At 42.3% G+C, this 72,089-nt stretch overlaps 1 protein-coding gene across 1 annotated transcript; it reads left to right on the top strand.

Annotated features, from left to right (window-relative positions):
* Window positions 1-29,677: 29,677 nt before the first annotated feature.
* KLB (klotho beta) lies at window positions 29,678-69,367 on the top strand. The gene is made up of 5 exons (XM_073563008.1): window positions 29,678-30,547; window positions 56,563-57,076; window positions 58,204-58,472; window positions 60,375-61,518; window positions 64,459-69,367. The coding sequence occupies exons 1-5, from the start codon at window positions 29,813-29,815 to the stop codon at window positions 64,863-64,865; spliced, it is 3,069 nt and encodes a 1,022-aa protein (XP_073419109.1). The 5' UTR covers window positions 29,678-29,812; the 3' UTR covers window positions 64,866-69,367.
* Window positions 69,368-72,089: the final 2,722 nt, after the last annotated feature.

Genomic DNA, 72,089 nt, shown 5'->3' with positions numbered 1-72,089 from the left:
AACTGTGATATTTCCTGCAGAGACAAGTCCTGGCTGGAAGACGTGATGGCGATCTGTGCTGGATGAAAGATGAAAAACAAAGATGAAGGACTTCACCTAGAGACATCACTGGTGAGTTAGTGTGTTACCTGTACACTGACACTATGTACAGAGGTCCTGTGTATAATGTCACCGGTGATCACTGTGTTACCTGTACATTATATACAGAGCTCCTGTGTATAATGTCATTGATCACTATATTACCTGTACACAGACACTGCATACTAAGTACAGATCTTGTGTGTATAATGTCTCTTATGGTCATAGTATTATGTTTTTTTAATTAATGTCAGTATTGTAGTATTCAGTCTCCATGTGGTGGTAATATGTGGTCTGGGCGTGGTGCAGTGGTATTTGTCCCTTGTATATTCTATTATTTGGTCACTTTGTGGTGGTAATTTGCGGTCTGTTCATGGTGCGGTGGTATTTGTTCGTTGTATGTGATATTATTCGGTCACTATGGTAGTAATATGTGGTCTGGTCATGGTATGGCGGTATTTGTTCCTTGTATGTCTTATTATAGGTCACTATGTGGTGGTAATATGTGGTCTGGACATGGTGTAGCGGTATTTGTTCCTTGTATGTGATATTATTGGTCATTTTAAAAAATTGAAAAATAAATAAAAATATACCTAAATTGTATTGCATATTTTAACAAATATTTAATAGGTTACAGTAGAGTAGGGCCTGGCCAAAAGTGTCTACCCTGTTATGGTGGCGACTTAAAACAATCTTTTGGCCAAAGCAAAAGCTGCTGGCTATATGTGTGACCTGGTGATGGGAACTGTTAATGTGTGATAGGTGAGAAGTGGAGTTTATCCAAGAGAGCGGTGGGACTGTGGACAGTTCGAGTGGTGGAGGCGGGGCTGGATGGAGCCTGGGCGGAGTCTAAAGGGGGCCCCGAAAATTTTGCCAGTATGGGGCCCCGAAATTCCTAGTGGCAGCCCTGTGGAGAAGGCAATTATGGGGGTGATGGAGAGGGCAATGATGGGGTGGTTGGGGGTAAAAATAAATGATGATGGGGTGGTGGGGGAGAATGCAATGACGGTGGTGGTGGAAAAGGCAATAAATGGGGGTGGTGGAGGAGGAGGAAATGATGGAGGTGGTGGAATGAGCAATGATGGGAGTGATGGGGAGAAGACAATGATGGGGTGATGGAGCAGGCAATGATGGGAGTCATGGGGAGAAGGCAGTGATGGGGTGATGAAGAAGGCAATGATGGGGAGAAGACAATGATGGGGTGATGGAGCAGGCAATGATGGGAGTGATGGGGAGAAGGCAGTGATGGGGTGAAGGAGAAGGCAATGATGGGAGTGATGGAGCAGGCTATGATGGGGTGATGGAGCAGACAATGATGGGAGTGATGGGGTGATGGAGCAGGCAATGATGGGAGTCATGGGGAGAAGGCAGTGATGGGGTGATGGAGAAGGCAATGATGGGAGTGATGGGGAGAAGACAATGATGGGGTGATGGAGCAGGCAATGATGGGAGTGATGGGGAGAAGGCAGTGATGGGGTGAAGGAGAAGGCAATGATGGGAGTGATGAGCAGGCAATGATGGGGGTGATGGAGCAGACAATGATGGGAGTGATGAGGTGATGGAGCAGGCAATGATGGGAGTGATGGGGTGATGGAGAAGGCAATGATGGGAGTGATGGGGAGAAGACAATGATGGGGTGATGGAGCAGGCAGTGATGGGAGTGATGGGGAGAAGACAATGATGGGGTGATGGAGCAGGCAATGATGGGAGTGATGGGGAGAAGGCAGTGATAGGGTGAAGGAGAAGGCAATGATGGGGAGAAGGCAAGGGTGGGGGTGATGTGGAGAAGGCAATTATGGGGGTGATGGAGAGAGCAATGATGGGGTGGTTGGGGGTAAAAATAAATGATGATGGGGTGGTGGGGGAGAATGCAATGATGGTGGTGGTGGAAAAGGCAATAAATGGGGGTGGTGGAGGAGGAGGAAATGATGGAGGTGGTGGAATGGGCAATGATGGGAGTGGTGGGGGAGAAAGCAAAGATAGTGGTGGGGGAGAAGAAAATAATGGAGGTGGTGAAGAGGGCAATGATGGGGTGGGGGAGAGGACAATAATGGGATGCGAGGGGAGGAGGACAATGAGGACAATGTAATCCCTTATTACGTACCATCCTCTCTAGTTATATATGATGCCGTCCCTTATTATATAGCTTCCTCTGCTGTTATGTATAGTGCTGTCTTACATAGTGTATTCTTGTTAATTTTGTTATTTACAGTGCCCTCTTTTATTACATAGTCCCCTCTCTTTTTAGATATAAAATGACTGCTGATCGAGGAGCCGGTGACCAAACTACCAGTCCATCAGCTCCTCTATTAGATAGAAGCTTTCCCATGCTCCATCAACCATCATTGCATTATACAGCTAACAAGACAGGACGGTATGTAATAAAAAACAGGGCTCTATATAATCCAATATGTAAGGTCTGTCACATTATTAAAAATTATTATTAAAAATGCCATTAGGTCTTCATCCAGCATCATCAAGCTAATACATACATACATACATATATCCCGTCTCCAAGACTTTACACGTGCCGCGCCAATTCTTTGGAATGCACTTCCCAGGTCAATACGATTAGTCCCCAATCCCCACAATTTTAAGCGTGTCCTGAAAACGCATTTATTCAGACTGGCCTATCGCCTCAACACATTAACCTAACCTATCCCTGTGTGGCAGAGCCAAAAGTTTTACCATAACCAGGTTCCCAGCATTATGTTCCCACATGCTTTATGCATCCATTAGCCCTCTGTGTCTGTACTGTTACACACTTAACATTATGGCTGGTCCATACAATCAGGGCAACTGGTACCACCCACCTTTCGTATCTACCTCTTTCCTCATAGACTGTAAGCTTGCGAGCAGGGCCCTCACTCCTCTTGGTATTTGTTATAATCTACTGTATGTGATTATTGTTATGCTGTAATGTCTATTGTCTGTACAAATCCCCTCTGAAATGTAAAGTGCTGCGGAATATGTCGGCGCTATAAAAATAAAATTTATTATTATTATTATTATATATATAGAGAACTGCAAGAAGATGAAAGTCTAGAAATAATAACAGCAGAGATAGTAGCAGACTAAAAATTAGATCTTTGAGTGTAGTGTGGGCTCTTCGGATGCTTCCAGATTATCAACGACCAAAGGGGCGGCAAATTTTTCGACCGCCCTGGGCGCCACAAACAGTTGCTACGCCACTGGTGCAATGAACAAACTTTCATCACAGTGCTGGATTGTTGATACACCCCTTTTCAGCCAGTAATCTTGCATCTTTTCCAAAATAATGGATGGCCAAGTCCAATGTCATCGCCCCCTGGTGGGCCCTCAACTTCCCCTTCTTCATAAGATGTGCCACTATCAGTCTTCTTTTCTTTGTGTTCTTCAGTTGTACACGTTACTACTTCAGCCTTTTCTTTGCCAGGATCAACAACCATTTACATTGTCAGGTTGATCAGATTCTACAAGGCCATAACTTCTGTCCGACACTTGCCTTGAATGAACAGTGAGGAACTCTTCCAATTTTCTTGTCTTCGCTATCTCTTCTGTTGATTTCATTGTTGCTTCTTTTGCCTTAGGGTACCGTTACACTTAGCGATGCACCAGCGATCCCGACGATATGGATCGCTGGTGCATCGCTAAGTGGTCTCTAGTGAGCTGCCAAACAGGCAAATCTCACCAGCAACATAGCAGAGGTTGGGGGTCGCTACTTACCTGTCAGACGCGGCGATCCTGACGTCCTCCCGTCTGCGTCCACGCGTCGCTCGTCGGCGCCACAGGAAGCGCCCGACGAGAAATGGTCCAGGACGTTCTCGCGCGATCAGCGATAATCAGCGGGGGAGCTGGTCGGAGGTAAGTATCACATGTAGCGATATCGCTAGCAATATCGCTGCTGCGTCACAAAATCAGTGATGTTACAGCGATATTGCTAGCGATATCGCTATGTGTAACGGGCCCTTTATATCTTTTAGAAGCCCCAGACTCCCAAATTCTTGTGCGATGTCTGTGCCTATCTCCTTCATGATTGTCCATGATAGTAATATAAAAGTAACAAAATGACCTTGTCAACCCTTTAAGTCCTGAAAGGGAATTAAAGATGAAAATATGTACATATGTATGTATATTGTAGAAATTTGGGCTGTCTATATCAAAGACTGCTGCTGGGCTCTATATGTCAGAGGCTGCTGCTGAGCTGTATATGTATGAGAGGCTTCTGCTGGGCTGTATATGTATGAGAGGCTTCTGCTGAGCTGTATATGTATGAGAGGCTTTTGCTGGGCTGTATATGTATGAGAGGCTTCTGCTGGGCTGTATATATATGAGGGGCTGTTGCTGGGCTGTATATATATATAAGGGGCTGCTGCTGGGCTGTATATATTAGAAGCTGCTGTATATATATGAGGGGCTGCTGCCGGGCAGTGTATATCAGAGGCTGTTTACCTGGCTGTATATATCAGAGGCTGTTGCTGTGCTGGCTGTATATAGAATAGAGGCTGAGGGGCTGTATAAAGTGTATACATAGCACTATACTGTAAACAGGTCCACACTATATACATACAGTATACACAGACACACTGTAATGCAGGATATAGTGTGGACCTGTATATACAGTATGGTACTGTGTAGGACAGGAGCTGCAAGAAAGATACACAGACAGACACACACAGACACACACACACACAGACAGAGATCATACTCACCCACCGTGGCACTGTGAAGACTGAACCACTTCACTCTGGATCTTCAGTGACTGAAGATCCAGAGAGAAGTCCTGGCGCGCTCCGCGGTGAAGAATCCTCTTCTCGCGCCGACATCGTGGCTCCGCCTCCTACCTCGAAGATAGCTGAACTGAACAAACGCTCATCTGATCTAATCCAAGGGAGCGATATAGCTGAATAGTAGCCCGGCGCGCCTAGAAGCTCCTGTTGGGATCGTAGAAGGCTGCCGTATGCCATAAGCCTAGGTACAGGTACTAAGGAAGTTTGGCTAGTCAGGTCAGTGGATGCTGATGTAGGTGCCATGACTCTGCCGCTCTGTGCCAGCCACTGAGATGTAGGACCGTAGCCAGGTCCATACACTTTCAATAGTTTCTCTTTTGTTAAATGTTCCTTATCATTAGAAACGGTTCACTGCAAAGGGAGATGTGTATTTTACATGTTTTGAGATATCTTTCCCTATATTGGTGGGAGTCCCCCGCTTGGTGGGTGGCCCAGGGCCCAGGAGCCTTGGGCCCCCCTAAATCTGGGCCTGCAGCTAGGTCAATCAATGTGTGGATGTAGGACCACCACATCAAATCCATGTCATGGCCAGTCCAATCTCCAGACCTGAACACCAGTGAAAACCTCTGGAATGTAATCAAGAGGAAGATGGATAGTCACAAGCCATCAAACAAAGAAGAACTGCTTAAATTTTTGTACCAGGAGTGGCATAAGGTCACCCAAAAGCAGTGTGAAAGACTGGAGGAAAGCATGCCAAGATACATGAAAGCTGTGACTAAAAATCATGGTTATTCCACAAAATATTGATTTCTGAACTCTTTCTGAGTTAAAACATTAGTATTGTTGTCTCTAAATGATTATGAACTTGTTTTCTTAGCATTATTCGAGGTCTGCAAGCATTGCATAATTTTTGTTATTTTGACCATTTCTTACTTTCTGAAAATAAATACAAAATCTATTGTTTGGAAATTCGTAGACATGTTGTCAGTAGTTTATACAATAAAAGAGCAATTTACATTTTACTCAGAAATATACCTATAAAGAGAAAAATCAGACAAACTGAAAATTTTGCAGTGGTCTCTTAATTTTTGCCAGAGCTGTATATACTGTATATATAGTATATATAAAAGAGATAGAATAAAAGCCGGCAATTCATGTGCCGCATACAGTAAAATCACAGCAGAGTGACAGATTATAATAGAATATGTAGAATAGATATATACAGGTAGATATAGGTAGATATATAGGTAGATATATAGATGTCTGTGACAAATACAATTAGTACAGTGTGTGCAGCTTACTGTACATGTATTTAACCCCTTAACCCCCGGAGGTGTTTTCGCTTTTGCGTTTTAGTTTTTTGCTCCCCTTTTCCCAGAGCCATAACTTTTTTATTTTTCGATCAATATGGCTGTGTGAGGGCTTGATTTTTTGCGGGACGAGTTGTACTTTTGAACAGCACCTTTGGTTTTAACATATCATGTACTGGAAAATGGGAAAAAATCCAAGTGCAGTCAAATTGCAAAAAAAATGCAATCCCACAGTTGTTTTTTTTTTTTTTTTACCATGTTCACTAAATGCTAAAAATGACCTGCCATTATGATTCTCTAGGTCATTACGAGTTCATAGACACCAAACATGTCTAAGTTCTTTTTTTATCTAAGTGGCGAAAAAAACATTCCAAAGTTTGTTTAACCCCTTTCTGACATCTGACGTACTATCCCGTCCACGGTACCCAGGCCCCTATGACCGGGGACGGGATAGTACGTCAGATGTGAGAAAGGGGTTAAACAAACTTTGGAATGTACATCATCGCGATCAGCGGCGCTCCCTCTGGGGGCCTCCTTCCCTGCAGGTCCCCGGATCCAATATGGCAGAGCGCAGGCATGAGGAAGCCTTGTGCAGCGCCTCTCAGATCGCTGGTCTGACACAGCGCTGTGTGACGTGTCAGATCAGCGATCTGACACATGACAGTGATGTCCCCCCCTGGGACAATAAAATAAAAAAACAGTGTAAAAATAATTTATAAAAAATCGCTAAATAAAAAAAGAAAAACAATTTCCCTAATAAATTCATTTTTTGGAAAAAAACAAACAAACAAAACAATAAAAGTACACATATTTAGTATTGTCGCGTCCGTAACGACCTGCCCTATAAAACTGTCCCATTAGTTAACCCCTTTAGCGAACCACTTAAAAATAAAAATAGAAAAAAGCAAAAAACAATGTTTTATTATCATACCGCCGAACAAAAAGTACAATAACGCCTGATCAAATTTAATACATTTTGCACTTTCTTATATTTTATTATCTATGAAATATGGTCTACACTTAATACCCTCTATGTATGTATTTCTTATACACAATTTATATTACTTTGTCCTTAATACAATGTTGCACTTCAAAGATGTAAAATGTTGCATTTCCAATTTATCTAATATGGTCTCACATCTTACACCTTCTTATATTCTATTCCTTTTGTGCATATTCACACTTTTTCACATGCAATTGTGCAATCCTTTTGTCCCGCTCTAAAGGCCCTTTTACATTTAGCGATGCACCAGCGATCCGACCAGCGATCCCACCTGGTCAGGATCGCTGGTGCATCGCTAAATGATCGCTAGTGAGCTTTCATACAGAAAGATCTCACAGCGATGCAGCAGCGACGCAGCGCACGATACTCACCTTTCACACACAGCGATCCTGCGTCCTCCCGCCCGCGTCCAGCGTCGCTCGTCGTCACAGCAGGAAGCCCAGCAGGAAGCAGACGACGAGAAATGGAGCCGGACATTCTCGCGCGATCAGCGATGGACAGCGGGGGAGCCGGTCGTTGGTAAGTATCACACATAGCGATATCGCTAGCAATATCGCTATAACGTCACAAAACCAGTGACGTTTTAGCGATATTGCTAGCGATATCGCTTAGTGTAAAACCCCCTTAACACCCTATGCTTAATTAATTATGCCATCTCATTATCCTTAATGGAGTTTTCTATTCTATTTTAAGCGCTGTCATTGTAGCATCACATTTCCCTGTGGCAGCAGAACGCGCTCCATCGGCGTACAGACCGGGGCGTCACTATGGCGACGCGTCTCCATGCAGCCGCCGCCTCCTTCCTGCTCTGACGCGTCGAGCGGTGAGGAGGCGCGGCAAGGCATGACGCCTACCCATGACGGCTCTGTTCTGGCCCGCCTACCGGAAGCTCTGTCACACGCTGACCACCAATGCTTGGTTATGATATAAAAGGACGATTTAGCAGCCCCTCTTTGCGCCCCTTGAGAAAGCAGCCGCGAAACGCGCGTCGGGGACCCTCCTGCCCACCACTTGAGGTAATATATACTGACCACTTTATCTCATTCCGCCATATTTTGCACAGGCACACATTGGCCATTTGATATCCCACTCCTTTACTACGCTTTTCATGTTATTTCTTGCACATATGCACTTTTGCAGTTATTGTTTATACTAAAAACCTTGGTATGTTCTTGAATGAGTAAATGTTTATCAATTTATACTTGGATCAGTATTTTTCAAGAAAATTTATACATTATCTTGATATCCTATTTTCCTCTTTGTATTTTACCTCTTGTTGTGGTGATTTTTACAGTACCCACATTTTATATTTTCATTGATTTTCATATGTAATTTTAATCATATCTCAATAAAGATTGTGTATTTTTTACATTTTGGATATGGCTTCCTCTCTCTATTTGGATGATTTAGTTTTGAAGCTTTTTTCTGCCTAGGCTTTTTCAATTTTGATTACAAATAGAATAGGTAGATATATAGATGTCTGTGACAAATACAATTAGTACAGTGTGTGCAGCTTACTGTACATGTATTTAACCCCTTAACCCCCGGAGGTGTTTTCGCTTTTGCGTTTTAGTTTTTTGCTCCCCTTTTCCCAGAGCCATAACTTTTTTATTTTTCGATCAATATGGCTGTGTGAGGGCTTGATTTTTTGTGGGACGAGTTGTACTTTTGAACAGCACCTTTGGTTTTAACATATCATGTACTGGAAAATGGGAAAAAATCCAAGTGCAGTCAAATTGCAAAAAAAATGCAATCCCACAGTTGTTTTTTTTTTTTTTTTACCATGTTCACTAAATGCTAAAAATGACCTGCCATTATGATTCTCTAGGTCATTACGAGTTCATAGACACCAAACATGTCTAAGTTCTTTTTTCATCTAAGTGGCGAAAAAAACATTCCAAAGTTTGTTTAACCCCTTTCTGACATCTGACGTACTATCCCGTCCACTTTACCCGGGCCCCTATGACCGGGGACGGGATAGTACGTCAGATGTGAGAAAGGGGTTAAACAAACTTTGGAATGTACATCATCGCGATCAGCGGCACTCCCTCTGGGGGCTTCCTTCCCTGCAGGTCCCCGGATCCAATATGGCAGAGCGCAGGCATGAGGAAGCCTTGTGCAGCGCCTCTCAGATCGCTGGTCTGACACAGCGCTGTGTGACGTGTCAGATCAGCGATCTGACACATGACAGTGATGTCCCCCCCTGGGACAATAAAATAAAAAAAAAGTGTAAAAATAATTTATAAAAAATCGCTAAATAAAAAAAGAAAAACAATTTCCGTAATAAATTCATTTTTTGGAAAAAACAAACAAACAAAACAATAAAAGTACACATATTTAGTATCGTCGCGTCCGTAACGACCTGCCCTATAAAACTGTCCCATTAGTTAACCCCTTTAGCGAACCACTTAAAAATAAAAATAGAAAAAAGCAAAAAACAATGTTTTATTATCATACCGCCGAACAAAAAGTACAATAACGCCTGATCAAAAAGACGGATATAAATATCCATGGTACGTCATCTTGTCCCGCAAAAAACGAGCCGCCACACAGCATCATCAGTGAAAAAATAAAAAAGTTATAGCTCTCAGAATAAAGCGATGCAAAAATAATTATTTTTTATATAAAATTGTTTTCATTGCATAAAAGCTCCAAAACATAAAAAAAACATAAATGAGGTATCACTGTAATCGCACTGACCTGAAGAATATAAAACCACTTTATCAATTTTACCACATGCGGAACGGTGTAAACGCACCCCCCAAAAGAAATTCATGAAACGCTGGTTTTTATTCATTCTTCGTCCCAAAAATCGGAATAAAAAGCGATAAAAAAATGTCGCGTGCCCAAAAATGGTACCAATAAAAACGTCAACTCGTCCCACAAAAAATAAGACCTCACATGACTCGGTGGGTCAAAATACGGAAAAATTATAGCTCTCAAAATGTGGTGATGCAAAAACTATTTTTACAATAAAAATCGTCTTTTAGCGTATGACAGCTGCAAAACATAAAAACCTGCCATAAATAGTAAATCAAACCCCCCGTTATCACCCCCTTAGTTAGGGGAAAAAAAAAAAGCAAAGTATTTATTTCCATTTTCCTATTAGGGTTAAGGTTAGGGCTAGGGCTAGGGTTAGAGTTAGTGCTACGGTTAGGGCTAGGGTTAGGGTTAGGGCTAGGGTTAAGGCTGAGATTAGGGTTAGGGGTGTGTTGGGGTTAGGGTTGGAGTTAGAATTGGGGGGTTTTCACTGTTTGGGCATATCAGGTGCTCTCCAAACGCAACATGGCGTCTGATCTCAATTCCAGCCAATTCTGCGTTGAAAAAGTCAAACGGTGCTCCTTTCCTTCCAAGCTCTGCCATGCCCCCAAATAGTTGTTTACACCCACATATGGGGTATCAGCCTACTCAGGACAAATTGCAAAACAACTTTTAGGGTCCAATTTCTCCTTTTACCCTTGGCAAAATAAAAACAATGGTGACTAAAAGATCATGTTTGTGGAAAAAATATGATTTTGTTCTTTTCACACCCGGGCATTATAAACTTCAGTGAAGCACTGGGGGGTTCAAAGTGCTCACCACACATCTAGATAAGTTCCTTGGGGGGTCTAGTTTCCAGAATTGGGTCACTTGCGGGGGGCTTCCACAGTTTAAGTACATCAGGGGCTCTCCAAAGGCAACATGACACCCGAAGACCATTCCATCAAAGTCTGCATTTCAAAACATCACTACTTCCCTTCCGAGCCCTGACGTGTGCCCATACAGTAGTTTTCTCCCACATATGGGGTATCAGCATACTCAGAACAAATTGGACAACAACTTTTGGGGTCCAATTTCTCCCGTTACTCTTGGCAAAATAAAAAAATTGGGGACTAAAAGATCATGTTTGTGGAAAAAATATGATTTTTTTATTTTCACGCCCGGGCGTTATAAACTTCTGTGAAGCCCTTGGGGGTTCAAAGTGCTCTCCACACATGTAGATAAGTTCCTTCGGGGGTCTAGTTTCCAAAATGGTGTAATTTGTGGGGGGTTTCCACTGTTTAGGCACATCAGGGGCTTTCCAAACGCGACATGGGGTCCGATCTCAATTCCAGCCAAAAAAGTCAAATGGCGCTGCTTCCCTTCTGAGCTCTGCCATGCACCCAAATAGAGGTTTACCCACATATATGGGGTATCAGCGTACTCAGGACAAATTGCACAATAACTTTTGTGGTCCTGTTACCCTTGGGAAAATAAAAATTGGTCGTGAAAAGATCATTTTGTGGAAAAAATATAATTTTTTAACTGTGCGGATGTACGTTATAAACTTCTGTGAAGCCCTTGGGGGTTCAAAGTTCTCACAACATATCTAGATAAGTTCCTTGGGGGGGTCTAGTTTCCAAAATGGTGTTATTTGTTGGGGGTTTCCACTGTTTAGGCACATCAGGGGCTCTCCAAACGTGACATGGCGTCCGATCTGCATTCCAGCCAATTTTGCATTGAAAAAGTCAAACGGCGCTCCTTCCCTTCTAAGCTCTGCCATGCGCCGAAACAGTGGTCTTCCCCCACATATCAGGTATCAGCGAACTCAGGACAAATTTGACAATAACTTTTGCAGTCCAAGTTCTCCTGTTACCCTTGGTAAAATAAAAAAATTGAACCTGAAGTAATTTGTTTGTGATAAAAAGTTAAATGTTCTTTTTTTTTTTAAACATTAAAAAAAATTCCTGTGATGCACCTGAAGGGTTAATAAACCTCTTGAATGTGGTTTTGAGCACCTTGAGGGGTGCAGTTTTTAGAATTGTATCCCTTTTGGGTATTTTTTATCATATAGACCATTCAAAGTGACTTCTTAAAATGCGATGTGGTCCGTAAAAATAAAATGGTGTTGCAAAAATGAGAAATCACTGGTCAAGGGGGCGGGGTCTGCACGCTGAAGATGGAGGGAGTGTGATTCCAGAGCTCCAGTGACTCCAGACTTACATCGGCTCATATCAGCATTCAGTGGCTTCCTCGACCGCCGTGCAGTGCACCGCCGGCTTCCTAACACCCCCGGGCACATGATGACCTGTGGTAGAACACAGAGAAAGGCTTCTCCTCCGCGCCTGCCTGACTTCTTTCTGAGGACTCAGACTGCACATGCAGCAGGGAAAATGGCAGCAGCTTCCCCTCCCCCAGGATCATCTCGTTCCTCCCACGGCTCCCAGGGCTCAGAGAGAGGTGAGACCTCAGCAGATACACATCACAGTAGCTCTGCACCTATGACTAGGGGAGACATGAGGGATTTCCTGGCATCTATACGCACTTCTTTAAGGGAGGACATGCAGGACATGTTAAAGGAGATAAGAGGAGAAGTTAACTCTTTAGGAGCACGTACAGACCACTTAGAAAACAAGATGTCTGAGTATGTTTCTGTTATCAACGCTCTTGTGGATGAGAATCAAGCCATGAAAGGTAGATTGGCAGAGGCATTTGATAAAATACACGATCTGGAGGACAGATCTAGAAGAAATAATCTTCGTATAAGAGGCATCCCAGAGACTATAGGAGATAAAGATCTGGCCCCCTTCCTCCAAAACTATATGCAAGCTGTCCTGCCATCGCTCTCCCCAAGGGACCTGTTAGTTGACAGGGTCCACAGGACGCCCAAACCCAAGCACTTGGATTCGTCTCTCCCCAGGGACACTCTTGCAAGGATACACCTGTATACTACTAAAGAGACCTTTCTGAGACAAATAAGAAATCCTCCTGAGCTTCCTTCTGAGTTTCAGGCACTGCAAGTTTTCCCAGATCTGTCGGCTGCTACGCTGTCTAAGAGGCGGGAATATGCCCACGTCTGCAGAGCCTTGAGGGAGGTCTCCGTGAAATATCGGTGGGGTTTCAATCCTGTGAGGCTCTTCATCATTCATGATGGAAGTACAGTCGTCTGTTCCTCTCCTAAGCAAGCGGAGAAGCTCACGAGCTGGAAGATCCTTTTTTCACTGAGACAAGCTGACACAGGTCGGAAGGTGGCTTCGGAGTGGTCTATGGCTTGACTGTACTGCATGGTATGAGTCTGGATAACTGGACTCTCCTGCTACGCTTCCTAGTGGGCCTTGGTTCGTGAACTTTTCACTTCCACCCCCCTCGTAGATCCTTGATCTGCGGATCGTCCGAAATGTTCTGGATGTTTATACGAGTGGCTCTCGTATATTTGACTATGTTTTGGTTTCTTATCTTTTTCTTTTTTACTTTTCCTTTCTTTTTTTGTCTGTTCTCTTTTTTATTTTCTTTTTGGCATTCTTTCGGGTCAATACTCTGGCCCGTCTGTAAGTATATCTGCTCCCATTTTTTCTTCCAGGTTTTTTCCTCCCAAATACCCAGGCATCTATGTGTTACAATGGACTCTCAGTGTATTTGTAGACGTGTTGGTTCTAACATGCTATTTGTGACTATATTAAGTGTGCAGTTCCATTCTGCCGGCAGCACTGTGAACTTCTCGTATCAGTATTATGAGTATACAAATCTTATCCTTGAATGTTAGGGGCCTAAATTCCCCTGAAAAACGCTCTATGATGTGGAGGGAGGTGGGGAGGTCACGGGCGGATGTTGTCTGCCTTCAAGAACCACATCTATTGGAAGCCGATAATTTCAGGCTTCGACACCCTCACTTCCCCCACATGTTTTTTGCTAATGGTCAGACCAAAAAGGCTGGTGTGTGCATTATGGTGAAACGTACAATAGCATTTCAATTGTTATCACAATATGCTGACTCCGTAGGTAGATGCTTGACAGTCACTTGCCTGCTAAATGGAGACGTGCACACGTTGACAAATGTATATGCTCCCAATGAAGGCCAACACAAATTTTTGAGAACTACCTTTAATGATATCTCTTTAAAAGCGAAGGGTAGCAATATCATATGTGGTGATTTCAATCTCCCCATGAATGCGGACCTTGACTGCTCTTCAGGAAGGAAGAGAACTAGGAGGGGTTTGAACCTCCTATCCCATGAATTTCACCTACATGATTTTTGGAGATACTCACACGCATCAGAAAGAGATTATACTTTTTATTCTCCTAGGCACTCCACATACTCCCGTATCGACTATTTCTTAATAGATAGTGCGACCCTAAGCAGGTGTCTAAATGCCACTATTGGCCTAATCGCCTGGTCTGACCACGCTCCTGTCTCTCTGACCCTTGCTCTTGCCCACCAGGCTGACCCTGCGTTCAGGTGGCGTCTTCATGACTCATTGCTGCTGAGGGGGGAGGTGGTTGATAAGGTTTCCTCGGAGCTGGAGGGCTACTTTCAAATAAACGATAATGGGGAGGTCTCTGATGAGACCCTTTGGTCTGCTCACAAAGTGGTGGTTAGGGGGGTTCTCCTACAACAAGCTTCATATTTAAAGAAGAAAAGAGAAGCCAGTAGAGAGGCTCTGCTCTCCCGTTTACATTATTTAGATGCTATTAATAAGGCTGCACATACGCCCTCCGTCTCTGAGGAGATCTCCCAAATTAGATTTAAATTAAGGGAAAATTTCCTATACAAATATGAATACAATATGAGGAAACTTAAAACTAACTTATATGCTACCGGGGACAGGGCGGGAGCGCTTCTAGCTCGCAGAGTTCGTAAACGGGAGGTCATGTCACGAATTGACCACATATTGGATGAGCAAGGTAGAGCCCTTAGGAACCCACGGGACATAGTGCAAGCCTTTGCTCAATATTACACTGCCCTCTATAATTTAAAAGATGATGCCTCCACCCCTCAACCTGACCAAACATCTATTGATGCATACTTAGATTCTGTTAATTTGCCATGTATTACCATTGACCAATTAAATTATTTAAACGCCCCCTTCGCGGCTGCAGAAATTCAGCAGGCGATTAAACAGACTAAACTTCATAAAGCCCCAGGCCCGGATGGCTTAACGAATGATTATTATAGGACCTTTTCTCAGCAATTAACACCATATCTACAGCGTCTGTTCACACACTGGAGAGACGCTGGTACTGTGATGGCCCCTAATTTAAAGGCCACTATTTCCACTATACCAAAACCGGGGAAATCACTCACACATCCTGGAGATTTCAGACCCATTGCTTTGTTAAATTCAGATGTCAAACTGTTTACTAAAATCATAGCATCTAGACTGAAACTAATTATACCGACTATAGTGTCACCAGATCAGGTGGGTTTCATTGCAGGACGGGAGACGAAGGATGGCATACGACGTATGTTGAATTTGATTAAAATATCTGAGCTGTCTGGCCAACCCAGTGCATTCCTGTCACTTGATGCTGAAAAAGCTTTTGACAGGGTGCACTGGGGATATTTAAGAGCAGTCCTGAAGAAATTTGGACTGTCGGGCCCTATATTATCCGCAATCTGTGCCATGTACTCGACCCCCTGCGCCAGGGTTTTGACGTCTGGCTTCTTGTCCGGCCCGTTCCAGATCACGAACGGTACGAGACAGGGGTGCCCGCTCTCGCCTGTTATTTTTGCGCTGTGCATGGAGCCGCTTGCCGAGCACATTAGAATGTCGGTGGGCATTTCTGGGATTAGGGTTGGACAGGTGGAGCACAAAGTCGGTCTATACGCCGATGATGTCATTCTATCCTGTGTAAATTTAGAATCTTCGTTTTCTGCGATTATTTGTGAACTTGGGGAATTTAGCAAGGTCTCATACTATAAACTGAACCCCACAAAATCCCTGTTGTTTCCGGTGGCGGTTCCTTGTGCGGCAAAGACAAGTCTGGAGGCCATTTTTCCGTTTAAGTGGATGAGAGAGGGTATTCCATATTTGGGCATTACACTGACGGGTTCTGAGCAGATTGTGGATAGGAACTTTACTAATTTGGAAATACAGCTTAAGAAACAATTGGAGCAGCTTCATGCTGTCCAGACCTCCTGGATTGCAAGGATTAATGCTTTTAAGATGATTGTCCTACCTAAAATATTGTACCTACTCCGGTGCATACCAATGATAATCCCTAAAAAAAGAATTCTAAGATTACAAACTATGGCATATAGTTATGTTTGGTCATATAAAAAGTCTAGGGTCTCCAGGGCCCTAATGTATTTCCCGTATAAAAAAGAGGGACTGGGGGTACCAAACTTGTTAAAGTATCATAAAGCCGCTATAATGACGGGACTGAAATACTGGTGGCAAGCGGACAGAGACCATAAATGGCTTCAAATAGAAAATTGTTATGCTACAGCCAAGTCTACCCGATATATTTTGGAGGTTGAAGCTATTAAAACTACAAAATATTCCCCACTTTTGCCAACTATGAAAGCTGCGCTACATCATTGGAGGACAGTGGTCCCATCTCTTATTAAACTATCACGCCACTCCATACCGTTAAAGGCCCTTGAGATGCATATTCCATACCTTAATCTTCAGTCATGGGTTGCTGCCGGAATTGTGAGCCTGGGAGACCTAGAGGGGAGTGGTGGGTTAATCCCATTTGACCAACTGGCTGCTGAGTTTCCGGCCACCCGGAGGTGTTTTTACCAATACCTACAAATACGTCATATGTTGCATAATTCACCGGACTCGGTTTTTTTCAATTCACAACTAAATAACACAGTTAACGGTTATTTTCTGCTGCCTGATTCTGGCCCGAGAGGTATCTCATTATTATATAGAGCCCTGAATGACCCGCCGGATAATACAAAACTGCCCTATATGATCAGGTGGGAGCGGGATCTGGGTTTTCTCTCCGAACCTGTTGACTGGGAGGAAGGAATGTGTGAAGTTGTACGGGTCTCTTCATGTGTGAACCATCTGGAGCAGTTGAAAAAGACGCACCTGAGATGGTACCAGTTCCCGGTCCGAACGGCACATTTTGGAGCTGGTGGGTCTGGTGAATGCTGGAGGGGGTGTGGGATGAGGGGTACTCTTGAGCATACTTGGTGGTCCTGTCCGGTGCTCCAGCCTTGGTGGAGGGGTGTTGATTTATTGATCTCACAAGTCTTGGGTATCCAGATGACTCTGACCCCAAGCCAGGCCATTTTACACATTGGCCTGAACGAAATTCCTCATATTCTTAGAGGTACGCTGTCACATATTTTGATAGCTGCTAGAGTGTTGACAGCGGCTAGATGGAAAGATCCCACCCCCCAGAGGTTGCAGGACTAATTGATAGAATTAACACTCACTGCCAGCTTGAACTAGCACTAGCTCACTCGATGACCGCCATAATAAAAAGACAGAACATTTGGCACCCCTGGATACATAGTAGACACTCAACGGTTGCCCCGCTCCAGCCTGCTTAGCCGTATATAATTAAGATGCCAGATATTAGATATTGGATGTTGTTTGTTTTCTTTCCTTTTTGGAATATATTACTGTACTGCAGAACACTGAGACTTATTATGTGTACTTGCTGTTACACATAGTTCTATCAATGCCACTAATGCCTGTTCCTCCCCTCACCCCTCCCCCCCCTTCCTTTCCTGTTTTTCATTTGTCGGTCCCCACTTTCTGCTCCTTATTTTCTCCTCTCGTTCCCCTAGTTTCATATATATGGTGGTTGTAACTATTGTTGTCATTGTTTTGACTTGTTTTCTTGTTCAACCTCAGTAAAAATAATTGAGGAAAAGAAATCACTGGTCAAATTTTAACCCTTATAACTTCCTAACAAAAAGAAATTTTGGTTCCAAAATTTTGCTGATGTAAAGTAAACATATAGGAAATGTTATTTATTACAATTTTGCGTGCCAGGAAAGGTGCCCCTGGTCCCAGTTTACTCGCCAGCCTTCCGTCACAACTGTGCCACCTGTGGTAGCCTCACTGCTGCGCTGTAGGCCAGCTCTGTTTAGGTGCAGCCCTGTTTCCACTCTACTGCCATCTAGTGGAGCCTGCACCTACCTACATTGTAGCAGCGAGACACTTGCTATGAGCGCAAACCACCGGCCAACCCATCGGTGACCTTCGGTCAAGTGTCGATGGGCGGGATTTCCGTCACACTTACCAGAAGCAGGAGTTAAATGTCGCTGTCAGAGTTTGACAGCGGCATTTAACTAGCTAACAGCTGACATGTGCTGGAAAAGATGTGGGCTCAGTGCCAGAGTTCACATCAAAGGGAAGGAGTTACTATAAGATAATATTTCTGAAAAAAATGGCGTGGGCTCTTGCGTAATTTTTAACTAGCAGAGGGAAAGCTGACAGCTGGTGACTGATGTTTATAGTCTGGGAAGGGGGTTTATACCCATGGAACTTCCCAGGCTACTAATATCAACTCACAACTGAAGTTGATCAACTTCTGTGCATATTATCAGGCCAAAATCACCAGGGTATGTGCAAGATATTTTCATGGTATTTAATTCCATCATCCATGTGTGCTGTCTGACTAGTGTGAACTGCATCATATGTAGCAAGATATTTTCATGGTATTTAATTCCATCACTCCTGTGGTGGGTCTTTCGTTTTTTGTTTCTGCTTTAAAGTGTTGAAAGGTTTTTTTCTTTCTTTCTTTCTTTCTTTCTTTCTTTCTTTCTTTCTTTCTTTCTTACTTTCTTTCTTTCTCTGATTTATAGCCTTGTCCAGCATTGGTTGTTTACCCTGCATAGTAATGCCTGCTCTGGCCTTGTGCTAATTGGTTAATTACTGATTGTGGCCATTTGGTGGCTGAAGCTAGCAGACATTTCATTTCATATATATTTAGCTCTGGCTGGGATAGCACGCGTGCAACAGATATTAAGTGCAACAGGATAAAGTGCTTTGCAGTTAGACAATGCAGTTGGGCAGGAGACAGGTAAGGTGCATAACTTTTTCTGCTGCTTATTTGTCTTAACTTCTGCTTTCTCACAACTCGCCCGCCCTTTTACACATTCTGTGCACTCTCTCCATATCCACCACTCTCCCATGTATAACTCTGAGGCTCTACGGAAATTTCTTACCCACTCCCAACCATCCATTACCTCCATGCAGCACTCAAAACGTTCATACAAATCATCCCACCACCTGCTCTTTCTGTTTTTTCTCCTTTTACTAGTTGCAGGCGACATCTCCCCCAACCCTGGGCCTCCCTCCACCAGCATACATTACTCTCCTCCAGCTGCATATAGAAACCCTGCTAATCTTATTAACATTCAGTGCATGCCTTCTCCTATCGCTTTCCAATGTGCTCTCTGGAAAGCACGGTCTGTGTGTAACTAACTGACTTACATTCACGATTTTTTTCTCTCTAATTCCCTTAACCTTCTGGCTATTACAGAAACCTGGATCCAGCATTCAGACACCACCGCTGCTGCCACTCTCTCGTTTGGTGGGCTGAAATATTCACATACCACCAGACCTGAGAACAGACAGGGTGAAGGTGTTGATTTGCTCCTTTCATTACAATGTGCTTTCCAGGTCATCCCCCGGTTCCCTCACTTACATTTCCTTCCTTTGAAGTCCCCCCCGTCAGACTCTTTAAGCCCTTCTCCTTACGAGTGGCGGTTGTTTATCGCCCCCCAGGCTCCCCCCGCCAGTTTCTAGACCACTTCACCACCTGGCTTACTCACTTTCTATCCTGTGACATCCCCACCCTCATCATGGGAGACTTTAACATCCCCATCAATGATCCCCTCTCCCAATCTGCCTCTCATCTTCTTTCTCTAACTTCTTCATTCGGCCTCTCACAGTTTACTAATTCTCCTACACATGAAGACGGGAATACTCTGGACCTGGTTTTCTCCCGTCCCGGCTCACTGCACGACTTTACTAACACCCCTCTCCCGCTCTTGGACTACAACCTTCTTTCCTTCTCAGTCAAGAATTGTCTCCTCACCAGGGACACCCCCACTTACCACACTTATCGGAATACACGTACCATTAATACCCAGCAACTTATGGACAATGTCCACACATCTTTAGCCCCCATCTCCTCCCTCTCCTGTCCAGACTTAGCATTGTCACACTTCAATAATACACTGAAGAATACCCTAGATCAAGCAGCACCTTCTACACAGAGAAAGACCCGACACAGACAACGGCAGCCCTGGCACACAATGCAAACACGCTTTCTTCAGCGCTGCTCAAGGTGTGCAGAGCGGCAGTGGAGAAAATCTCTCTTAGCAGAAGACTTCATCCACTATAAGTTCATGCTCAAAACCTATAACTCTGCCCTTCATCTGGCCAAACAATCCTACTTCACCACCCTCATCACCTCACTATCCAACAACCCAAGACGACTTTTTGAAAACTTTAACTCCCTCCTGAAACCTAAAGTACAGGCCCCCATCACCAACCTCAGCGGTGAGGATCTGGCCACTTATTTCCTAGAAAAAATCAACCACATCCATCAGGATATCTCAGCCCAATCTCCTCAGTGCCTGGATCCCCTTCCCTGCCGCACCTCAAGCTCACTAGATATCTTTGAGCATGTTTCAGAAGAAGAAGTTTCCAAGCTCCTTGCTTCTGCTCGGCCTACAACCTGCAACAGTGACCCCATTCCTTCACAGCTCCTGCAGTCTCTCTCACCAGTGGTCACCACTCACCTGACTAAAATATTTAACCTCTCTCTTTCTTCAGGTATATTTCCCTCCTCATTTAAACATGCCATCATAACCCCTTTACTTAAAAAGCCATCCCTGGACCAGAACTGCACTGCTAACTACAGACCTGTCTCTAACCTTTCCTTCATCTCTAAACTCCTGGAACGCTTGGTCCACTCCCGTCTAATCCGCTATCTCTCGGATAACTCTCTTCTCGACCCCTTACAATCTGGTTTCCGCTCTTTACACTCTACTGAAACTGCCCTCACTAAAGTCTCTAATGATCTAATAACAGCTAAATTGAAAGGTCATTGCTCCCTGCTGATTCTCCTGGATCTCTCTGCCGCATTTGACACTGTGGATCACCAGCTCCTCCTCACTATGCTCCGCTCTATAGGTCTCAAAGACACAGCCCTCTCCTGGTTCTCCTCCTACCTCTCTGACCGCTCCTTCACTGTATCTTTTGCCGGCTCCACTTCCTCTCCTCGTCCCCTTACTATCGGGGTCCCACAGGGCTCAGTCCTAGGTCCCCTCCTCTTCTCTCTATACACTGCCCCTATTGGACAAACAATCTGCAGATTTGGGTTCCAGTATCATCTCTATGCTGATGACACCCAATTATACACTTCTTCCCCTGACATCACCCCTACCCTAATTCAAAATACCAAGGATTGTCTGTCTGCTGTCTCTAACATCATGTCCTCCCTCTATCTGAAACTAAATCTCTCCAAAACTGAACTTCTTGTGTTTCTCCCCTCTACTAACCTCACTCTACCTAACATTGAAATAACCCTGGAGGGTTCAACCATAACTCCCAAGCAGCATGCCCGCTGTCTTGGGGTCATATTCGACACTGAACTTTCCTTTACTCCCTATATCCGATCACTCACTCGCTCTTGTCACCTGCATCTTAAAAACATCTCCAGAATACGACCTTTTCTCACCTTTGAAACTGCTAAGACTCTTACTGTCGCTCTTATTCATTCTCGTCTGGACTACTGCAACTCTCTTCTGATCGGTCTCCCTCTTACCAAACTTTCTTCTCTCCAATCCATCTTGAATGCGGCAGCCAGGGTCATATTTCTGTCCAGCCGCTTCACCGATGCCTCCATCTTGTGCCAGTCATTACACTGGCTACCTATTCGCTACAGGGTCCAGTATAAACTTATCTCTCTCACCCACAAAGCTCTCCACTGTTCTGCACCGCCTTAGATGTCCTCTCTCATCTCTGTCTATCACCCTACACGTGCCCTCCGTTCTGCAAATGACCTAAGACTAACATCCCCCGTAATCCGAACCTCGCACCTCCGCCTCCAAGACTTCTCTCGTGCTGCTCTAGCTCTCTGGAATGCACTTCCCCAAAAGATCAGACTGATACCTAGCCCCGACCTATTCAAGCGCGCTTTGAAAACCCATCTCTTCAAATCAGCCTACCACATCAACTACTCAGTAAACTAACTTTGCCATGTCCCTCCTTCCAAATATTATTCTCAATCTGCACCCTACTATTCATCTGTCTCCACACCCTCCATGCACACGATAACTGCACTTGATACTTGACTATTGCACTTAAACACATGGGCTGATGACTGGATCATGCAGCTTTATATGAAAATACCTATTATAATTGCCAGACCTGAATTAACAAGCACTTTTCACCTACTGTGTCCCCCCCATTTCCTTGTAGATTGTAAGCATGCGAGCAGGGACCTCACTCATAATGTCACTGTTTAAATTGTCTTAACTTGTATTGAATTCATTGTCTGTACATGTCCCCGCTTAATTGTAAAGTGCTGCGGAATATGTTGGCGCTATATAAATAAAAATTATTATTATTATTATTATTATTAAAAAGAGAAAACACAATAGCTTCACAATAAATGGCTTCATCCAACCACTAACCATGAGTGGAGAAAAAGTTTTGGTGTTATCATTCATATTCTCTTAAAAAAAGGCCAAGAAAGCAAAAATTCTGCTGGGGTATGTAAACTTTTGAGCACAACTGTGTATGTGTGTGTGTCACTGACATATAAATATCTATGTATTATATGTGTATATATCTATTCTATCTATTTTATTCTAATCTATCACTCTGTGATTTTACTGTATGCACCACATGAATTGCCGGCTTTTCAAAGGATATCGGTGCGTAAAAATCAGACAGCACTCGCATTGTCCGAGTGCTCTGTGATTTATTTTTCTCGCACCCATAGCCTTGCATTGGCGAGTCTCGGCCGAGTCCCGGTGACAATGGCAGCATGCCTCGATTTTACACGCATGCCGAATACGGCAGAGAAAATAAACGTTGATGTGAGCTGCCACATAGATTAACACTGGGACGAGTGCTATACGATGTTTTCTCACATAGCACTCGGCCATAGTCTACAGTAGTGTGACTCCGACCTTAGAATGAAACCCAGATGTAAGTGCTCAGCGTAGAGCGCAGGATAAATGTGATCCAAAATGTTATGTAAAATGTTCACAATAAAAGCTGCAACTCAATCCACAAAAAAGCAAGTCTCCACTCAGGTCTGTTATCTGTCAATGGAATAATATGGGCCTCCCCCGATAGTGGTAGAATAAAGGCAAATTTTATCCCACCAAATCCAAATGCCCCCTCACTTCTGAGCCCTGGTGTGCCTAAAACACATTTAGAGACCACATGTTTGGCATTCCTGTAGCGATGAGAGCCCACATAATTTACGGGTGCATGTCTCCAGAAGCACCAGCTGGACATAATGTCATGGGAACTACAATGTACTGGGCACTACAAGGTACAGGCACTACAACATACTGGGCACTGCTATGCACGACAATGGCAAATTTGAAATTTTCACTCCGCAACATCCATTGTTGCTTGTTTCTGGAAAACACCCATGGAATCAAAATTGTCCGAGTGCTCTGTGATTTATTTTTCTCGCACCCATAGCCTTGCATTGGCAAGTCTCGGCCGAGTCCCGGTGACAATGGCAGCATGCCTCGATTTTACACGCATGCCGAATACGGCAGAGAAAATAAACGTTGATGTGAGCTGCCACATAGATTAACACTGGGACGAGTGCTATACGATGTTTTCTCACATAGCACTCGGCCATAGTCTACAGTAGTGTGACTCCGACCTTAGAATGAAACCCAGATGTAAGTGCTCAGCGTAGAGCGCAGGATAAATGTGATCCAAAATGTTATGTAAAATGTTCACAATAAAAGCTGCAACTCAATCCACAAAAAAGCAAGTCTCCACTCAGGTCTGTTATCTGTCAATGGAATAATATGGGCCTCCCCCGATAGTGGTAGAATAAAGGCAAATTTTATCCCACCAAATCCAAATGCCCCCTCACTTCTGAGCCCTGGTGTGCCTAAAACACATTTAGAGACCACATGTTTGGCATTCCTGTAGCGATGAGAGCCCACATAATTTACGGGTGCATGTCTCCAGAAGCACCAGCTGGACATAATGTCATGGGAACTACAATGTACTGGGCACTACAAGGTACAGGCACTACAACATACTGGGCACTGCTATGCACGACAATGGCAAATTTGAAATTTTCACTCCGCAACATCCATTATTGCTTGTTTCTGGAAAACACCCATGGAATCAAAATTGTCAGTACACATGTAGATAAATTCACAGAGGGATGTAATTTCCAAAATGGGCTCACTTGCGGGGACATTCTGCTCTTCTGGCACTTAGGGGCTCTGTATATGGAGTCCGCAAACTATTCTAGGAACATCTGTGATTCAAGAGTCAAATAGCACTCCCTCCCGAGTCTTGCTGTGTGGCTAAGCAGTACTGTACAGTCACATATGGGGCATTTCCACATTCAGCAGAAATTATGTGACAAATTTTGGTGCCATTTCTACCCATTTTCCCTGTAAAAATGTAAAATCTGGGGATAAAATAATTTTTTGTGATAAAAATGTAATTTATTGGTTCATCACTGTCCAATGGTATAAAATTCTGTGATACACCTGTGGTGTGAATATGTTCACTGCAAACTTAGATGAATTACCTGACAGGTGCAGATTGTAAGATGGGGTCAATTATCGGAGTTTCTACTGTTCTGGCACCTCAGAGGCTCTTCCAGTGGGTCATGGCACCCTCAAGTCGTAACAGCAAAATCTGTACTACAATATGGTGCTTCTTCCTTTCTGCGCTTTCACCTGTGCCTGAAAAGTAGTTTCCGATTATATGTACAATGGCACTATGAGCAGAAATTGCAGAACAAACTGTGATGTCCATTTTTTCCCACTAGCACTTATAAAAATAAAAAATATGGGTATAAAATAACATTTTAGTTCTAAAAATGTAATTCTTTCTTCACCGCCCAATTGTATAAAATTCTGTGAGGCACATGTGGTGTCAACATGCTCACTGCACCCCTAGATGAATTAATTGAGGGATGCAGTTTGTAAAATTAGGTCACTTTTTTTTGGGTTCCGCTGTTCTGGCACCTCAGGGGCTCTGCAAAAGTGACATGGCACCCTCAAACCATTCTAGAAAAATTTGAATGCCAATATGGGGCTTCTTCCCTTCTCAGCTTTGCAATGTGCCTTAAAAGTAGCTTTTGACCACATACAGTTGTGGCCAAAAGTATTGACACCCCTGCAATTTTGACAGATAATACTCAGTTTCTTCCTGAAAATGATTGCAAACACAAATTCTTTATTATTATTATCTTCATTTAATTTGAAAAAACACAAAAAGAATTGTCCTAAAGCCAAATTGGATATAATTCCACACCAAACATAAAAAAGAGGGTGGACAAAAGTATTGGCACTGTTCGAAAAATCATGTGATGCTTCTCTAATTTGTGTAATTAACAGCACCTGTAACTTACCTGTGGCACCTAACAGGTGTTGGCAATAACTAAATCACACTTGCAGCCAGTTGACATGGATTAAAGTTGACTCAATCTCTGTCTTGTGCCCTTGTGTGTACCACATTGAGCATGGAGAAAAGAAAGAAGACCAAAGAACTGTCTGAGGACTTGAGAAACCAAATTGTGAGGAAGCCTGAGCAATCTCAAGGCTACAAGTCCATCTCCAAAGACCTGAATGTTCCTGTGTCTACCGTGCGCAGTGTCATCAAGAAGTTTAAAGCCCATGGCACTGTGGCTAACCTCCTTAGATGTGGACGGAAAAGAAAAATTGACAAGAGATTTCAATGCAAGATTGTGCGGACGTTGGATAAAGAACCTCGACTAACATGCAAACAAGTTCAAGCTGCCCTGCAGTCCGAGGGTACAACAGTGTCAACCCGTGCTATCCGTCGGCGTCTGAATGAAAAGGGACTGTATGGTAGGAGACCCAGGAAGACCCCACTTCTTACCCCGAGACATAAAAAAGCCAGGCTGGAGTTTGCCAAAACTTACCTGAAAAAGCCTAAAACGTTTTGGAAGAATGTTCTCTGGTCAGATGAGACAAAAGTAGAGCTTTTTGGGCAAAGGCATCAGAAGAGTTTACAGGAGAAAAAAAGAGGCATTCAAAGAAAAGAACACGGTCCCTACAGTCAAACATGGTGGAGGTTCCCTGATGTTTTGGGGTTGCTTTGCTGCCTCTGGCACTGGACTGCTTGACCGTGTGCATGGCATTATGAAGTCTGAAGACTACCAACAAATTTTGCTGCATAATGTAGGGCCCAGTGTGAGAAAGCTGGGTCTCCCTCAGAGGTCATGGGTCTTCTAGCAGGACAATGACCCAAAACACACTTCAAAAAGCACTAGAAAATGGTTTGAGAAAAAGCACTGAAGACTTCTAAGGTGGCCAGCAATGAGTCCAGACCTGAATCCCATAGAACACTTGTGGAGAGATCTAAAAATGGCAGTTTGGAGAAGGCACCCTTCTAATATCAGGGACCTGGAGCAGTTTGCCAAAGAAGAATGGTCTAAAATTCCAGCAGAGCATTGTAAGAAACTCATTGATGGTTACCGGAAGCGGTTGGTCGCAGTTATTTTGGCTAAAGGTTGTGCAACCAAGTATTAGGCTGAGGGTGCCAATACTTTTGTCTGGCCCATTTTTGGAGTTTTGTGTGAAATGATCAATGTTTTGCTTTTTGCTTCATTCTCTTTTGTGTTTTTTCATTTAAGACAAATTAAATGAAGATAATAATACCAAAGAATTTGTGATTGCAATCATTTTCAGGAAGAAACTGAGTATTATCTGACAAAATTGCAGGGGTATCAATACTTTAGGCCACAACTGTATGGTGTATTGGCATACTCAGAAGAAATTGCGTAACAAATTGTACCATTGTATTCATTTTTTTCTATTATCCCTTTGAAAATTTAAAACTTAGGGCCAAACAACATTTTATTGTAAAAAATAGTAATTTTCTATTGACTCGACCCAATGTTATACAATTCTGTGAATCGCCTGAGGATTAAAAATGCTCACTACACCCCTAGATGAATTCTTCAATAGGTGTAGTTTCCAAAATGGGTCACTTGTAGGGGTTTCTCCTGTTTTGGCATGTCAGGGGCTCTTCAAATGGCATATCCACCATCTATTCCTGGCAAAATTGCACTTCAGAGTTCAATAGGCGCTCCTTCCCCTCCAAGCCCTGCTATGTGCCCAAACAGCAGTTTTCCACCACATATGGGATATCGGTGCACTCAGATGAAATTCTGCAACAAATTAGGCTAGTTCCACACTAGCGTGCGCCGAATGCAACGTGTTGGATTTTGTTACGGTCACCGCACCATCAAAATGACGTATGCGGAGGCATCCGCATACATCGGCATGGCCTGCGTACCAGGGCTGTGGAGTCGGAGTCGGAGTCGTGGAGTCGGAGTCGGAGTCGGTGCTCATTTTGGTGGAGTCGGAGTCGGAGTTGGAGTCGGTATAAAATGGACCGACTCCGACTCCTAAAATATATAATAAATTGGTACAGTAATTCAATGCAGGATGTGCTGAATATTTTTTCATAGGAGTTTGGGAAAGTTATGAAATGTCCTATAAATGGCTGTTATATTCCTGATCTAAGGCTACATTCACACACAGCGTTTTTCCTGTGTTTTTTGAGGATACGTTTTTCAGCTGCAAAAGCTGATCATCTTTTTAAAAAACTGCATCACCTGAAAGGTTTTTGAGCTCATAGATAATGTTTTCAATAGCAAAAGCAGATTAGAAATCTGCTCTATCTATCCATTTATCCATATCTGTCTATCCATATCGTATCTGTACCAAAAAGAATGAAAACCGGGTAGTACACCAATATATATTCTGTTCTATATAAATATCTTGATTATTGGATCATAAAAATGATTAAATGTCTGAGGTTCACATTGTACTACAATAAATTTTTCACTTAAATATAAGCAATATGTGTGGGAGTCGGAGTCGGAGTCGTGGAGTCGGAGTCGGAGTTGGAGTCGGAGTCGGTGTAAGGGAAATTGAGGAGTCGGAGTCGCAGGTTTGGCTTACCGACTCCACAGCCCTGCTGCGTACCCAATGCTAAAGATAGGGTACGCAGGCCGCATGCCGACGTAGGCGGATCTGAACGTAGGAGGTGGAGCTTCACGGATGAAGTCTGCATCCCTCCGCTGCTCCTCCATACGCTAGTGTGAAACTAGCCTTATACAGTCCATTTTCTCCTGTTACCCTTATTAAAAAGCAAAATTTGGGGTTAAAGCAACATTTTTATGGGGAAAAGTAAAATTTTAATTTTTTTCTTCCACATTGTTTTAATTCCTGTTCCTGTGAAGAACCTGAAGAGTTAATACATTTTTTAAATGTCGTTTTGAGCACTTTGAGGGTGGCAGTTTTTAAAATGGTGTCACTTTTGTGCATTTTCTGTCATATAGACCCCTCAATGTCACTTCTAATGTGATGTGGCCCCTACAAAAACTGGTTTTGTACATTTTGCTGGAAAATTTAGAAATTACTGATAGAATTTTTAACCCTTCTAACTTCCTAACAATAAAAACTTATGTTATAGACATATGGTAAATGTTATTTATTAACTATTTTGTGTGATACAACTATCTGATTTAAGGGCATAAAAATTAAAAGTTTTAAAATTGTGACATTTTCACGATTTTCACCAAAATTCCAATATTTTCACGAATAAACAATAAAAATATCTATCTAAATTAACCACTAACATAAAGTATGGTACAATGTGTCACAAAAAACAATCTCAATATAACTGAGATATGATAAAGCATTCTAGAATTACTACCCCATAAATTGACATCGGTCAGAATTGTAAAATTTTACCTGGTTAGGAAGGTGAAAACAGGCTCGAAGGTGAAGGGTTAAGAGTATCAGACGCACTGCAAACTTTTCACAGATTATCTGCATCGATTTGCACAATTTTTTTTCTTTTTTTGCAGATTTGATTGCACAAATGCTTTAATGCATTAATTTCATTTCTAAAAGATCAAGTAATATAGTAGATTTTTTGATAATTGGTGGGAATAAGATTCAAGCACTTCAAATATCCTTATATTGATAACTTCATGATCAGTGGGGTATGACTACTGGGACTCAACAACGATTGGCAAAATGGGTAATTTTTATCCTTGTTTGAATGGCGTAGTTGTGCACATGCTCAACCAGCGCTCCTCCTTATGGAGCTGCCAGCTACTGCGCTTGCCTTTTTCCGGGAGTTGAGTGTCCAATCCGCTGTTCCATTTTTTACCGGGAATAAAAGTTCCTCATCGGGGAAAAAAATTGGGTCGGCAAGTTATTTCTTATCCTATTAAAAACAGATCCTTTAATCCAAAAATGCCACATGATGAACAAAGTTAAAATCCCCCCAAAACCACTGTGCTTCATTTGGCTATACCTTACTCTTGGAATAATTGGTGGGAATGCTATCAGCATAAGGCAGTGGCTCTTCTGTGCAGATTTCAGACTATATATACCTTGAATTGTGTGCACAGTCTCATTGTCATTTTTGCATATGGAGTCTTTTGCCATGTATAAGGTTAAGCATATGTAGATATAGGAATGTAGTGAAATGTAGGTAATATCTTCCCTAAAAATATGAAAGCAAATGAGGTTCTGAAGAGCTGGTGCAAGGACACACCACCCCCTCCTTCAGCGACCCCTCCTGAGCTCACAGTTCAAGCTAATCATTGACAGGACTTTTACAATCCAGTTCTATAGAGCAGCTGAGATAAGACAGTCCTGCGCTTGGAGCAGAAGACAGCAGAGGGATCTCAGCTATTCTCTGCAGCCACTGAATGGAAGTCTCTCCATCCCTACACATGAAAGGAGCCCCACAATAACCAGGAGATCTGGAGGGGACACAATGGCTGAATTTTGGCTGAAGTGCTACTACTGGATCTTATTAGTTTTGACTAAAGAAGCCATTGGAAATCCTGGAGAAGGCATACAAGTCTGGCAAAGACTGAGTCAAGTAAACCCTTTAAATGAAAGTCAGCTTTTCACCCATGGAACATTCCCTCCTGACTTTCTTTGGGGTGTTGGAAGTTCATCATTGCAGATAGAAGACGATCACTCCAGCAGGGGACCTTCTGTGTGGGACCAGTTTATGAAGAGCCACCAGTCTTTGAGAGGTATGCCTTCCATGGACCAGCCTGCAGCCACCTCGGGCAGCTTCTCAAGCAAAGAGATGCCAGCTCTGGAATTTTTAGGGGTGAATTTTTACCATTTTTCAATTTCTTGGCCAAGACTGTTCCCACAAGGAAATGATGTCCCAAGTGAGCAGGGTGTGCGCTACTACAATAGCACCATAAGTTTACTGATCAGGAAGGGCATTCAACCAGTGATCACCCTTTACCACTGGGACTTACCTGTACCCATACAGGAAAAATATGGGGGCTGGGCAAATGAGAGTGTCATCCACCTTTTTAATGATTATGCCAGGTTCTGCTTCCTAAAGTTTGGCGATCGGGTCAAGTATTGGATCACCATTCACAACCCTTATCTGATTGCCTGGCATGGGTATGGCACAGGGACGAATGCCCCTTTTATTAGAGGAGACGATGCAGCTGTGTCTGCAGTGGCACATAACCTCATCAAGGTAAATCCCTGTATAAATGCAATAGTTGAATATTTCTGTGTTTCTTACTGATCTCTAAGCAATGCTACATTAATAGTTATAAAATTATATATATATATATATATATATATATATATGCATCTTTAGAAATAATCCAAAATGTAAAAAGGATGACATAGGATGTACCAAAATTATCACGTCTATATTTGTATACACACGTCTTTCTGGTGAAATAATGTAGTAAGGCAACATGACAACCAACTGCAAATGTATATATTTTCCATTATGGTCTATCATAGCTTATTAGTATCGCCAAAAAAATAATTTGCATAGGGGTATGTTCACACATGAGGGATACACTGTGAAGTTTCTGGATTTGTTAGCAGAAAGTCTGCAACAGTAGCAGCAAAATTGGATGACATCTTACCAAGTTTTGTGCACAGGCAGCTAAAAAATCAGCATTGAAAAGCTGCTGAGATCCACATCATGTCAGTTTATAGAGAGGATTCCCAGCAGACTTATGAGGGTAAAATCATAAGCATATCCTCATTACACAGACAGATAATCATGTAACACATACTGATTTTGAGATGGATTGTGATAAGAATCTGTGACAAAATCTGCTGTGGAGAAATAATTAGTTTGAAAGTATCCTAAAATTTACTCTGTACTCACCTATAGAAATGGCACAATAGATACCCATAATTTTGAGCACATTTCCCAGGGTTACATTCTATATTGATTTCAGTATACATATGTAGAAATGAGATTAAGCCTTTACCCCGGGAAACCCTCTTATCTAAAATATTGCATATACTGCATATTCTCACAAGCACTAATTTAAAGGGACTCTTGTCACCTATTTTTTGGACTATAAGCTGCCAGGACCACCATCAGGGGCTTATCTACAGCATGCTGTAGATAAGCCCACCCCACCCCCGATGTAACCTGAAAGAAAAGAAAAAGAGTTATATTTTACTCACCCAGGGGCGGTCCGGGTCCAGTTTTGGTCCAATGGATGTTGCGGTCCAGGTAAGGCATCTCCCATCTTGTAGAGATGACATCCTCTTCTTTGCTTCCTGTCGCGGCTCAGGCGCACTGCTCTGCGCTGTTGAGGGCAGAGTCCTGCAGTGCGCAAGCACCGGAAAAGCTCAGAGAGGTCCCGAGCCTGCGCACTGCAGGACTCTGCTCTGCCCTCAACAGGGCAGATAAAGTACGCCTGCGCCAGAGCCGCGATGGGAAGCAAAGAAGAGGACGTCATCGCTTGAAGATGGGAGGCGCCGGTCCGGACCGCGACACCCATCGGACCAAAACCGGACCCGGACCGCCCCTGGATGAGTATGATATGACTCATTTTTCTTATCTTTCAGGTTACATTGGGGGCTTATCTACAGCATTACAGAATGCTGTAGATAAGCCCCTGATGGCGTCCCGGCAGCTTATAGTCCAAAAAATAGGTGTGAGATTCTCTTTAAAGGAGGATTAGTAAAATCAATTATGTAATTTTTTTTCATGTAAATTGTGTTCTTGCCCATGGATGATGGCTGAAAATGCTAAAAATATTACTGTTTATCATTCTTTTTTAATCGCTAAAGAAAATGGTTTTCCCTTTTTATATTCACATGTATGATCAAAATGTATATTGTAGTATCATGTTAGCAAAAAAAAAAATCTATTTAAGTGCTTTTATGCAAAAAAATATATATTTATACAGTTATTCTCTTATTTATTATCCAGAAATATTATTTAGAAATATAAATTTCTTTGTTAGCCAATAAAGGTATAACTCCTAGAATGCTTTTGTCTCTTTTGGCTTAAAAGTATACCATTTCTTCAAAATGAATGGCTGCAACTAGAGACAACTGAATCTTTGGACATTTATTTGCCATGTTTGACAAATTTTTCCACTAAATTGTTTTACAACAAATTAATTTGGCATAAATCTCAATATTTCAAAGCCTACAATTACCCTTAAAAGACAAGTAACATTCTTTGGTCTCCTAGGACTGTATCCAACCTCTTTTAAATTCTTTAATGCAAGCACAGCTTTAGTAATGTCAAAGTGACTTCACCATAGAAACAGATGGTAACTAGTGAAGTGCGACTATACTCGTTGCTTGAGTTTTCCTGAGTATGCTCTGGTGTCCTCTGAGTATTTTGGCGTGCTCGGAGATTTAGTTTGTGTCGAAGCAGCTGCTTGATTTAAAGCTGCTGGACAGCCTGAATACATGTGGGGATTTCCTAACAAACAGGCATTCCTCACATGTATTCAGGCTGTCTAGCAGCTTTAAATCATGCAGCTGCGTAGACACAAACTAAATCTCCGAGCACGCCAAAATACTCGGAGGTCACCCAAGCATGCTTGTGAAAACTGGAGCAACAAGCATACTCGCTGATCACTAAAAACCCAATAGTAACCAACAGCTCATTAATAAGTCAATGAAATGGCAAACATTCTGAATTTTTACAAATGAAAAAGAAATGGTCTAAAAATTATCCCTCTTAGTCATTTGTAATCAGGCTGATCATTACGTGCAGAAAACTGATTGAAACTGACAGTGTTACTGTCAGAGGTCACATCATCCTGCTGTGAATCAGATGAGTGATGTGTCATAATATCCTACGCTTCCTCCTCACTGACAAACGTTCATCAGAGGTAAACGAGGACTATTGTGACCTGTGGTTGGTAGTACTCCTGCCTGGATGGCTGGTGCCAGTTGTGGTTGTTATGATTCTGCTCCTGATAGCTGCTCACATATTTTATAGTCGTGATGTTTATTTTTTCTTTTACCATAAATTTTGTACAACACTATAATCAGCTGTATTGATCTGGAATTTGCAGATGTAAAATTTGACTAGGAACATAGATGTATAAAAAAAACAACAAATTGTTTGTAACCCACACATTTTGTGAGGTAGACAGTCACAGTTAAATGTCTGAATTATGGGGAATTTTCTTTTGTGTTTAACAAAAACAAACAATTATTACTTTACAAAATTTTTTTAAAATGTAATGGAAAAACTCAACATTAGCACCCCCCCAAATATATAGCTATTGAGGAGAAAGGAGGATCCATTGCAAAAAACAAATGTTTAAACATTAGATTTTTAATGAATTAAATATATATATAATAATCTTTATTTTTATACAGCGCTAACATACTCCGCAGCGCTTTACAGTTTGCACACATTATCATCACTGTCCCCGATGGGGCTCACAATCTAAATTCCCTATCAGTATGTCTTTGGAATGTGGGAGGAAACCGGAATACACCCACGCAAACACGGGGAGAGCATACAAACTCCGCGAGACTTGTGCGAGTGTCTCATAAGTGTGACCCCGGCCTAACACTGATTTCAGATTTTTTTTATGTAAAAAATATTGTGCTTCTCTCTACTTTACATTAAGGACTAAGAAAAAATGTGTAATTGTAATTTAATTGCAAGAGGACAGATGCCAGTTATACAATATAACTGATCAGTCACACTGAGTCTGGCACTGCAATTAGCACCTCTCCTGTCTCTCCCCCTTTCAATTAAATATGTGTGTTATTCACAGAATAAAACACTCATCTGCGGTTGGACAACACATTGTGGTCTGGAGTATCTATTCTGTTATTTCTAAACACTGTTTTTCGGTGATTATTATTATTTATTATTATAGCGCCATTTATTCCATGGCGCTTTACATGTGAGGAGGGGTATACATAATACATGCAAGTACAGTAATCTTAAACAATACAAGTCACGACTGGTATAGGATGAGAGAGGACCCTGCCTGCGAGGGCTCACAATCTACAACGGGATGGGTGAGGATACAGTAGGCGAGGGTAGAGCTGGTCGTGCAGCGGTTTGGTGGATCGGTGGTTACTGCAAGTTGTAGGCTTGTCGGAAGAGGTAGGTCTTCCAAGTTCTTTTTGAAGGTTTCCATGGTAGGCGAGAGTCTGATATGTTGTGGTAGAGAGTTCCAGAGTCGGGGGGATGCGCGGGAGAAATCTTGTATGCGATTGTGGGAAGAGGAGATAAGAGGGGAGTAGAGAAGGAGATCTTGTGAGGATCGGAGGTTTCATGCAGGTAAGTACGGGAGACTAGGTCACAGATGTACGGAGGACTCAGGTTTGTATGTCATGGTCAGGGTTTTGAACTGGAGTCTTTGGGTAATGGGGAGCCAGTGCAGGGATTGACAGAGGGGAGAGGCCGGGGAATAGCAGGGGGACAGGTGGATTAGTCGGGCAGCAGAGTTAAGAATAGATTGGAGGGGTGCAAGAGTGTTAGAGGGGAGGCCACAGAGCAGGGGGTTGCAGTAGTCAAGGCGGGAGATGATGAGGGCATGGACTAGGGTTTTTGCATTACTTTGTATCTCTGATCATACTTCACATGTAAAGCGCCATGGAATAAATGGCGCTATATAAATGTATAATAATAATAATACTGCACCCACACACACAAATGATACACCATTTGAAATGTAAACTTGCCCCCTTCAGCAACAAAATAGCCAAACAAACCCCACATCCATGATTTGAGCACAAAATACAGTTTAAACATTAATTTTCATAAACCTGCAGTAAGGAAAAATGACCTGCAGGTGGCAACACACTACCCCAAAGCACACTACCACAAAGCTACTTACAGACATCACAAACAAATCCAAACATTTGCCTTGAGGGCTTTCCAGCTTGCCAAACTGCTTACTCAGCCTATTTTAGCCAAATTGGAGCATTGCACACTTCACTGCAGGTGAGGCACATATGCAAACACATTTGTACACATGCACTGCCTATTGAATTGCACACTTGTTCCGTTCATACTCCACCCACACAAACAAATAATACACCATTTGAAAGGTCAAATTACCTGCAGGTGGCAGCACACTACTACAAAGCACACTACCACAAAGCTGCTTACAGACATCACAAACAAATCCAAACATTTTCTTTGGGGTCTTTCCAGCTTCCTCATGTGCTTGCCCAGCCAATTTCAGGCACATTGTAGGATTGCACACTTCACTGCAGGTGAGTCACATATGCAAACACATTTGTATACATGCACTGCTTTTTCGGTGATTACTTCGCCCCACACACACACATGATACACCATTTGAAAGGTAAACTTGCTCCGTTCAGCAAGAAAAGGGTCAAACAAGCCACACATTCATGATTTTATCACTAAATACAGTTTAAACATTCATTTTTATAAACCTGCAGAAAGACACAATGACCTGCAGGTGGCACCTCAACCGGAAGACATTTTTTGGCCTCTACTTATCAAACCAATTTATTGTATTACCAATCTACATATATAAATACCTGTCTGTGTTCATCATCTCATGAAATACATTTACATTTGACCAGCATGCTTTTTCTGAAATTGCCTGCGCCCCCGGCGACCAATGTGCGAAAATTTTGCACGGGCCAAGCTAGTTTGTCCAATATTTTAGATCTTTCTATCTCTATTGCTGAGCTTTGAGCTCAGCTCTCCTCTCACTATCCTAATGGCTGCTGCATTCCTTGCCTCAACTTTTATACAGGCTATGATAGTATGAAGCTGCAAAGCTTTGTGGTAAAGCCTGCACGATCGTGCCTGAGGTCATGTGAACTTTCTGTGGCTGATGCAATCTTCTGCAATGTGTAAAATTGATTATTTTTTTTGTGATTTGAGCAAATCAATTCACAAATTGTTTGAATTCGATGGGATATGTGAACTTCATAAAATTCAATACAAATACTATTCACGTCAGATTGAATCCCTCATATCTATCTGCAACGATTGAAATCTGCTTTCTTAGCTGGAGTACACAATACTCATTCTTCGAACTTTTCATAGCATTTATCTAGGCAGCACCACATAATCGAAGCAGGGCAAATCCACTCCAATACTTCAACTGCAGGGCAACTACCCAGTTCTGATTTGCATCTATCATTGAGGTCACTGATGAATGATCAGATTCAACTATAAATCAGTCACGGTGAAGATATCACATACTTCATTATCGCTCCCTTTCTTGTTGTGTCCATTGTCCGAGTGGGCAATATGGAACGGCTGTCACAAGATCATCCATCTCTAAGGCACATTTGGCCATTGTTTCCATCCGATGTTTAGCATGAATGCCGGATGGAAACTGATAGAGGAACCAATCCATTGTTTGCAGTGGAGTTGTTCCCACCTGTCCGGTGTACCAGTTTTTCTGCTGGATACATGCAGGTAACGATCCAGAGGATCACAATATTTCGTATAACATCATGATCTGATTCCGTGCCACTGATGGGGAGTAAATAGAGAAAAACTCTGATGGTTACTGACCTTAAGCATCGGATAAATGTGACCCAGCCTAACTGTTTTGTTTTTTTTTTACATGCAGCTCACATAAGCTATGAGTGTAGGTAAACTGCTTTGATCATGTTTCTGTGCAGTGTTTTTGGGGAAAGCTAATATTTATTCTCTGTGTTAAGCCACAGCTTATTTAGGGCTTATACGCACAGTATTATTACGGCTTTGTGGCTGTGCTCATTAACCTGAATACATTTACATTGCATATTTGCAAAGCTTAACATTTGCGTATGCAAAGTCCATTTTGCAGCATGACTTTAACCTTTAATTAGGGAATTATAGCGCTATTTATTGTGTGTATATTAGTATTGCAGAGAATAGATGATTGTCCTGATAAAATAGACCCAAGTACGTTATTATTACTATTATTCTTATTATTGGCTCAGTGGTTAGCACAGCAGCGCTGGGGTCCTCGGTTCAAATCCCACCAAGGACAATATCTGCAAGGAGTTTGTATGTTCTCCCCGTGTTTGCGTGGGTTTCCTCTGGATTCTCTGGTTTCCTCCCACACTCCAAAGACATACTGATAGGGAATGTAGATTGTGAGCCTCATTGGGGACAGTGATGATAACGTCTGTGAAGTGCTGCGGAATAAGATGGTGAAGCAAAGCATAATGATAATAATAAGTTATTATTCTTATGGGTGGCTCAGTGGTTAGCACAGCAGTGCTAGGACCATGGGTTCAAATCCAGCCAAAGACAATATCTGCAAGGAGTCTGTATGTCCTCCCCGTGTGTGCGTGGATTTCCTCCGGGTTCTCCGGTTTCCTCCCATACTCCAAGGACATACTGATAGGGAATCTAAATTGTGAACACCAATGGGGACAGTGACGGTAATGTCTGTAAAGTGCTGTGGGATTAATGGCGCTATATAAATGAGTAAAATAAATAAAAATAAATATTTTTATAAATCACAACTCTCAGATCACTAGTTGGTGTTGACCCTCTTTGCATATAGGGATCTCTCAAAGAAATCTAGGATGTTGTAATGTATCGGCATAGGATGTGCCCCGATCTGAGCTACTTTCTTCAGTTGATTGATGGTAGTTTTGTTGTTTTGATTGTTATTATTATAATAACTATTATTATATACCAATCAGCAATAACATTAAACAACAGGAAAAATTTGTAAATGTAAAAATCTGAGATATTTTTCCACAGGCCAAATTCTGATCTTTGGATGACTTGGTAAGGGTTCCGTGACCCATCAGCGATCTCGCCAGCGAGATCGCTGTGTGTGACGGGGATCAGTTACCGGCCCCCCTGCCGGTTATCGCTGATCGTGCTCGAGCGGCCTGGGCCATTTTTCGATCGCTGGTCTCCCGCTGCCCAGCGCGCATCGCTGCGTGTGGCAGCAAGAGACCAGCGATCAGCGTACACGCTGGTTTCCAAGGTAAACAGCGGGTATCCAGGAGCCGCGGCTCCTGGATACCCGACGTTTTACATTAGAAACCAGCGTCCAACGTCGCTGGTCCTGATCGCTGGAGGGGCTGTCTATGTGACAGCTCACCAGCGATCAGCCTAACGATGTCCCAGCGATCCCATCCATGTCGTATCATTGGTGGGATCGCTGGGACATCGTTATGTGTGACGGTTGCTTAAGAGCATCTCCAAAATAACAGATCTTTTGGGTTTTCCCAGTATGCAGCGGTCAGTAGCTGCCAAAAGGGATTCAAGTAAGGACAAGCCAGTGTACTTACAACAGGGACATAATTGGCCAACATTGTTGCCCAGAAATTCCAGGACAGTCCGTAAAAATAGGACTCTTTTTTTGCCCTGTCCATAAATTTTTTTTAAGACGTGTGTGTTTTTTGTGAATATGAAGAAGCTTATACAGATTATTTTGACTGTAGTTATCATCCTTTTACAGTTCACAGTTGATGTCATGTCAGAATTATCAGCTGCAATCAAATCATGATCATTTATTATAGTTTTCCAATGTGTCCATAAAAACTATTTTATGCCCATGATTTTTTATAAAATCCAGAAAAAATGAATGACAACCTGACAATCCTGGCGGCCAAGACTCGTTGATACAAAAGGGGAGTTAGGGGAAGCCTGTGTGCTCCCATCCCGTAGAAGAACTTTGATACCAAATCTGTAAGGAAAAGAAGTTTGACTTTCCGTTATATTTCCACTGACCCTAGGAGCCACTCCTGAAGTAAAATACTGATGAAATCTGCAATGTATGATAATGAGGTATCTGCATTGTCATCTCTGCTTACAATGCAATTGATTATTAATCTTTGTAACGCCCGCTGGCTGTTGTATCCTTGACTTTTGGATCTTATGTGCGTTGTGCTTACTTCAGATTCTCATTCCTTGTTGACTTTGTTAGGGCAGTACTGACCAGTCTCACCGAATAGTAATGGTGATATATGGAAACTCTTAAACAAGTCTTGTTTTTTTTTTCATCTTGCCATTACCGTAACTAGTTTTTAAAAAAAATTAATGACCATCTAATATACTGTATATCAGTGATCTGCAAATATTTGACTCTCCAGTGCTTGCAATGCTGGGAGTTGTAGGTTCACAACCATGCAGTTTTTTTTCCAGGATATCATATGTTTGAAGACTTCTTTTTCTTTTACATTTCTTCTTATCTCCACTATTTACATGTTAAAACAAAGATCTTATTTGTTTTTATCAGGAGGGGGGCTACAAGGTTGTTCATTCTGATTTTCCTGGTTCATCAATAGAAGGGCAGAGCCACAGTGGAGAGGCAAATACAGAAAAAGATATTCATAAACCAAAGGTGTATCTAGTTTTTTTTTTTGGCACCGGGAGCAAGAATTCAGTTTATAGTCCCCCCCACTTCAAGCACATATGCAGTTTGCACACTTAGGGCTCATACTCACTTGCGAGAGACTTGCATGATTCTAGTGTGAGTCTCTCGCATGAAAACCTGCCGCTGCCGCAGGCACTCGGACCGAAGCTTGTGGCTACATGTATTTCTATGCAGCCGCACGCTCCAGACCCAGTGCTGGCGGCAGTGCCAGGTTTTCATACGAGAGACTCGCACGAGAATCATGCGAGTCTCTTGCAAGTGAGAAAGAGCCCCTAGTCACGTGCCGACAAGCTGCTCTTCCTAATTCTCTAAATTTTCTGTGAAAAACTGAGAAGCAGAAAGCGAATTGTCATGATCTAGGCCCGGGCTTTGCTTCTTGCTTTTCTTTCCCCGGCCTGGTCATGGAGTGGTTAACTTTTCCTGCCTTTCTTTGGTTCTTGGGTGGCGATTTTTTTGTTGCTGTTTTTGGTAGCCTTTGTTAGTGATAGTTCAGGCTCTTGGCTTGAGCAGCTGATCCGTATACCCTAGTGATCCTTCTGCCTCTGACTTCCCGTGTGTGTGCCTGACCCGTTCCCTATCCCTGACTTTGTGTACGTTTGGTGATTTCCCTACAGTGTGTGACTCAGCTTGAACTCTGAACTCCGCCTCCAGTTTTTCTGTATCTGGTACTACGTTCCCCTACTGGCTTGACCCACTGGCTTGTACCTCAACTCCTCTTTCCATCTCACATTTTTGGATACCATGCTCCCGTTTGGCTCTGAGTTTTGGCTCATCCCTGACCTTGTGCATTGCTCTTACCTCTGGTACATCGTCTTGCTGTTTGTTGCTGACTCTGGCCTGTCTGACTACTGTGCCACCGTCTGGTGGCGGCCTGCACTTCTGCACCGAGGCGCTACATAGTAAGGGCAACCCTTTTTCCTGCAACAGCATCCCCTGGTGGAGGCTGTGCTCCACAGTTACATTACAAGAATATTGTGTTGTGAGTTCATTTTTCCCTTCATCACTGAGGTCTGATGAACTCCCTCCTCTGGTGAAGGAAGGTAGTGAGGCTGATTACCAAACACCTGGGCAACTAGATGATAACTGGGTGGCTGGAATTGAGGACTGGATATAAGGCTGCCGACGCCCTTCTTCCTGGCTGGTGATTTTCCTGCTGGATTCTTGGAGACCAGTCTGATTCCTGCATCTTAAAGCTAAGTTTTTCTGCTCTGCTTTGTACTCTTCAGTTTTGTTTTTGTTTTGCCTTGTTTTTTGGGAGTTCTGCCATCCCCGGCCGGGGGTGAGCTGAATTCCATTTTTGTCTCTCATCTGTTGATCTTTTGCTCTGTCTTCAGAATATACCTGAGTGCTGATATAGTCTTTTGAAGCCTAGCGACTTCAGGGCCTGTTTTTCCTATCTGTCGGTTGGCTCATTTTGATCGGGTTTTTGCGGATGGCAGACAGCAGCTTTCCTATCCTGTCCTATGTAGTTAGCTTGGGCCCCATCATTTGCTCAACCTATCTTTCTATCTGTGTTAGTGTTTTCATCTTGCTTCACCGTCAGTATATGTTGGGGGCTGCCTATTGCTTTGGGGTCTGCTCTGGGGCAGTTTAGTTTTTCCCCTTTCTGTCTTTAGGCTATGTAGTTCTCCGGCTGTGATCGAGGGGTCTAGGGCACCGTAGGAACCCCCCACAGCTACTGCTAGTTGTTGTGGATAGGTTCAGGGGTCTGCAATCCGATAGCTGCCAACCTCTCTGGTTTTTCTGGACTTAGCTGGTATTTTGTTTTTTCCTCCTTCGGTGACTCATCATAACATATTGTCTCTGAAATATTTTTGAGTTTTAGTCGTCAGGAAGTGGAAAGGGCTTGGATATGTTATTTGAAGTATAGATCACAGTCAAGGGCTACCTTGAGGCAGTGAGCTTACTGAACTGGGGAGAGTGGCCAGTCATGTACTTTGATGGATAGGTTTGTTTTTCAGGTTGATTGAGATGGGGAAAGATGATGACTTTTGCTTTATCTATGTGAAGGTTTAGAAATCTAGCAGAGAAGAAAGATGAAATAGTGGACAGACATTGTGGGATTCTGGTGAGTAAGGGGGTGATATCGGTTCCAGAGAGAAGAGAGAATCTGCAGTAAGAGGGAATGGTATGCTGTGCCAAAGGCAGAGGACAGGTCCAGGAGGAGGAGGACAGAGTAGTGTCACTTGGATATTGAAGTTAATAGGTCATTGGTGACTTTAGTCAAGGCAGTTTCAGTGGAATGATGCGGTCGGAAGCCAGATTCTAAGGGGTCGAGAAGAGAGTGGGAGGAGAGGTGGGAGGACAGTTCACAATGGACGTGCTGTTCCAGTAGTTTTGAGGCATAGGGGAGAAGTGATATTGGGCGATAGCTATACAGAGAGAATGGGTCAAGGGAGGGCTTCTTGAGAATTGGTGTGATCAACGCATGTTTGAAGCAAGAAGGGAAGACACCAGTTGTTAGTGACAAGTTGAAGATATTGTTTAGGGTTGGGTTGAAGACTGTGGTGAGGTTTGGAATGAGATGGGACAGGATCGGGTCAAGTGCACATATGGTGAGATGTGATCTGGAAAGTCATAGAATCATAGAATCGTAGAGTTGGAAGGGCCATCTGGTCCAACGCCCTGCTCAAAGCAGGATTCGCTAAATCATCCCAGACAGATGTCTGTCCACCCTCTGTTTGAAGACTTCTATTGAAGGAGAACTCACCACCTCTCGTGGCAGCCTGTTCCACTCATTTATCACTCTAACTGTCAAAATTTTTTCTCTAATATCTAATCTGAGTCTCCTCCCATTTAGTTTCATCCCATTGCTTCTAGTCTTTCCTTGTGCAAATGAGAATAAAGATGATCCTTCTACAATGTGACAGCCCTTTAGATATTTGTAGACAGCTATTAAGTCTCCTCTCAGTCTTCTCTTTTGTAAGCTAAACATTCCCAAATCCTGCAACTTTTCCTCCTAAGACAGGGTTTGCAGACCGGTCACCATTCTGGTCGCTCTTTTCTGAACTTGCTCCAGTTTGTTGATGTCTTTTTTAAAATGTGGTGCACAAAACTGGACACAGTATTCCAGATGAGGTCTGACCAAAGAGGAGTAGAGGGCAATAATGACTTCACGTGATCTAGACTGTATGCTTCTGTTAATACATCCTAGAATTGCATTTGCCTTTTTTGCTGCTGCATCACACTGTTGACTCATATTCAGTCTGTGATCTATTAGTATACCCAAGTCTTTTTCACATGTGTTGTTGCTTAGCCCTATTCCTCCCATTTTGTATATGCTTTTTTCATTTTTATTGCCCAGATGTAGTACTTTGCATTTTTCCCTGTTAAAAACCATTCTGTTAGTTGCTGCCCACTGCTCCAGTTTATTTATATCTTTTTGAATCCTCTCTCTCTCTTCTCTAGTATTAGCTATCCCTCCTAGCTTTGTGTCATCAGCAAATTTAATCAGTTTACCCTCAATTCCTTCATCTAAATCGTTGATAAAGATGTTGAACAATACAGGGCCCAGGACAGAGTCCTGTGGTACCCCACTTGAGACATTTTTCCAACTGGATGTGCAGCCATTTATGACCACTCTATGGGTCAGATCTCTAAGCCAGTTATGAATCCACCTAACAGTTGCCTTGTCCATTCCATACTTAGTCATTTTTTCAATAAGGATAGTGTGAGATACTTTGTCAAATGCTTTGCTGAAGTTAAGATATGCTATATCTACAGCATTTCCCTGATCCACCCAATCAGTGATTCTGTCATAGAAGGAAATTAAGTTAGTCTGACATGACTTATTAGTTACAAACCCATGCTGACTCTGTTTAATCACTTCATTTTTATCCAGGTACTTACATACATGTTTTTTAATAATTTGTTCAAAGATCTTTCCTGGTATAGAAGTCAGACTCACCGGCCTATAGTTGTCTGGGCCCACCTTCTTCCCCTTTTTGAAGATAGGTGTTAGGGACGGCGGAACGCACTAAATATGAAATAATAGAAAGTGCGTTCGCCGCCTGGGGTCCACCGTGCAGTAGGTGTTAAAACCGCTGCTAGACAACGGCAGACGCGCTATATGGCGGTATAATGCGCATGGGTTCAACGTCACCCGATGTGCGCAGAGCGGACTCTGTTAACTCACAGAGGCGCTGTAACATAAACATAAACACTGAGCCTGTTAGACTCACAGGTCTCAGTGAAATTACACGCACGGTATCAGGTCACAGGACAGAGTCCAAGACAGGGGACGGTGTCCGTCTAGATCTACCATGCTTGCGGCGTCGCTACTGCGGACGCCGGTAAGTGCTGCTGAATGCAGCGCGGCGGCAGACACAGCCGCTATGCGATAGTGCCGTGAGAGACATGATACCACCGGACGCTAGTGTAGCGGTGCGGTGTGCACAGTGGCCTAAGGTTTGCCACTAACTGGCGCTGACTCTTTCTATGGTTCCCTATCCACATGCATAATATCAGAGGGAGGGGAATCAATAAGTCAGTCACCAGAATCATACATCCATCACCATTCACACATCTAGCAAAAAGAGTCTATACTAGCGCATGGCCGAGCGACCATGTGGGCCTTTTATAGCCGTGTGCTGCCGGGACCTTCCAGATCTCTGAGATGGACCAATCAGATCAGGAGAAGGACCTGAGCATGTGACTCCCGATCTCCAATGGGAGATCGTCTCGTGAGCATGCCCAGTAGCGGGACGAGAGGACTTAGCCTCTGGAGTGGCTTGCTGTAGGACAGCCTACGCTGCTATTGCTGACCCAGAGGTGGCAGCAACAACCAGTCCTACGGAGCTGGTCTGAGCAGAGCGTCCGGGACGCCGAGATTGCCGTGCAGGCTCCTGAGCGGTTGGTGGAGAATGGGAGACCACTGGATGCAAGGCTCTGGATTCTCACTGTGCAGCTGCAGGAACCCGATGCCTAACAATAGGAACAACATTTCCTCTTCTCTAGTCTTCTGGGACTTCTCCTGTTCTCCAAGAATTTTCAAAGATTAAGGAGAGGGGTTCAAAAATTTCTTCTGCTATCTCCTTCAGTAATCTGGGGTGTAATTCATCTGGACCTGGAGACTTGAATTCAGTTTGGTTAGCTAAGTGTTTCCTCACTATCTTTCTGTTTATAGATATCCTGGATTCTTATATTCCCTTAATAGGACAGTGAAGAACAGTTGATGCTACATTTCCTTTCTAAGAGAAAACAGATGCAAAATTGCAAAATAGGAATTTAAAAGTTCGGCCTTCTCAACATCCTGTCTTACCATTTCATCATTTTCATCCTGTAAAAATCCTATAGCATCATTGACTTTTCTTTTACTTTTGACATATCCCAAAATAATAATGGAGGAGAAGCTGGTTTTGGAAGAGGAGGGCTGAGTAGTTATGAAGAGGGGCTATGAGGACTTTAGGCAAGAGCTTTGTCTGATGTTATCAGTCTTTTGCTTGAAGGATGAGGCAAAGTCTTCAGCTGAGATAAGAGAAGAGGGAGGGTATGCTGGGGTTGGAGGAGAGAATTGAAAGTGTTAAATAGCTGTTTATGGTTGTGAGACAGGATATGAGAAATGAGAAATAGGTTTGTTTTGCTGCAGTGAGTGTGGACTTAAAAGTAGTGAGGAACTGTTTGAATGCGATGAAGTGCTTGTTGCAATGGGATCTTTTCCATCTCCACTCAGCAACCCGGGAAGCCAGCCACTTCTTTAGTCAGGCTGATGTGCCAAGGTTTCCTGTTGATTGTGCGAGCTTTGGTATGTGGGGGGTGGGGCGGTGATTGATTGGAGAGCTGCCACTGTTGTAGTCTAAAGCAGCAGCAGCATCTGCATTGTGTAAGGAACTTATGTCTTCAAGAGGGAGAAGGGATTCAGAGAGTGAGTGTAGATAAAGGTGCTTGAGGTATCTGCGAGGGTGTGCAAGTTTGTGGAGTGGGAATTGTGGACCTCAATAGGAGAGGGAAGAGAATATAGGTAGGTTGTGGTCAGAAAGAGGGAGAGATGTGTTAGAGAGGTTAGATAGGGAACAGAGGAAGGTGAAGATGAGTGTATGTATTTATATATTAATATATTCACGTACCGCCGCCTTGTCTGGGATCTAGCACTGTTCTGCTTCTCTTCTCAGTGACCGCACGTCAGACTAGCCGGATTACTCTTTGCTCAACGCGTGAGCAGAAAGTCTATTTTGCAATGTAAGGCTGAGTTCACACGTGGCGTTTTTTTGCGTTTTCGCGGCGGTTTTAACCGCGCAGTTTTACCGCGGAAACGCAAAAAATAAGCATCCCATGCATTCCTATGGGATTCCACAATGCTGTGCTAATGCTGCGTTTTTTACCGCGGCGGAATCGCTTTGCGGTAAAAAACGCAGCATGCTCATTAATTTAGCGGAATCGCGGCGATCCTGCACCCATAGGAATGCATTGTTCTGCTTACTTTCCGCATGTGGCTGTGCACACCATGCGAAAAGTAAGCAGGACATTTGCGGATGGTACCCACGGCCCGGAGGAGAGGAGACTGTCCTCCGGGCTGTGGGTAATAATATAATAATAAATTTTATTTTTATAGCGCCGACATATTCCGCAGCACTTTACATTTCAGAGGGGATTTGTACAGACAATAGACATTACAGCATAACAATAATCACATACAGTAGATTATAACAAATACCAAGAGGAATGAGGGCCCTGCTCGCAAGCTTTCAGTCTATGAGGAAAGAGGTAGACACGAAAGGTGGGTGGTAACAGTGGGTACCATATCCCTGTAAAAAATAAAATTTAAAATAAAAAATATTGTTATTCTTACCTTTCGGCGTCCGGCGCAGCCTTCCCGCCTCTCTCCACGCACCCGGTCCCAGTAATCCTTTGCGAGAATTACCGCGATGACGTCCATTCTCGCGGGATCTCGAAGTCTCGCGGTCATTCGCGCGACGTCATCGCAGCGCGTGGCCCTTAGAAACCTGATGTGTAACTTGGTTACCAGCGCGCTGATCGCTGGTCTCCCGCCTGCCACACGCAGTGATGTGTGCTGGCCAGCGGGAGACCAGCGATCAAAAAAATGTCCTGGCCATTCCAGGACGATCATCGATAACCGGCAGGGGGGCCGGTCGATGGTCAGTGTCACACACAGCGATCTCACTGGTGATCGCTGTTGCGTCACAAAACTTGCGACTCAGCAGCGATCTCGCTAGCGAGATCGCTATGTGTGACGGGGGCTTTAGATTGTGAGTCCCATCGTGGACAGTGATGATAATGTCTGCAAAGCGCTGTGGAATTAATGTTGCTATATAAGTGAGTAAAATAAATAAGTTGTTCAGTATTGATTATGAGCACCACATGCAGAAATCCCCACATTTACATGCCATGCATACTAGCAATGAGATTATTAATAGTTGCCTAAGGAATGTTGTGCCACACTGAATGCACTTGGGCACACAAATCATCTAAATCCACTGCTGGCAGCTCCTTTTGCAATTGCCAACCAATAACATCTCAGATGTGTTCAATTTAGATTTTTTGTAGTGGACTGAAAATGAGCTCAGTAATTGGAGCCACTGCAGCATGGAGAGAGGATTGGTGGATTTCTATGCTACAACCCCGCTCCACCACTGCCCCCCCCAGTAATTTACATTTAAACTGTAGGATGTGACCCTTGACATGCCTGGTCCTGATGACAAGTAAAAAATTATTACATTATTTTTTTTCTTATTTATCTCCTGTAAACTTGTGGTGAGTCTTATGGTCCTGTCTGTCTTACTCTTATAGTCCGTAAAATACAGTAGTTCCTACATAATTTGGAAGGACAGAAAATTAGGCTGCTGGTAAATAATTTCTCCAGATATTTCCTTCCACGGGAAGCCCAAAGTGGAGTTTTAGGAGAGATTGAGAGATTACTATCCAGCTTTGAGAAAATCACCTTCCAAGTGATAGATTCTGCCCTAACAGGCAGCAGAGGATCATCCTAGGGGGTTATATCTAAACAGGGTGTTCACTAATCCCTCAAGGGACCTGCAGGGAGCCCTATACATGACAGTTGCTGCATTGCTAAACTCCGTGTTTAACCACTAGTGTACATACACCAAATAGGATGCTACTAAGTAGTTGCACATATTATTTTGGATTTTTTATTTTTTGCTTTAGTTCCATGAGCTATAAAAAGGGTTTGTAAAGCTACTTACAGCACAAACATCAGGTTAAAAACTCCCTCTTGAGACATCAGTGGGCTGTAAGCAAGATATCTCCTATCGGTGAACCTTGAGTGCACACCTGTTGTGTAAGAGCAGTTCTCATTGAAGGAAGCTAAACTTATAACCAGGAGCTTATTCCTTTGGCTCCAGAGGGCAATATCTACTTGTAAAAACAAACAACTTTCCAATTTTACTTTTAATTAAAAATCCTCTGCATCCTCAAGAACAGATCTCCTCTGCAGTCGGTGGCTAATCTCTTAGGCTTGGAGTGCAGTGCTTACAAGCTCTTTACTATAAAACATCCTGTAGCTCGGGAGCCACATGTGTTTGATGTGTGGCTCGTGGCTCTCTGCCAGCTTGGTGCATTAGCACCAAGTGTATCAAACTGCTACAAAGCGTCGATCTCTAGATGGTGACTTTGCCTGTAGCCCTGCACAGATGAGCAGATCTGAATGGGGTAAGATAGGAAACCCTGGAGCTTGGCATAGAAATACATGCAGTCGCACGCTCCGCTCCCGGGTGCCGGGTATTGACGTGCGAGACTCTTCTGAGTTTCTCGCATGTGTGATCCCTGCCTAATGGGGGTTCTAGGTGTCACTACTGTGAGTGTGGCAGGAGCTGGATGTGGCTCACGATCCCCTTTCATAGCTGAATGTGGCTCTCAAGGTCAGAAAGGTTGGTGACCTGTGCTATTGAGCATGCAAGTGCTGCTCTGAAGCTGGTAAGATATCTGTAACAGTGCCCCTGCAATCATCCAAATCTGCAGTCAAAGTTGCCTCTGCTTGTAGCTTTGGAAAGGGTATTATCCCTAGTCTGAACTGTCAATCAGTATCGCAATGACACACAGCAAAGAGGAAGCTGGCAAGCAAGGGGGCGATGTGCTCCTGAAGAACGTCCTGTGTGACCAAACCATGCCTTGTGTACCTATGACTCTGTCTTTAGACTATTTGAAGAGTCTGAGAATTCTGGTGAAGTTCAGGCTGAATCTTTATTCCCATGATGATACACATGAAGTACAACTAGTTTTCATCAGGCCATAAACATTATATTTTTTTCATGCTAATCTCACTGGTTACGATAGTTTTCAATGAGTATAGGGCCTGTCAGACTTTGCACAAAAAAATTGAATGAGATTTTCCTTTGATTTCCATGCAAAAGATTATTTTTTACAGCAGATCCATTTCTAACATTTGTACTGGATAAGTGATTAATGTCTGGTCACTAAATGGCCCACGACTGGGAATGGAGAGGCTGTCGAGCAGACACCAATCGCGTAAGAATAGCCAATGTATTTGCTGAGAAAACCCTTATAACAATACCTTGTAAATAGATCACGCCTGGTTTGGAAAATCTACATGCTCCATAAAGATAGATAGTGCCATGCGCATTACTAATCATGATTATTATCGCATACCATTTACATTATTATGTTATTATGCAGATTACCTCTTCATAGAGGAAGAGGACTTGAACTCTAGTGCCACCTACTGGAAGTAGTGATCCTAAACCGGAATCTCTATTTGCAGACACGTTTCGGGGTATTGCCCCTCCTCAGTGCAAAGCATGAGATCTGATTTAGCTGTATGAGAGACCTCTGACTGGTGTTTAAGGTGTAAAGTTTCTCCTTGTGGAGAGTGACATGTCTGAGATACCAGTGTAAGGAGACTAATAGGCCATGCAATGCTCTTATGTTATGCTATTATATTATGTTACTATAATAAGGGCCCTGTCAAACATAGCGATCTTGCTAGCGAGATCGCTGCTGAGTCACAAGTTTTGTGACACAACAGCGATCTCACCAGCGAGATCGCTGTGTGTGACAGCAATCAGCGACCGCCCCCCCTGCCGGTATCGCTGATCGCTGCAAGAAACCTCTGGATATTTTTTTCGTCACTGATCTCCCGCTGCCCAACACGCATCACTGCGTGTGACAGGCGGGAGACCAGCGATCAGCTGGTAACTAATGTACACATCGGGTATCCAAGGGATGCGCGTCCCTTGGATACCCGATGTGTACGTTAGTTACCAGCGAGTTACAGGTGCCGCCGCCGTCGCCTCACACTGGGGACCAGGAGCCCGCGGAGTGTGTACCTGCCGCCGCACGATGGGGGCCAGGAGGCAGCAGGACGCCGCCAGGAGAGGCCGGGGATGCAGGCGCGCCCTCTGCTGGTGGAGGACTGGAACAACAGACACACTTGTCCGCTGCTCCTGGGCTCGCTCCTCACCTCGGCGTCGGCGTGCTGATCGCTGGTGAAGCTGTCTGTGTGACAGCTCACCAGCGATCACATAGCGACTTACCAGCGATCATGATACGTTGATATCTTTGTCGGGATCGCTGGTAAGTCGCTATGCGTGACTCCAGCTTAAGTCTTTGGCACGTCATTATCATATACACCCAAACTTATGGGCGGAACGGTGGCTCAGTGGGGTTCTGGGTTCAAATCCCACCAAGGACAACATCTGCAAGGAGTTTGTATGTTCTCCCCGTGTTTGCGTGGGTTTCCTCTGGGTACTCCGGTTTCCTCCCATACTGATAGAGAATTTAGATTGTGAGCCCCACCGGGGACAGTGATGATAATGTATGCAAACTGTAAAGTGCTGCGGAATATGTTAGCGCTATATAAAAATAAAGATTCTTATTAAACTTAAGGTCCATTTACACTGTGTAGTGGGCAACCTTTCACAACTGCTGACCGGATAATCGTTAAATGAGCGTTCCAAGGAATACTCAATCATGGTAATCATGCAGTGCTAAGGGCACCTTTAATAATACATTAAAAAAAGCCACATGCATTAGCAGAAAGCATTAGTTTGCATGGCTTTAGTATTTGTATATAGAAAAGGCTCCATGTGTGTTTGTTCCCTGCAGTTTTTTTACTTTCTTATCTGAAGAAAGCTGTTATTTTTCATTGTAATTAGTAGCAGGAACAAAGTGCAGATAACAAACTGTGAGGGTTTTGGTGTAAGAATTTACAACTGGTGTCCCATTGAAGTTCATTTTGCCAGAGTTTACCAGAGAGATAAGATGCAACATTTTCTTTGCTCTCTATTTCCCTGACCTGCATACCTTCCTGGCTCCCAAGCTGTCAGATCCATGCATCATCATCTCCATATCTAGCAGCTTGTCAGTGAGCAATGTGCTGGCATAGGTGGCCTTTTCCTTGCAGCTATGTGTGACCAAAAGAATCAGTGAGTAGAAGAGGGCTTGTTCACACTAGTGTATTACACTTTTCTTCTCATACAGATTCAGCATGAGAAAATAATCGCGACACGCTTCAGATGCACCCAATAATCGGATCACGTGTACCCATACAAGTCAATGGGTGCATGTGAATCTCCGGCCTGCACTTGAATGTCATCTGAGCGCAGTCCGATTACCATGGACAGAAACAATGGAGAAATTAAGTTCTCAGTCTTCTCCGCACCTGTGATACAATTCTCTCATGTAACAAAATTGGATCACACTAAGGTGACACTCGGATCAAGCTCTGAAAATGTTTGGTCCGAGTGACATTAGCATAATCCATGTGACTTCAGCCTAATGTTGGCTTTATGTGCACTGCGTGATCTGCGGCTAAAAATCGCCACCAGTCGGATACATGTTTGCCAATTTGCCGCTGTTTTAATAGCCTGCTTGGATAGGCCGACCGCGATTACGATGTGCACAGAGCGATCAGTAATAGATTGTTCTGTGCACATTGACTGTCCTTGTCCTCGGTAGGACGTCCTAGTTACACAGGATGAGGTGCTGCCGAGAATGATGATTTTTAAGTAAGCTCATTCATCGGGTGATTGGCAGCCTGTTTTAACTGGTTGATTAGGAAGCGATCATTTCTAGGAACGCTCATTCACAGCAATCAGCAAAGTGTAAATGCTCCTCTAGAACATTTGTATATTACCAGAATTCCATGCCATACTACCGTATTTTTCGGACTATAAGACTCGGCGGTCCATAAGACGCACCTAGAAAATAGAAAAAATGTTTTTGAAAAAAATGTGGTCAAATCTGTACTTCTATCCCCCATCCTAGTATTTATATGTCCCCAATCCAGGTATACGCAACCCTTATTTTCCTCCAAATTGTCCTCCTTTTACATATGAAACATGATCAGTGTGTAATACACGTGTCCATGGTTTTAAATAAATCATAAAACTCATTGGCCCAACCAGCGTATTTACAGCAGGGAAAATGTCAGCTGTAATGTTAATGTCACAAGAGATCCAGGTTCTTTGAGGAAGGTAAACATTTAGCTTTGATAAAGAAAAGAAGCTTGATACTGATTATATATGGCATTTATGATTCTTTTTACATTCTTTTTGATTTTTTAAACAAAATCTATTTACTGAAACATCTGTGCTAGATGTAACACTTGGCATGCGTCATCGTTATGCAGAAATGTATAGCATAGGATAAGATAAGGGGGTGCATTACATAAAGCTTACCATAATTGTAAAAAAATAGATTGACCACTTGTGCAAATATTCTACATTGATCTTCAGCCGCTAAACTAAATGTTTCAAATTTGAACATGTTGTGTTCTTAGTTAGCAATTTGATCAAAGTGTATAAGCCACTGCCACGTCATGGTGACCTTTTCCAGTAGGTCCCTGTACTCTAAACTGTAGCACTGAGCTGGATATAATAATAATAATAATACTTTATTTTTATATAGCGCTAACATATTCCGCAGCGCTTTACAGTTTGCACATATTTTCATCACTGTCCCTGATGGGGCTCACAATCTAAATTCCCTATCAGTATGTTTTTTGGAGTGTGGGAGGAAACCGGAGTGCCCGGAGGAAACCCACGCAAACACGGGGAGAACATACAAACTCCTTGCAGATGTTGTCCTTGGTGGGACTCGAACCCAGGACCCCAGCGCTGCAAGGCTGCAGCGCATATACAATGTAATAGTGGCTGCATAGCGGAATATAACTTTTTTTTTTTATTTCGCCTCTGTGTTGGACTTAATTAAAGTTAAATCATTAAGTGCCAAATATTTGGATCGCTGATACTTCTGCAATGGAGAGGCAAGATACAAAAAAACCACGCTGCAGCCATTATGACATTGTGTATCCAGCTCAACATGAAACATTTGGTGAAAGGTCCTCTTTAAAAAAGCTTTTACATTTTGATCAAGATATAATTAAGAACCCCATGTTAATTTGTGAAAAATGTTGAGTAGCCGCAGTAGATAAATGTATTTTATTTGTATTTGTGATCCAGGTCTATTTTCATTACAACCCTAATTACCCAAAAAGTTGGAAGCCTGTGTAAAATATAAATAAAACAAAAATGCAATGATTTGTAAATCTCTTATAGGCAAACTGTATTCACAACAGAACATAGATCACATGTCAGATATTGAATGTTAGACATTTTTTCCATTTCATTTGAAAAAATTAACTTACTCAAAACTTGGCACAACACATCTCAAAAAAGTTTTGACAGGGCCATGTTTACCAGTATGTAGCATCCCCTCTTCTTTCTTCGGCAAGCAATAGATGCTACTCCGCATGCGCCGCTGCTGCCACCATTTTGCTGTAGTAAAATTATTTTTTTCAAAGCCACCACACATATATGAAGTATGTAAAACAGGAGGCAGGTCACTGAAGGATCAGCAACCAGTAATAAGCCATACAGATGCATATGTAAGCAAATCACCACATAAAGCCCCGCCCACAGGCCGCCTTGGCGCATGAGAATCTCATTAACCGAAAACTACAAATAAAGATTAAACAACAACCACAAGATGGATTTCATCAGCCAAGATACCATTTTAGTCAGTATAACGGCGCCAACCTGACACTGTCTGTAGTTTACTTGGCAAAATCCTGCTGACAGGTTCCCTTTAAGGGAGACTCTGCTTGCATAACATACTCTTTTCATAGACAGTCATTGACCCTCCAGTTGATTTTTATTAGTGCCACTTACTTTGCCAGCCTTTTGCTAACCTTTTCACAACTTTTTTAAGATGCGCTGCGGCCATCAATTTCTAAATAGTTTTTTTCTAAATTAAATTTCAACATGTCAAACTCTCACCTTCTGATCTGTGATATGTGTTCTAGTTTGAATAAAATATAAGTGTAAGAGATTTCCAAATGATTACATTCTTTTACTTTACATTTTATATAGAATTCAAACTTTCTTTGGAATTAGGGTTGTACATTCACTACTTGGACAACCCCTTCTCAATCACTGTATGTAAAATAATAAAAAAACTATACTATATATATGTGTGGGCACAGTTCAAGCGATGTCAGTGCTTGCTGTCTTAGGGCTCGCATGACATTGTTATGTCACACGAGCCCTCAGTCAATGGCTGCTTCACTTTCACTACCTTCAGACAAAACTAACACCTGGAGTTAGCTAGAGATCAGCAGAGGCTCACTTCTTTCATGTGCTAAATTCATCGAAAGGAAGTGAGAATGTAGTGGACACTGATTGTTATGTCAGATGAGCCCAACAGCTAATGTCACGCAAGCCCCGGGAGGCCAGGTGCCGACATTGCCTGCACTGGAGCTGAGTAAATGTGTTATTATTTTACGTGGGGGAGATATAGAGATTGAGAAGTGGTTGTCCAAGTAGTGGACAACCCTATTAAGGTATAATTACATAATATATGTAAAAAAACCTCAAGTATGTTTGAGAGGATCAGTGAACAGCCATGTGCATGGCATCACACAAACTTCATGTGTTGAGGGAGGATCTAGAGTGACCCTTCACGGTTGACCAAGTGACTTCCAAATTAATCCACAGGGTGTTGCTAGCAACGGAGAATGACCAGACGGAGATATATCTCTGTTTGGGAGGATCAAGGCAGATCGCTAACCCAGTTTATTATGTCACCTCTTTTATAGTATTCTGCTTAGTTATACAAAGTACACAGCTACCAATAGCATTGTAATACATTTACTTTATAAGCCAATAGTATTGCAGAAAACCAGAATATGTCCCTAGCTACGTGACATGGAAAAAAGTTACAGAACTTCATGAGTAAAGGCCACTACACAACAACCCCCTTTGTTCATACAGGTGTGAACTTGTCATAACAGCTAACAGAATTTATCTCATAAACAACAAGATGGAGTTACAAGCACAAAAATGGTTTTGATTTTAGTTCAACCCTTCACACATGTTCCTCAATTATAAAGAGTTGTCGCTATATTGAGCGTTCACATGTCAATATAATATAGGGATATTATAGGGATATTCTCCTTTAGAAGAAATACTTTTAAGGGACAGGAATGCATCAAATGAATGATACTCCAATCTTATTTATATAGGAATACAATTTTATATCTAAAGTATGGCTCCATAGACTTCTAGGGACCGTGTTGTGATGCAATTATGCATTGCCAATGAGTGACAACTTATTGCATCATCAGGATACAATATTAATAGACTTAAGCCTCTTACAAAAAAATACCTTCCTTACTAGTATAGTATATTACATTATTAAATCTCGTGATTTTAATCTCCCACGTTTTATAACATAAGTAATGTAACAATGCAAAATTAAGTCAAAGTCTTATTTTCCATTCGTCACCACAGCGGTTTGCTGATAAGCCGTTTCTAATGACCAGCACGGAAGGTAATCTTCCTTAATTAAGTCTAGTGATTGTTGTTTTTTCCTGGAACAATAAAAATCAGATTTCTCATAATGCCATACCACCATGACATTTGCTAAATATTTTGGTTGTTATTTCTCTTTTAAAACACAGGTCTCATTTTCTTCTTTAGACTCATCATTAAAAACATATGCAAATCTACCCCGATTCATCTGTGAATACACCTGTATTAGCTCGATAGTATGCACACAGCTGTATTACAGATACTTGGTGTATAAAGTCATAAATTGCAGCAGAGCACTGTATGTGCCAAGATGTACTGTATGCAAATCTATAGGTGAAATGGAAGCTGCTTAACTGCTGTATATAGAATATAGTTATAAAATGAAGGGTACTTAGACTGCAAATTGGCCATTTCGTGAGACCCCACCAGCCACGACACAAAAAAGTTTCTCTGATGCATGGAACTCGAACCATCTATCAGATGTGGTCACCTTGTCATGACCGGTGGGAACACATGAATTGGCGAATTTGTTTGCAAAGGAACTTCATTCTATAAGTATGTTCCATACAGCAGGTATGCAGTTTAAATGTCACATATTCAGTTTTTGAATAAATGTTAGCACATACAGTGCGCTGCTGCACTCTGGTTTCAGTATATTTTATAGTCACAGAAGCTTTCACCCGTTCATACTTGCTTCATCCTGTTACATATTTGCCTTACAACATGATGGCCTAACCAGGCTCTTCTCCATAATGAAAAGATACCCATCTATAGATTGCTGTTTTTGTTTCTTCTCAATGCAGGTTCGGCAAAAGTCTTTTGGCCTTTTTCTCAGTGAACATTGCCTGGCCTATTGGTATCTTTTATGGCAGCTGGTGGTCTCAGTAAGGAGATAAAGTGTTCCCAACACCTGTCTGCAGATGGGTGTCTGTTCCTTTAGATTTTTAATGAGTTAATCGAATAAAGTAGCTACCACCAATAGGAGGCACTAGAGAGACAACTTTCTTTGACAGCTAATTTGCATACCTGATACTTTGAATATTCATAGGAAGCGAACAAAAAACTTCCTAGTTGGGTTTGTTATTTTCTTCAGCCTACTATCCACATGAGGTGCACACTATAATGCATGAACGGTATTTGCTGTTTTGATTTATAAAGCTGCATTTTTATTCTAGGCTCATGCTGTGGTCTGGCATACGTATGACAATCATTTCCGACAATCTCAAAAAGGATACTTGTCCATCACAGTGGGCTCTCACTGGATAGAACCAGAGAAAAAACATATTGACTCATCAACAATTAACATGTGTCAAGAATCCATGGAAACTGTCCTTGGACGCTTTGCAAAACCTATTCATATTGATGGGGACTACCCGGAAAGTCTAAAAAGAAAATATGGCTCCATCCTTCCCATATTTTCAGAGTCAGAAAAAGCTTCTATTAAAGGAACGGCAGACTTCTTTGCATTCTCCTTTGGACCCAATAACTTCAAGCGATCCAATGATTCCAATAAGTTGTTAATTCGTGCCCTAATTCATTTAAGAGGGGTGCTAAACTGGATCAAGATGGAATATAACAATCCCAAAATCCTGATAATGGAAAATGGATGGTTCTCGAACAGCAACATTCAAACTGAAGACACCACGGCGGTCTACATCATGAAGAAGTTCATCAATGATATCCTACAGGGTGAGTAGATATCCATTGACCTCTGGAACATCTGACAACTTGCCAGAACTTTTTCTACCATGCCATACTATAGAGGAGTATAAATCTTCTGGGCAAGTTTTTATTTTGTAGCCTTCTGTATATTAGGGATCAGGGCCACTATGTAGTATAATTCCTGTTGCCTAGGTAAATTACATTTGTCCAACCATTCTTGTCAGGTGCCTATGTTTGACCAAATTACCGTACTTATTCTCCGAAACTGCCATTGAGAATAAATGTAGTAGAGGTGTGTATGCTCAACCCCCTCTCTATTCAGTCAGAGCGCTTCAGAGCCTCGTTCTCTGGTTCATCGGGGGACCCCCAACTATCAGGGAGTTATCCCCTATCCAGCATATAAGAGGACAATTTCAAATCTGGCTGCAAACCCTTTAATGCTCCGTTCACACTAGTGCCAAGGCTTCTGTTTTGACAGCTATGGTAGTTCTGTTTCCTAATGGGTTCCAATAAATTCTAGAAGAAACTATTGACTTCTAATGAGGTTTTGTGTATGTGAAAAGTAAGCAGTCAGTCAAAGTGCAGAGGAGTCATTATGGCCTCGTTCCTCGCTCACTATATACAGAGTCATGACTGTTACAGCTTCCAGCACTCCCCCAATGACTGGAAGCCAGCGGCTACTAGGAGACCAAAAGTCATTTTTTCCCTGTAGCCGCTACTCCAGTGAGACATTTAAGCAGTATTTAATTGCTATTTACCTACAGATTACCCCTATAACTGCAGATAAATAGTGTTTCGGGTCTTGAAAAGTTCCCTTTAAGTCAGCAAAAGTACAGGAACCCATGATGCAAATAGCATAGTGTGGAAGGAGGAGAGCCTGAACAATAAAAATAGTGAAATAGTGGTAACTTGTTCTGTTTCACATATTTAGCAAATAATCATATGGTTGACAGATTGTCCAAGTTGTCTACAATGCAAGGCTGCAGGAAAGTCGCTTGTAGGACAATGGAGAAGAATTGTAATACAACGGATAACTATAATAACACATTGTCCTTTTGAAAGTATATACAGGGCTATGAAAACGCAATGTGAAAAATCTTGCTTTTTTTACCTGTTGATTAACATTTTTGTTTGTTTTTGTGGACTGTTTACAGCTATTACATACGACAACATACAGGTCTTTGGCTACACCGCCTGGTCCTTGCTGGACAGTTTTGAATGGCAAGAAGGCTACAAGATTAGACGTGGATTATTCTATGTAGATTTCACCAACAAGAGCAATGCAATAACTCCAAAATCTTCTGCATTATACTTCAAACAAATCATACAAAAGAAAGGTTTCCCAGATGGCGCCCCAGACGCAGAAATTCGTGGACAGTTTCCCTGTGACTTCTCCTGGGGAATAACAGATTCTGTACTAAAGGTAAATATAATCAGAAATTATATATACAGTGTCTTAAGTCCCCACACAGGTTCGGCCAACAGTTAATGTGTATGAGGGAGACGCCCCAGTTCCCTATTCAAAACAGATAAAAAACATTTTTGGTATCACCTTGTCCATAAAACAATGATCTATGAAAACATAACATTAATTAAACCATACGGTAAATGCCTTAAAGGGAATCTGTCAGCCGGAAATCCGTCTTGTGGTTGTTGTTTAATCTTTATTTTCAGTTTTGAGTTAATGATATGCTCGTTCTTCTGGGTGGCCTGCGTATTCATGTGGTGCTCTTCTTACATATTCATCTGTATGGCTTATGACAGGTCACCGATCCCTCAGTGACCTGCCCGCTATATTACATAATGAATTTAATATGGTTTGAAAAGAAAAAAAGAAATCACATTTAGCAGGCAGGTGGCAATGCCTGCACTGTAGCATTGTGAAGGAGAGAATGGCTAATGAAATAATTTATTAACCTTACATAAGCTAGTAGTATATGTGATGTGGCAAGATGGCGTCTACATCCTGGAAGTACGCCCTGGAGTCCTTGGAATGTGAGGTGGATGCACTGAAGACCATATATGGAATAGACCTAACACATATCCATTACAGACTGATACAATGGCTGAAGCTGTGCAACACCCTCTTCCTGCATGTTACATGATCTTTTGTTTGTACTAATAAAGTTCAGTTTGGTGCCTGCTCTTGCCAAGAGAGAAGCACACATCTGCCATTGAGTCCGATGTATTTCTTCTATGCATGCATTTGGCACATATTTATCAGGTCAGGGGCAGGCAATCGCTAAGATCTCACCTTTAAGAGATAACCCCAACAGCATGATCACATCTATATTATCCATTTAATTATTTTATTTAGTGATATCAGTTTCTTCAGAAAAAAATGTTTCTCAAAATGGCTGCGCCTTCACAGTAGCATCTATCGGCGATCCAATAGATGGTACTGTACAGATGCCGCCGGGGTCATTTTGGTAGAGGAAAAAAAAACTGTTCACCAAGGTGTCACCTGTGCAGCAGCATCTATCGGATAACCGATAGATGCTACAGCGCAGGCGTGGCTGGCTCTATTTTGAGAAACATTTTTTTTAAGAGAAAATTGATATCACTAAATAAAACAATTTAATGCACATTATACATGTGATCATGCTGCAGAGCAGACACCGCCGCCGGCACCTGCCTACTGAATGTGATTTTTTTTTTATAAAAACCATATTATATTCAGTTTGTAAAATAGGGGGCAGGTCAATGAGGGATCAGAGACCTGTCAGAAACCATACACATGAATACCTAAGCAGAGCACCCCATGAAGACCCCCCCACAGGCCGCCCCGGAGCATGAGAATCTCATTAACTGAAAATAAAGATTTAACAACAACAACCACAAGACTGAATTCATCAACCAAGGTATCATTTTAATCAGTATAATGACACCAACCTGACACTGTCTGTAGGTTACTCAGCAAAGTTACTGATCTCTGAAAATAGGGACACAAACCCCCAAAAAGTTTTTGGTTTTGCAAATTTCTGAATTCTTGTTAATCACTAAAGTATAAAAAAAATATAATTTGATATTACATTAATCATACTAGCCTGAAAAATAATGTTGCCATGTTAGTTATACCTAAATGTCATATAAAATTACACCCAAAAAAAGCACAATGTTGGATTTGCTTTTTTTCACTGTGTCACCATACTTGGAATTTTTTCCTGTCTCAGTACATTATATAATGAAATGAAATTGAATATTGTCCTTCAAAACTATAACTCTTTTTGCAAAAAAACAAGACTTCATACGGCTACATCGAAAGAACAAAAATAAGTCATGGCTGTAACTATGATGTGTATTGTACTTTCTTGTTTCTTCACAGGCAGAGATGGTCCCATCATCTCCTCAGTTTGTGGATCGTAAATTGTACGTGTGGAACGTTACAGGAGATGGCATCCTACATGCAATAAAAGGAGTGAAGCTGGAGACCCGGGCAGCACAATGTACTGATTTCATTACCATCAAAAAACAACTAGCACTACTGAAAAATATAAAAGTCACATATTACAGATTCGCTCTTAATTGGTCTATGATTATGCCAAAAGGTGACTTGTCCTCAGTTAACCGAGAAGTTCTGAGATATTATCGTTGCATAATAACTGAGGCCTCCAAACTTGGTATAAAGATAATGCTAACGCTTTACTACCCAACACACGGATCTATAAGTCTTCCCGCACCATTGTTAGGAAACGGAGGCTGGTTAAACCGAACCATTACTCAAGCTTTCAGTGACTATGCTAAGCTTTGCTTTCATGAATTTGGTGATCTGGTGAAACAGTGGATCACGATTAATGAGCCAAACCGCCTAAGCCAATATTACCACACCAGCAGTAACAACACCTACCAGGCTGTGCACAATGCACTCATCGCCCATTCCGTAGCATGGAATTTGTATGACAAGGTATATAGACCTCACCAACATGGTCATATATCCTTGTCCTTACATACAGACTGGGCTGAACCCGCAAATCCCTTCCTGCGTTCTCACATGGAGGCAGCAGAAAGGTTCTTGCAGTTTGACATTGCTTGGATTGCTGAGCCAATCTTTGGTTCAGGTGATTATCCCATGCTCATGAGGCAATACATAATCACCAAAACCCAAAAGGGAATGTCAAAGTCTTTTCTCCCCTATTTTACAGAAGAAGAGAAAAAAATGGTGAAAGGAACAGCCGATTTTTTGGCCTTGAATCATTTCACCACCAGATTGGTGATTCATGAGCCAAAGAATGATAGCAGATTTGAATCGGATCGAGACATTCACTTTCTGTCAGACGCAACACGTCTCACATCATTCAACGGACTTGCTGTCGTACCGTATGGGATTAGACGTCTTCTGAATTGGATGAGGAAGAACTATGGAGACCTTCCTATCTATGTGACAGCAAATGGAGTGGATGACAAAGCATTAGAAGGCGATGAACTTAGAATATATTACCTACAGAAGTACAGCCAGCAGTTATTACAAGGTGGGTGGCTATCCACATAAGTAGACTTCTTAGAGTACTACATAATAGAAGTCCATGTTTGAGATATCTCCCGTCTAAAATTCACATTCTTTTACTAACCATTATTCTTTTATCATATAAAAGATTTGCAGATCTCTCTAAAAATAAAGCTCATGTCAGGTTTTCCTAAATTTGACTTGGCCAAATAGCTTGACCAAGACCATGCGCTCTTTTATTTGCATTGTAACCACAGCTATGGATGTAATTACAACGCACTCCAGCAGGTTTAGTATGCTTCTATGTGCGTCCTGGGGGACACAGAATGACCCTCGTATATGATTCCCCTTACTGCCTATCAGTGCATGTAATGTAGTGTGAGTGTATTAATATACGGATGTTCTGTTCACCTTCTCAGTGACATCATCGCAATTATGACTAGCTGACTCGCTCTATGTGTGAGCTGGAAGTCTCTTTTACAATGAAAGCCTATGGTCGCCTTGTTCTGATGCTTCGTAGGTTTACATTATAAAAATAATTTCCAGGTCACGAAGAGCACAGCGTGACCCGGACAGTCTGCAGAGTGTTGACATCACTCAGAAGAGGAGAATAACGGCAGTGGACCGTAGAGAGAGTAGTATTAGATATTAATACAAGGAGCAACATTTCTACATACGGAGTGTGGCATGTCAAGCCTGACATGCTAAGGTGAGGAGACTTTTCTCTGTTGCCACCTATTGGAAGTAGCCTTTGGATCCTGGTCAGACACCACTCACGTAGCCAAACCAGAACTGACACTTTGCACTGACGAGGGGCAGTACCCCAAAACAAAGTGTCTGCAAATTGAGATTTTGTTTTTTATCCTAAGTCATGTAGCAAGGCTTGTTATAGGGTCGATATTGACTTTTAGGATTTCTACTTCCATAGGTGACACTAGAGTTCTAGTCCTCTTCCTCTCTGAAGAGACAGTTTGCATATTTCACAGAGGAGCGTTGCAAGGTTTAAAATCTCCTCTCCTTGGCATATCATAATTGACATGTCACCCTCCGCAAGGAAAAACATTACCCGTTGGATCCCGGTCAGACACCTCTCACCCAGCCAAACCGGTTCTCACACTTTGCACTTGTGAAGGGCAGTACCCTGAAACAGTGTCTGCAAATTGAGGTGTTTTGGTTTTTATCCTAAGTCATGTGACAAGGCTCGTTAAAGGGTTGATATTCACTTTTAGGTTTGCTACGTCCAGTTGGTGGCATTAGTGTTCTAGTCCTCTATATTGTATTAATACACTCACACTACATTACATGCATGTATACACACATTTAATGATTTAAAAACTTACTGGGAGGGCTTCTTTAAATTACAGTTCTCCAACCTGTGGCTCCTTCAGGGCATGATGAAAGTTGTAGTTTTACAAATACTGGCCAACTACAGATTGGGGAACACTACTCTACTCTAGAAACACAAACTTCAATCCAGAATACATCTTCTTAATCCATTATACCCAAAGCCAATTGGTAAAGGCAGCTAAATAGCATAGGAAACTCTCACATGCAAGACCACAGAGAAAAAAGAGAGCACAAAAATCCCATATAAAAATAATAAGTAATTTATTCAAATCACATGTAAAACAGACACAAAAATAAAAATAGCAATTAATTTAAGTTGAATAGTGAATAGCACAGGTGTAGCACACTGGATACACCTTTATTTCAATGGATGGGGGAGCAAAATATGGCAATAAATTTAGAAAAGTAGAAATTGCCAGTGCAAAAATTAATAAATCAAAGGTCCTAAGTAGAGACTGAACAGATTTAAAAACTAGCGTGCTCAAAACAGAATACTGAACAATAAAGAATGTATAAACAGCTCATTAGCATGACTATGGCTAGTTTCACACTAGCGTTTATGAGCGCAGCGACGGCCTGCGCACGGCCGCCGCTAAGCCCCGCCCCCTGCCGTGCCCCCGCCGGTAGCTCCGCCCGCCGGCGCATGACGCTGCATGCGCCCTGCGTCCCCTATCTTTATCACAGGAGGCGCAGGCCGTACGCAGTATGCGTTTGGCGGCGCATGCGTCCTTTTGACGGTGCGCCGACCTGCGCCAAACGCAACCTGCTGCAGTTTGGTTGCGTTGGCGCACTGTCAAAAAGGCGCATGCGCCGCCAAACGCATACTGCGCACGGCCTGCGCCCCCTGTGATAAAGATAGGGGACGCAGGGAGCATGCAGCGTCATGCGCTGGTGGACGGAGCTACCGGCGGGGCGCGGCAGGGGCGGGGCTTAGCGGCGGCCGTGCGCAGGCCGTCGCTGCGCTCATAAACGCTAGTGTGAAACTAGCCTATGACAAAGTTATCACAAAAAAAGAGCAGTATAGCCAGCAGTTGTCAGTCAATACATATAATATAGGGAAATAGAGTGCATGTCACTTTTAGGGAACCAACAAGTGTCACTGAAAATGCCAAAGATTACCCTTACCCATAGTATCCAGTCGGCCTAGTATTCGCTGGGACCTTGGATTTATTAATTTTTACACCTGTGCTATTTACTATTCAACTTTGTCCTTAAATTAATTGCTATTTTTATTTTTCTGTCTGTTTTACATGTGATTTGAATAAATTGTGTATTATTTTTATTTGGGATTTTTTGTGCGCTCTTTTTTTCTCTGTTTGCGGTCTATGGGATAGAAGACTGGGTGCATCTAAGAATCATTTTAGAAAAGAAAAGCATTCCAAAGTTATTGCTACAAAAGTGACTCCCTTTTAAAAATGGCACCACGTAATGAAGTCCAAAATGAGCCTCGTCATTAAGGGGAGAGGTCAATAAGATTTTTTTAAAACTTGTAAAAAAAAAGTTAATAAATATTCTGAAATCTAAAACTAAAAGTGATAGAAAAGTATGAAAATGTTCTTATTGCTCTTATGTAAACATGGTAGAACTCATCTTATTCTGTCCTGCGATTGTTTTCTAGCCTACCTACAAGATAACATCAACTTGAAAGGATACTACGCATTCAAGCTGACTGATAAAACTAAACCGCAGTATGGATTCTACAACTCCGCAATTTACGACATGAAAGCCAAGGCGTCAGTGAACACGTACCGAGCGCTGATTACCGCCAATGGTTTTCCGCTGGACCAAGTTTGGAATTCTTGCAAAATGCAAAGTGAAGAAAACTCATGTTCATTCTGTACATTTCTGCAGCAGAGGAAACCTCTCATCTTTTTCAGCTTCTGCCTGTTTTCCACGTCCACTCTTTTATTAACTGTTACAATAATCCGAAAGTACAAACGAAAAAGGAGAAAACTTCATTCCGTTAAACACCAGCATAACGCTTGTTTCCTCATTAAAAAGAAAGATAGTTTCAGCCAATGCTAATTTTGGATTGGACCTAAAATTGACTACTTTAGCCTAAATTCACTCCATTCGTTAACGACGTTCAGTAGAAACTTTCACGCTCATTCACAGGAGCAACGTCTCTTTGTCATATTTATATATCTCTTTACTTGTTTTGCCGAAGCAGGACTCTGATGTTCTAATGCGGATCCTACACAAAAATTAATTTATGAACTGAAATTTTATTGTAAATTTTCTGTATTTCAAAAAGAAAAAAACTACCGTTCCAAAATGCGTTTTTTTTTTTGTTTGTTTGTTTGAATTGTATCTTGATGTCCAACAGATTGGTAGCACTTTTTATGAAACTACTGTTATGTAGTATGAATGCAGCTGGTCTCATCGCTTGAGATAAGGAGGACCTCTTTTTTTTACCCTCGACCTTTCCTATAGCATTAATGACAAGGGTGGTCTGTGATTTATATGCATTCTATATAAATCATAATTATGACCATTTTACCATTGACAAGCCTTTGGTTAACATGGATAAATGGATATGAGTGGCTGCTAGACTTTGGTGTTGCTTATCTTGTGATATACAAAAGGTTCAGACAGGTCAGAAAAGCCAAGAAGCTCTAAAAAAAGAAACTACTTTACAATTTGGGTTGTTCCTAGTCATGTTGATTAATAGCACAATACCACAATAGTAACAGTATAAAAATGTGACCATTAGATGAGTTGGGGTTGAGGGCATTCGAGTCTTTTAGTCTGTGGGCTTCAGAAGACTAAATAATGCCTAGGTTCCAGGTCAGCTCAACTGGACAAACGACAGTGATATATTAATGCAGTATTGGAGTAGCCTTCTCGCTTTATAACAGGTTCTGAAGTTATGATAACGTTAGTTGATGAAGGCTCTGATCACATCTAGTTTGGGAAATTCGTTGGCTAGAAGTTGGAACTATTCTGCCACTTACACCTCTGACGTACTGTATGTCACTGATGGCCATCCATTTGTATACACTGGCTACAATGATATAATGAAATAGAACCATTTTATTGTGCTTGTTTATACAGTTTATATATATATATATATATATATATACTGTATATACTGTATATAATATATACCATCTAGTCAAAATAACATTAATATAGTCTACATCAGGTTAGTGAGGGCCTTCAACTGTATTCGACATATGCACTATTAGCTTTCCTGGTAAATACTCCAAATGTGTTACCTAACAAGTGATGATACCCTTATGTTAAAATTAGGTTAAAGGGATTGTCCCAGGCATATAATATGAATGGATAAAACTAGTTATATGTCCTTCTAGTTAGAATAAGTCATCAATATCAGATTGGTTGGGGTCCGATCTGATACTGATGATCTATCTCAATGATAGGTTATCAATATTAAATGCCCGGACATGCCCTTTTCAGTGGGAGAAACATTACCCACAGATTTTGACTATATCCATGGTATAAAACACTACTAATTGTGTACAAATTCCTAACCCATATCACACAGATTCCAAAGTACACTGTCCGCAGCTTACAATGAGTCCACAATATTTTTCATTGATGCCTCTGATTTTGTAAAAATCTTTGAGGAAATAAAGATTGTGCTCAGGCATATTGGAATAATTCATCTTGGCTTTACTGTTTGAGTCACTTAAAAAAAAAACAAAAAAAAACCAATTAGAAAAAGGACTAACATTGTCGCTAACTCTTTACTGGAAATGTCTTTTCATTAAGATGATATTGGCTGGGATTAGTTCTGAATTCTGGATGTTTATTTTATATTTGTGTGGTTTGGAGGGTGGGTATCAAATGAGGATACCTGCAAAGAGAACGAGGTTATTGAATACCCACTGAAGTTGTTTCTTTTATGATAAATGTTACCTATTTGTTATATGTATATCTGTCAATATCATACAGGTCTCTAAATACATCTGCAGTAAGTACATATCTGGAGGCTCCTAGACCACAGGCGAAAATTTGTAACATGGCTCCGAGTAGCATAATTCTTATGTACATAAGGGCTTCTGGGTTCCCTCAAGCACCAAGGTCCAAAACTGCACCACAAAATAATGCGTGAGTGTTTATTTCTATTGATAAGTGACTTTTATTGAAATTGTAATTTCTACCATTGCTTTGGGGTTCAGTGAAAATGATTGCCAAGAAGAGACGACAGGAGAATATTGTAGTCATAGACTAGCTAGCATATAGCCTCAGCCAAGCTTGGACTGGCACATAGCAGAACAGGTAAAACTCCCGGTGGACCCCCATGCAGGAGCAAGTCACTTACTCCTTAATATAAGCAGTAGTTGGCCCAATACATTTGATTCACTATATAAAGACAAAAACAGCATCTCATCATTCATTATTATTGTCAAGAAGCATAGGTAAATTTGAAAAGACAAAAATGTAATTTTGGCATGTAGCTGAACAATGGTCCCCCAGAGTCAGTTTCAGGTGGCCCTTGCCAACCCAGTCTGTCTAGTCTGACATTGGCTTTAGCCGTCAGTAATACAACAATATTTAGCCAAAAAAATGATTTTAACAAGAAATGCAGTGGCACATCTGTAATTATTGGGTTATTTGGGTTTGTGTGGAAAAAGTCATTGTGATTTATATTTTTCATGTCTAGTGGGATACTGTGTCAAGAACAGCGCTGTTTTTCAACATCGTGAAGAAAAGATGTGAAGATCTAAATTTCTATGTACACATATCTCTTGCTAATAAGTACGCAAGATTTACTAAAAGTAGTAGAAGGCAAAAGTGAAGTAATTAACCATGATAACCAATCAGGCCCCACCTCATTATTTAAAGGATGTGTTCTCACTGAGTTTTTCTGATGGGTTTTTGAAGCACATCTGCTCCAACATCCTCCTTAAAACATTCATTTCAGTAGGAAATCCTTGTTGCTTTGCACATGAAGAATTTTTTAGGTGCCATTTTTTTCCCAGTGGATCCTGTTTGAATCGTTTTCAAAACACTTCACCTCTTCAACCCTTCTTCAGGAAAAGAAAAGCTACTAAAATTCCTAAAAAGAAGCATCCCCTTAAGTAGGTTCCTCTTGAAAAGCTTTAGTTTGAACATATCATTAAGCCACCACTTCATTGCTTATCACGGGCAGCTACCCAATTTTATTCTTGCACTAGTGTTGATGAATTTCCACCAGTGTGGATTTATAGAATGAACCCTGATTCCAAAACCGTAGACCTGAAATATATTATTTTTCCAATTATAGGGCTTGTCTGGTCAAGATACATGTTTATCCAAAGGACTGGATATGTACAAAATAATAAATTCATTAATACTCGCCCATTAACACCAATGTGGATCCAGAGCAGGCTGCTGCATGGTCTTAGTGAAAGGAGACATTACTGTTCATCTAGACGTCGGACCGCTGCTTTGCTTCCTTTTATGATGAGCGTTACTCTGCATCACCTGACTGTCGTAGCCAAACACAAGCTAAAGCAGTCTGTCAGTTAATTGAACCATGACTTCTCTTCCTTTGCCCAGTTTCCTGGGCAAGCTTTTATTTTGCCTGGACAACCCCTTTAACTCAAATTTCATAAGCTCAGAAAACATCTTGGAAGATTTATCAAACCCCCAAAGGTAAAACAGTCTTTACCACCCAAAACAACCAATCAAAATGCAGTTTTTATTTTCCCAAATCAGTGTAAAAAATGATAGGTGAGTTCTGATTGGCTGCTATGGGCAGCAAAGACAGATTTTTAAATTTCTTTTATTTTTTTTTTTGAGAAAAGTCATATGTTCTAGAAATTGCTGGTTCATACGAGGGTTCCCTTGAGTTTTCAAGAGAATAGGAGAATAAGCTGCTGGTAGAAAAAAATGATAGTAGTTTATTTAATTTAGGAATAAAGAATCAAACATTTTGAAGTCAAACATAGTAGATTTATCTGTTCTCTGACATCTGCCGTTAGGAGGAGGACACCGCCATATGGGGCAGACATTTCATTGGTGCACAGGGACCCAAAGGTAATGGGGCCCCCACCACCTCCAAATCAGCAAGAAGCTTCTGTCATAGACAGAATTATTCTATGGCAAGGGCCCATATACTATTCTTGCACAGTGGCCCTTTTCTATCTGTGTTGGCGACTGTCTCCATATTCATGACAGAGTTGGCTGATCGCAATGAAATTGACGGATTTAAATAACCTTCCAATAAAGTATATAAACACTTCTAAGCTTTTCCTTGAAAAGTAACTTCCCTTAGTAAAGAAAGTCTGTGTGTGACCCTAGGGCTGTTTCAGATGTCTGTGATCATTGTGATAGGGCTGGCTGTACACACCTGACCTGAGCGTGACAGCTTCATAGGAAGATGTGCTGCCAGCATGTACATTGCGATCCGACATCGGACCGCTTATCTGAAACAGTCCTAACACTTCCCATTGTGATTCAAACTTAAAATTAATGATATATGTGTTATTTTATCATCTGTTAGTGTTTTTTATGTCAATGTGGTATCTCTAAGACTGTATTGACCATAAGAGTTAAATAAAATAGCAAAATCTGAATCGCTTCCACGCTCTCATCCTTTGTTCTGATGAATGCCTTATATATAGCATAATACACACGTGGTCAAAATTGTTGGTACCTCTCTTTTAATGACAGAAAAACCCACAATGGAGACAGAAATAACTTGAATCTGCCAAAAGTAATAATAAATCAAAAATCTATGAAAATTAACAAATGCTTTTCAACCATGCTTCCACAGAATTTTTCTTTAGAAATAAAACTCATGAAATAGGCCTGGACAGAAAGGATGGTACCCCTGAATATAATGTGACAAAAGGGGCACGTTAAATCAAGGTATGTCGACTAATTAGCATCACAGGTGTCTACAATCTTAGAATCAGTGAGTGGCCTGTATAGAGAACTACAGATACTCACTGTGATGTTTGGTGACATGCTGTGTATCACACTCAACATTGACCAGAGGAAGCGAAGGAAAGAGTTGTCTCAGAAGATTGGAAAGAAAATTATAGACAAACATGTTAAAGATAAAAGTTATAAGACCATCTCCAAGCAGCTTGATGTTCCTGTGACTACAGTTGCACATATTATTCAGAAATTTAAGCTCCATGGGACTATAGCCAACCTCCCTGGACGTGGCCGCAGGAGGAAAATTGATGACAAATCTAAGAGACGGATAATACGAATGGTAACGAAAGAGCCCAGAAAAACTTCTAAACAGATTAAAGGTGAACTTCAAGCTTAAGGAACATCAGTGTCAGATCACATCATCCGTCGTATGAGCCAAAGTGGACTTCATGGGAGACGACCAAGGAGGACATCATTGTTGAAAAAAAACATAAAAAAGCCAGACTGGAATTTGCCAAACTACATGTTGACAAGCCACAAAGCTTCTGGGAGAATGTCCTATGGACACATGAGACAAAAATGGAACTTTTTGGCAAGGCATATCAGCTCCATGTTCATAGATGGAAAAATGAAGCATATCAAGAATAGAACACTGTCCTTACTGTGAAACATGGAGAAGGCTCTGTTATGTTCTACGGCTGCTTTGCAGCATCTGGCACAGGGCGTCTAGAATCTGTGCAGGGTATAATGAAATCTCAAGACTATCGAGGGATTCTAGAGAGAAATGTGCTGCCCAGTGTCAGAAAGCTTGGTCTCAGTCGCAGGTCATGGATCTTGCAACAGGATAATGACCCAAAAAACACAGCTAAAAACACCCAAGAATGGCTAAGAGGAAAACATTCGACTATTCTGAAGTGGCCTTCTATGAGCCCTGACCTAAATCCTATTGAGCATCTTTGAGCTGAAACATGTCGTCTAGAAAAGGCAACCTTCAAACACGAGACAACTGGAGCAGTTTGCTCTTGAGGAGTGGGCCAAAATACCTGTCGAGAGATGCAGAAGTCTCATTGACGGTTACAGGAATCGTTTGATTGCAGTGATTGCCTCAAAAGGTTGTGCAACAAAATATTAAGTTAAGGGTACCATCATTTCTGTCCAGGCCTATTTCATGAGTTTTATTTTTTTTTAAATTATGTCGTAACATGGTTGTAAATCTATTTTCATAGATTTTTTATTCATTATTACTTTTGTCAGATTCAAGTTATTTCTGTGACCATTGTGGGTTTTTCTGTCATTCAATGAGGGGTACCAACAATTTTGACCACCTGTGTATGTATAAGGCCGGGGTCACACTTGCGAGAAACTCACATGAGTCTCGCGTCTCAATACCCGGCACGGCCGCCGACACTCGGACCGGAGCGCTCAGCTGCATAGAAATACATGCAGCCACACACTCCAGTCCCGAAAGCCGGTGGCAGTGCCAGGTATTCAGACGCGATACTGGTGCGGGTTTCTTGCAAGTGTAACCCCGGCCTATTAGAAATAGGCTATAGTATGTATAATAGAAACAGGTCACCACTACTGTGTTTCTCACCCACTCCTGGTTTAGGCTTACAAAACACTGACCAAATACTCAACATATGCATGAGGCCTGTCTTTATTTTCAATAGTAAACATCCAGCGCATATATTTCATTTTACCAGAGCAGTCTGAAAAATAAAACCTTATATTTAATTTGTTGCTATGGGCAACAAATACGGTCTCAGACATTTTTTATGCACGAGGTTTGTTTACACCGTTCCCTGGAGTGATCCATTTTGTCCTATTTTATAACCATAGCATCATGCCTCTCAAGTTTAGAAGAACAGAAAGAGGGAGAGATCATGCGGTGCGCGTAGTATGTTGCAGCAAATTTTGGCCATGCCCCTGGCCACACCCCAATCCATGTCCATTTACCATGGGCGGTGGTAGAGAGGGAAATTCATCAGATAGGCTAGTTTCACACTAGCGTTTATGAGCGCAGCGACGGCCTGCGCACGGCCGCCGCTAAGCCCCGCCCCCTGCTGCGCCCCGCCGGTAGCTCCGCCCACCGGCGCATGACGCTGCATGCGCCCTGCATCCCCTATCTTTATCACAGGGGGCGCAGGCCGTGCGCAGTATGCATTTGGCGGCACATGCGCCTTTTTGACGGTGCGCCGACGCAACCAAACTGCAGCAGGTTGCGTTTGGCGCAGGTCTGCGCACCGTCAAAAGGACGCATGCGCCGCCAAACGCATACTGCGCACGGCCTGCGCCCCCTGTGATAAAGATAGGGGTCGCAGGGCGCATTCAGCGTCATGCGCCGGTGGGCGGAGCTACCGGCGGGGGCACGGCAGGGGGCGGGGCTGCGCTCATAAACGCTAGTGTGAAACTAGC

This window comes from Dendrobates tinctorius, unplaced genomic scaffold (assembly GCF_039654945.1).
Source record: "Dendrobates tinctorius isolate UK_male_01 unplaced genomic scaffold, ASM3965494v1 ptg000376l, whole genome shotgun sequence".
Taxonomy (NCBI): domain Eukaryota; kingdom Metazoa; phylum Chordata; class Amphibia; order Anura; family Dendrobatidae; genus Dendrobates; species Dendrobates tinctorius.
This window is presented reverse-complemented; position numbering and strand designations above follow the sequence as displayed.

Coding starts and splice junctions, on each gene's coding strand:
- KLB (XM_073563008.1), top strand. CDS start 29,813: ATGGCTGAATTTTGGCTGAAGTGCTACTACTGGATCTTATTAGTTTTG. Junction 57,077..58,203: donor CATCAATGATATCCTACAGG/GTGAGTAGATAT, acceptor GACTGTTTACAG/CTATTACATACGACAACATA. Junction 61,519..64,458: donor CAGCCAGCAGTTATTACAAG/GTGGGTGGCTAT, acceptor ATTGTTTTCTAG/CCTACCTACAAGATAACATC.